General features: G+C 40.9%; 2 protein-coding genes across 9 annotated transcripts; one reads left to right on the forward strand and one right to left on the reverse strand.

Annotated features, from left to right (window-relative positions):
* The first annotated feature begins 1643 nt into the window (after positions 1-1643).
* On the forward strand, positions 1644-37280 carry ZNF711 (zinc finger protein 711). 8 transcript variants are annotated; one of them, XR_011049176.1, is made up of 16 exons: positions 1644-1721; positions 5863-6456; positions 8986-9090; positions 9916-10446; positions 16916-17074; positions 19567-19713; positions 20315-20452; positions 21649-21696; positions 22277-22420; positions 22882-23639; positions 26450-26536; positions 28107-28153; positions 29804-29883; positions 31096-31223; positions 32336-32495; positions 37155-37280. XR_011049176.1 is itself a non-coding variant. In XM_068412117.1 (10 exons), the coding sequence occupies exons 3-10, from the start codon at positions 9012-9014 to the stop codon at positions 24057-24059; spliced, it is 2424 nt and encodes an 807-aa protein (XP_068268218.1). In that variant the 5' UTR covers positions 1644-1721; positions 5863-6456; positions 8986-9011; the 3' UTR covers positions 24060-25731. The 8 variants fall into 8 exon arrangements, 3 of the variants coding, with proteins under 3 accessions (XP_068268218.1, XP_068268221.1, XP_068268219.1); XR_011049175.1 differs by having other exon boundaries at positions 28107-28204; positions 32336-37280; XR_011049174.1 differs by having other exon boundaries at positions 32336-37280.
* POF1B (POF1B actin binding protein) lies at positions 32334-50877 on the reverse strand. The gene is made up of 15 exons (XM_068412121.1): positions 50407-50877; positions 44566-44604; positions 43992-44093; positions 42124-42339; positions 40530-40660; positions 39687-39714; positions 38627-38701; positions 37653-37745; positions 36590-36703; positions 36295-36447; positions 36063-36173; positions 35304-35432; positions 34971-35044; positions 34503-34617; positions 32334-32691 (listed from the first exon to the last, which is right to left on the reverse strand). The coding sequence occupies exons 1-15, from the start codon at positions 50875-50877 to the stop codon at positions 32686-32688; spliced, it is 1857 nt and encodes a 618-aa protein (XP_068268222.1). The 3' UTR covers positions 32334-32685.
* Between the last annotated feature and the right edge of the window lie 20919 nt (positions 50878-71796).

The following is a 71796-nucleotide window of genomic DNA, read 5'->3' on the forward strand; positions in this document are numbered from 1 at the left end:
GTTTAAATTGATACACAGAGTGGTGTTTGGGCTTTTGTGCATACTTTGTGATTCGCTGCTGGGCTTTTTGATACTTGGATTCCTGTGATCTTGGGTTTTTTTGGTTCTGTGCTTCTAACCTATGCTTTGGATTGATTGTCCTTGTAATTGCAGCCTTGCTCTGCAAATTTGCATGTTGGGTCTGATGTTGAATGTTGTCTCACACTGTTGGCAATAGCCTTGTTGTTGCTTGTTGCTATTTTATACTCATTTTGCTTTTGAGATTTCCCTTGATATTACTCGAGAGGAATCCAGGACAGATGGATTTTTGTTGAAGAAAGGAATAATTAATCTCTCTGTAGTTCTGCTTTTCTTATTGTATCACCTTGTGAGATTCTCTCTCACCCGTTTCCCCAGGTATTCAGTTTTGTGATTACCTTTTTCAGGTATTTTCCCCCTCATTCCTTAATTGTACTGATCCATTTGAAATTATTTTCTCATTAGAATGTCTGTCTTTTGCTAGAGCTGGAAGAACCGACTAGAATGTTCTTAATACTGTGTTTACTTCAGTGCGTGTCATGTTATGGACAGCTTTACCCCACTATTCTGTTGCTTACCCCCTTAAAAGGAAAAAAAAAGGGGAGGGAGGTCAAATGTAGGAGAGGTCTCAAGTTCTGCGCTAGGCAGGTGAAAGTCCAGGACTAAGAATCTTTTAAGAATAGAGATGCTGGTATTCAGAGACATACCCAAAACGATGAAAAAAAAAAGTGATGAAAATACTGTGATTTATGCCAGCAGTTTCGGGGGTTTCTTTTAATTGTGTCCTTGAAACTAGTAATACTGGCAAGAACGTATTTTAAATACCAAAGCCCATGTCTGTAATGTCATAGTACTGTAGGATACTGAAGTGAGGACAGTGACAGCTGCCTCGACCAGGCGCCTTCATCTTTCTGATGGAGCGAAGGGCGGGTGGGAGGATGCTGACGCTGTGACCAGTTCGTTTGCGATTTCCAATACCCTCTTAGTGTCACACGTGCTTTTGCATTCTCTCTGAAACCGGTGTGTATGTGCAGAAATCAGTGAGATTTGAGTCAGAAAGAGGGCAAAGAACTCCCAAAACGTGCCACCTTACACCGGGGCAGACCGTGTGTACGTGAACACAGGGTTTGCCCGTTTGTCCCTTTCCGTTGCCTTCCAGCGCTTGCGGAAAGGCCCCGTGAGCCAGAGGGCAATCACCGCGGCGGTGTGCCGGAGCCCCCCGGCAGTACCTCCCGCAGGCACGGCGGGTCCCCGCCGTGGTGCCGTGAGCGGGCAGAGCGGCGCGGCCCGCTCCGTGTTCGGTCGGTAACGCTCACGGCTGACGCAGCCCGCGCCTTTCCGCCCTGGGGCCGACGGCCGCCCTGACCGTTACACCGGGTGTCGCCCCTGACGGAGGAGCGGCTGTTCCCGGCGGCGCGGGCAGCGCGCGGGCAGCGGGCGCGGCGCGGCGGGTGCGCCTGCTCGGCGCGCGCTGACGTGCGGCGGCCGCCGCGAGGCCGGCGGCGAGCGGGCGGCGGGGGGAGGGGAGCAGGCCGCGCGCGCTCGCGCCCCGCCGCCCGGCCCAGCCTGTGATTGGTGCAGGCCCGGGCCCGGCGGACCCGAATGCCAGGCCGCGGCGGCGGCGGCGGAGTCCTGCGGCCCGAGCCCCCCCCGCCCCGGGCCCCAGCCCGCGGCGCGGCCGCCCGGCGCGGGGACCCGCACAGGTGAGCGGAGGCGTCGGAGCCGGGCCGGCGGGGATGGGGACAATGGAGGCGGCTAGGCCTCAACGCAGGCCGCGCCCGAGGCCTGCCGGCGCCGCCGCGGCCCTCGGCGGGCCCCGGCCGCGGCCGCCCCTCGGCGGGTGGGCGAGCCTCGGCCCTCGCCGGCTGCTGCCGCGCCTGGTGGGTGCGGGCGGGAGTCAGCGGCGGGCCCTGCGGCTGAGGGGCCTTTTCGGGCGGCCAGAAAATGGCGGAAAACAAGATGTCGGCCGGCGGGGCGGGGAAGGCTGCGGCTCCGCGGGCCGTCGTGCCGCTGGGACAGGGGTTATCCCCGCCTCCCCGTCCCGCGGCCGCCGCGGGACACCCGGCTCCGGTGCCGCGGGGCCGGAGTCAGGCGGCGGCCCGGGCCGTACAGACGGGGCCGCTGCGCCGAGGGGAGGCCGCGGGGTGCGGCGGCCCCTTCCCCGCGCCCCGGCTGCGGGCGGCGGCCCCCGGCTGCGCCGCCGCCCTGCGCCGTCCGCGGGCTCCTTTGTCTCAGCGCTTCCACTCCTCCCTCTGCCGCCTCCTCCCCCGGCGCGGAGGCACCGCTGTCCGCGGCGCGCCTCGGCCCAGCACCGGGGATGGCGCGTCCGGCGCCGCCGCCGGCCGCTCCACGGCTGAGTCAGGCGGGCGGGGGAGGCTCGGCGCCGGGCTGCCCGGCCGGCGCTGCGGGCCCGCCCGCCCCGCCACCGCCGCGCTCCCGCCGCCCGGCGGCGCGCCCGCTCCGCGAGCACGCGCGGGAGAGCCGCGCTGCGCTGCCGCGACCCGCCGCGCTGCTCCGCAGCCGCGCAGCCCCGCCGCGGTGCCCCTGCCGCGGGTCCCGTGCCGAGTGCGGCAGCCGGAGCCGCGGGCAGCCCGGCTCTGCGGTGCGGGTCGCCATTCTCCGCCTGCGATTTCTGTTACGGGAGGTTCTGTTACTGCTGCGGATGTAACCGTGGATGTAAATTCATCCGTTTTATTAATTTATTTAAGAGCCTTAAGCGCGTTTCAGGCAGTAAGACAAACTGTCATTCACTGGTTTTGACTTTGTCATTTTAAATGGGTTTGGAGCGTGGATGCTTTGTAGGTGACCGCAATAAAGGACTTTAAAATGGATGCGTTAGTTTTTAATGCCCAATCTTAGTCTGCAAAGGGCTTGTGTTGTTCTGCACGTTATTTTATGAATTGGGTTCTTCTGCTTAAGATTTCTGCGCAAGCAGGATGTCTCTCATTGCATTTCTATTGGTTGCTGCATTAAAAATCAGGGAAAAAAACACAAAACCCTGAAGTGTATTCAGGGGAAGATAATTCTCTTGTATTCTTATTGAACTTGAATGTTGAGAGATAAGATAATTAGAAAACATCTGGTTTGGATTTTTCAACTACATATGGGTTTGTTATTGTGTTACATTGCTGCATATCGGAGCTTGGTCCTTTTGGGTTAATCAAAATGTCAGTTGCAGCTTAGAAATATCTGCAAGCCCTGACAAAGTATGATGTTGTGTTTTACTTTATTACGTGTAAATAAGACTTAAATGTTATTTAGAAGAAATTCACTATTTTAAATGAGCGCTTAAAGGCTGATGGCGCAAATATGCTTTGTGTGAAAACGTATCACCCGAACATCTTGGGAATAATTGTTTGTGTAAACTGGGGAGATGCTTAGCATTTGCAGGACCACGCTATTTAGGATATAACAAAATGTATTAAATACGGGCTCTTTATGTATGTAGATTTATTAAGTTGTGATTGGCATTTTGTGGAAACATTTTTTACATTATAAAAATTTTAAATATGGCAACAGTGCCTGGAAGCCAACATATTGATTGGGAGCTTCATTGTACCTCTGGGTGCAAGAACGACACCCTTTTTTTTCCTGGGAAGGATAGAAGTGCTGAGGCATTTATTTTTTTCCCTCCTCCTTAAAATACTTTGCTGAAGATCTCTCAATTTAGGGTGCTTTCTGAGAGCTTTCTCAAAGAAAATTAAAATCTTAATGGTTATATTATGAAGAGTAAGCTAAGAATAAATCAATGTGTTTACTAAGAGCAATGTTTATAAGGGCCTCGGCCTTTACCAGTTTTTCAATTGAGTGTTGCTATTTTAAGTGTGTGTTCTTAGGTAGTCCCAAACTGCCAACCATTATCTTTGATTTTAAAAAATACAGTTTACAGTAGTAGTTTATAGTAGTGCTCCTGCCCATAGACAGAGAGGTCATATGTCCCTTTTTTCACTCTACAATTCATTGCCTGGTCTCAGCTGAGCCCTGTCTAAGGAAGAGCTTTGGCATAAAGAACTGAAATAGGTTAAAATCAACCTTCTCCTGAAGCTAGTTAGAAAGAGAACTATATTTTTCAAAAAAGCAAAACAATATCAGATACATACATATTTTTAAAATTTAGCGCTGAGACACTGCTCTGGGAGTCTCCGTTTAGGTTTCATGAAATTCTTCATTTTGGGATCTGATGGTAATTTACTCCTTCCTGGTGCAAGATAGCACGCTATAATTTAAAAAAAAATCAATTAAAATATTAATGGAATGTTGTAAAGTGATACTATTTTATTGGCTGATGCTAATAAAGCGTTTTCACAGTATTTTCTTCTCAATACACAGAGGAGGGGAACTGAGAGGAAAAACTTGAGATTTAATAGTTAGAGGCAAGAGAGGTATGGATGAGTTTAGGATTATAACTATACAGAATTGTGACTTTCTGCTTTACTTCTCTGTCCTTTTTTAAAACATATGATTGGACCAGTTCTTCTCTGATTGTATGGGCATATAACGTGGTGTACTACAGAAAGAAGCTGTGAAGAACCACAGTTAATCCCTGCACTACATTTTTTTGCTATTTCCAACAATAAGATTTACATGCATTTGTAGTGTGTGAAATAAAATGATCTGCACTGCTGAAATCTATGAGCCAATGAGTTGTAGCAGAATCGTGGGCCTTGGCTGTTGTTAGTTGTTCCAGCGTTAGCAGTAAGGGGTTTTCCTGCTGTCACGGCATTTCTTTAAGACACAAAAGTAGATATAAAGAAAACCTCAAAACTCTGACTGCATAGTTGATGCAACTCTGTCCTTCACCCGCATTGAGGATGTAGAAGAGTACACTTAAGTAATGGTGAGGTACCGGCTGCATCAACCGAGGTACAGCTTCAGCATGTTTATTGCTAGTGTGTCATCATCTGCCTCTGTTTTTAGTGGAAGTTAAAGGTACTCATAGTACTGCGTGCACAGAAGGCGCCATCCCATAACTTTGGTAATTTTTATAGTCCTGTGAGCTGCTGGGAAAATACTCCTTTTAGTGATAATTTGCTTTCTTTGCAGAAATTTTAATTTAAATTAAAATTGTAGTCTTACTTTGTATTGAATTTTCTATGTAGCACAGTATGTAATATATTTAGGCATCTAATTATATAACTTGAAAATAAATTAAATTGCTTATTAAGAAGGAAGAAAAGCCTTAGCATATTCTTCCTGTAATCTCAGATTTATATAATTTAAGATAATTTTTTTATCCATTTACATTAAAAAAGAAGGATTATCTGAGTGTAAAGGCTGTGGTCAGGAAATGGTAGAGTATTGCATTAATTCTGAAATTGCTATATTAAATTAGCCATTTATGGTCTACAGGCTGTGTCTTATTCTGTAATAGCCAGTATTCATTAGCTACCTTAAGAGTTTCAGATGGCTGTGACAACAATTTCGGAGTGATAGAACATTGCATGAAGGTTCTGAAGCTGCTTTATAATTCATACAATGGTGAAAGAATTTTGTTTTGGAGCTAAAACTTAAAACTACATTGAAATTTGATTATATGGGTAGAATTGGCTTCGTTAAATCCTTGACTACTTTCCTCATTGATAATGTTTGACTTGTGTTTTTATAATAGCTGCTGGTCTGTGGAACTAACTAACTCTGTTATGGCACCATCAAGGAATTACATTCGAGAATCCTTGTAGCTCTGCAAGGAGAATGTTACGTCGTTGTCGTCCCCAAGAATTAGTATTGTAGATTTAAAGACAATTTGAGAGAAGTAGATTTGGGCAAATAACATGGGGAGAGAGTGTTGAAAGGCTGATAGTGACACTAGGTGATACAAGTTCTTTGGTTCTTTTGTGTTCTCAGTTAAGTTGAGACCTCCTTGGGGTGGATCGATGACTTTTTCTTGAAATTGCCATCGTGGTGGACTGCTTGCTGCTTCCTTCGCTTGAGGATTTCAAGAGTATAAAAGCAGGAATAATCTCTGCTCAGTTCCTTCCTCGACAATGAAGATGCAGTAAGCCTGGATTGTGTTTTCCACATGCTACTTCTTTCTCTTTAAGATTATTTGTTACCGTTTTGTATTTTTTCATATGAAAAAATCCCAAAGACAGAATCGTACCCACCTGGCATGTGTGCCTTGGCCTGCACAGAGTAGGAATTCTGCGTCGCCTGCTGAAGTGAAGGCGTTTAACACAGTCATAAAAAAGGACCCAAGGCAACGTAGCACCAGAATTGACTTTTCCCATCATCTCACCTTGGTGGCTCTCTGCCTGGCGCGAATGACGTCTGGAGCATCAGTTTCCATGTGCAGACCGAGCCTGGTGCCTGACAGGTAGAGCCCGCCTGAGCCTGCGGGTCAGCCCAGCGCGGCGCGGCCCTTGCGCTGACAGAGTGCCAGCATCTCCCTCCTCCATGGCGGCTTGGTTTGGTACCAAGGATCCGGTGCTGTCAGTTCTGGTGAGCCACGAGTGTTGCAGTAGACGTAGTAACTGGCGTTAAGATGCTTTGATCTGTTCAGTTTTTAGGTTCTTTTACCATGGACTCTGGTGCCTGTTATCGATAGAGCTTCATGTTTTAAGAGAAGTTAATGTCACGGCTAGTGCAAAGTTTAGTTTACTTCTGGATTAGTGCGATAGTGTGAGTTGTGTTAGGTGCTCACTCCTTCTGGGTCCCTTGATTCTGGCTTAGAGGTATCTCAGAGGTTTCAGGCACTTCAGCCGTTTATTCTTATGGCTTGGCTTATTTTATTATTCTCCTTGCTTGACTATGTTAGCTCTTAACTATTGTGGTGTATTTCATTGCAGTAGGGTTGTCAAATGTGCCATACCACAAAGTACTTCAAGTTTCTGTCATGTTTCAGATTTAGGTGAGCAGATTTAAACAAATTCTTGCAGTAGGATAGAGGTTAACTTTTTATGAGAAGAGCAAAATCAAGGTTAGTAGTACAACAGTACAAGTACCATATTTTTGAGACTTGCTCTTAAAAGCATTTGTACTTCCCTATTCATCTCTGCATCACCCAGCCCCAGGTGGTTCTGACTTGAGCTCTTATTCTGCATTCACTTCCCACAGCTCCTGAAACTGCGTTTTCTGTGTGATACTGTCACTTATTTCCAATTCTTGGATATGAGAGGGCAGCAAAGTACAAGATTTTAGTCTTGTGTAACGGAGATTTTTTTTAAGCTAGAGATTGTTCACCTATGAAAGCCTTGCTGTCTGCATATTCCTGTAGCTGCTTGTATGGAGTCACTTCATCTGCACTCAGAACTTGTGTAAAAATCTTTTGGGTTGCAGCAAATTGCAAAATAATTCAGAATCCCCACACTTTAATGCATAGTAGCAATGCATGTAACATGGAGGAATGCTAATTTATCCGTCTCCCTTGTGTTTTATGGAAACACTCTGTCAAATGTTACATGCTTTCTCTTTCTCTGGAAGCAAGTTTGTGTAGCTGTACCTTAGGAAAGAGATTGAGCATCCTCCTGACAGGTATGATGCCAGAAAGGGAGATCTTGGTAAAAATGAGTTCAGTGAGAAGCTCAACACTTACTCTCCATGTGTGAAAATCCTTGGATGTAATTGGAATTGCATTTTAATGAATGCGAGAATCTCAGTGGTAAAACTGAGAGTAAAGCTGGCATGGCTGTGTGGCACGGCGTGAGGAACTGGTGCAATTTCAAGAGACTGAGGAAAATAGGCAAGTCTGACAAAAGAGAAATAGGGAAACAGAAGCCCCTAAGCATTAAGGGGAATTAGAAGAGTCAAAGGAACAAAGCAATTGTCAGAAACAAAAGAAAAGGAAGAAAATGAAGCTAAAGATGTAACAGTGAAGGAGAACAGCGGGAAGATACAGAGAGTTGGCGGGTTGGTTTGGTCAGAAGCTTTAAAGGATCAGTTTTCTATTAGAGGGATATTGCACATAGCTGCATAGGAGCGGCTTTTTCCTGGCAGCAGAAATGAGGCAGCACAGAAGGGACGGTGTGGGAAGTTAAGATTTGTAGAATAACCTGATGGTTTTGAAATAAAATGTCAACCAACGTGAAAAACTCTGAAAGAATCTGAAAAATCGATACTCCCAATACAATTCTCAACTTTCTTCGGTGCTCCACACATCCGTGATCACCAGTCTGGGTAATTAGTTAAAGGGTATATACAGACAGGGGTAGAGCAAAGGTGACTTCTTCAAGCATAGTTGCTGATATATGTTATTATGGTAAGGCAAGTAGTTAGTAATGGCATGTGTGCGCTGTTGATGTCCAACTTGCATTTCTTGCTTTACAGACAGCTACAGTTTGTTTAAGACAACGTTAATTTGCTTCTTGACAAAGTTTCTGCTTCTAGATAGTAAGTGACCTGTAACTAGGTTCATTGTTTACTAACATGTCATATTGTTTTGTTACTGTGGCCTGATGCTACTGCTGGTATTGCAGGTGAGATCTTTGCAGTCAGTCAGTGAGCTGTTACCCTATGGAGGTAGTCTGATAAAACTGCAAAAATATTTTAATGTTCAGTTTTCAGTGGGGAAATTGAAGATTTAGGCATTTCTTGTGCTTACTGCTCCTAGAAATAAAGTAATGTTGAGGTCTCTACCTTTGCGTGGTGAAGGTAAGTAGAGAACACTTTCCAGTTGAGTTCTACAGAATATAAATGGAACTGTTCTAGGCCAGGCAGTAAGCAACGACTTCAGTAAAAAACACTTTTAAGTCCTGAGCAAGAATACTGACTTGTTTGGTTTCACTTGCATGTGGGATTTGTTTGATTATTGTAGAACTACTTATGGATGGAAACATTTTCAGGATTTTATGTCCAAAAAGTATAAACCCAAAAGAATAAAGCGAAGTGAATGGTGTGAAATACTGCTTGCTTTTTTCTTGAAGTTTTGAATAAATACTTCTCTGTGTTTGTCAGTGTGACACGTTAATCCAGTGAAGTGAATCAGCACAATAACACTGTTGAACATAAATTCTGGTTTTGCTTTTCTTGCAGTTATTTGTGAATACACTTAGCTGAATATGGATCCAGGTGGTGGAAGCCTTGGGCTGCAAACACAAGAATCCAAAATGCCTCACACTATGATTATGCAGGATTTTGGTAAACATTTTAACTATTAAAAATAATGAATAAAATCAAGACTGTTTTTCAGATTTTTGCTGTACGTTTAGAAATGATATAAAGATGTGGAGTTGACTAATATAAATGCTGTTTGCATGAGTTTTTTGAGAAAATTCAAAATGTAAGGTGGTGTATAATATGTCTTTGTATACTTTGGTTACTGATCTTGAAATAGTCACTTATTCCAAAATATTGAAGTAATTCTGGAAAAAAAAAAAGAAGTAGTTAAGTCTGTGGCCCAAAGTGCTCTAGATGAGACAGAAAATGTTATCTGGAGTTCAGTGGTTTTGTGGTGCGTGTGCTTCTGCTTGAAATCCCATTGACTGGTTGTTACACCTCCAACATACAGGAGATGTAACTAACATCCAGTACAGATGTAAACAACATCTGAGCTTTTGTGTGCTTGCCTTGATTGCTGTCTCCAGTTCTCCTTTAGGGTATTTCAGTAAAGGTGAAGGTTCAAATTGCTGCTGTAATCAAACCTTTTCTAACTGGAATTTAGAAAAAGGTGAAATTGCAAACTGGCCTGTAGTTTTTAGCATATCAGCATTGTAAAATCTAACTCTGGGGCAAACTCCACATTATGTTTTAAAGAAGTGGCATGTTTTGTTTTTCTTATTTTAAAGAATACAGGCTGCTTTGGATAGTCTTTATTGCGTGAAATGCAAAATGTAGGTTCTTGAAATGTAACAGATTAGTACATCTGTGTTTAACTTATCTATGCAATTATTCCATTCCTCAGATAAAGTAATTGCTAATGTGCTAATTTTAACACTTTTCTCCTCACTCGTAATTGTTTCATAGTGGCTGGAATGGCTGGCACTGCTCACATTGATGGAGACCATATTGTTGTATCAGTCCCCGAAGCTGTCCTAGTTTCTGATGTTGTTACCGATGATGGAATAACTCTTGATCATGGCTTAGCAGCTGAAGTTGTCCAAGGACCTGACATCATCACTGAAACTGATGTTGTAACAGAAGGTGTAATTGTTCCCGATTCCGTTTTGGAAGCTGATGTTGCTATTGAAGAAGCTTTAGATACCAGTGATCATGTTTTGACTTCTGATCTAATAACAGAAACCGTTAGAGTTCCTGATCAGGTTTTTGTGGCTGACCTTGTTACGGGTCCTGATGGACATCTGGAGCATGTGGTGCAAGACTCTGTGTCAGGAGCCAACTCGCCTACAATGGTTTCAGAAGAAGTTCTCGTAACGAACTCAGATTCTGAAGCAGTCATTCAAGGGGCTGGTACTGTTCCTGGCTCCACAGTGACTATAAAAACAGAAGACGATGACGATGGCAAGAGTACATCTGAAGACTACTTAATGATATCTTGTAAGTTAAACAAAGGTAGATATAAACAGGAGATTATCTGAAGTAGAAGTGGTCTGGTGGGGAGAAGTTACGATAGCTGGACTCTTGCTGCATTCTGTGCTGGAACTCTCAAATACTAGTCTGTTGCCCAGTTAATTCTCGGTGCCTGGGTTTGGGTTTTCTTGATGAAAAATCCATTATCACTGATACAGCAAAAAAGAGAATGACGTTCATGCCGTTGAGTGAATGAGTCTGTATGTTTGTGTTTCTGAAAGAGATATTCCTGAAAATTAAGAAAAACACATTGGAAAGTTAAACATTCCACATGTTTTGAGTCTTAGTACTTTTTTAAAAAATACATAGGTATATTACCATGTTATGTAGATTCGTGTAAAAATAACTTGTGTTTAATCAGTAGCATCCAACAAAGAAATAGGTTTTTTAAGATATCTGACTCACAAAAGTTTTCTCTTGTGTGTCCACAAAATACTGTTTGTTTAGCTGTATTAAAAATGATGATAGGCATTTTATTGTATGTTGTGCTCTTCTGAACTGAACTTGGCATTAAGGGATTGTGCACGTTACTGGGTTGGCTCCCTGACACTGGACAGTGGCTGCCCGTTTCAGTTCCCACACAGCATTCAGCTCTTTGAGGAAGCTGTATGGTCCTGTACTACTTGTTGAGTGAGAGCTACTGAAAGGACCTTGGGTATATTATGTTTCTTCAGTGGTTAAATTATACTTAAGATACCTGTTCTTATTATTACACAAATTTGATAAAATGTAGATTTTTGACTTCTTCAAATTAGTTATTGAAATGTGAGTAGGTCAAAACAGATTTTATTTAGTCAGAAGCAATATCTTAAAAAAAAAAAAGGACAATGCCAAGTGTGTCAAAGTGTCAGTCTGTTCACAGCAAGCTGCATTTATTAAAAATTTCAAGGCGGAGGACATGATTATAACGATTTCCATATTTCATAGCATTTATGCCCCTGATGCAAAATATATTTTTGGTATTTATTTTTTTTTCAGTATAGGATGGACAGCAATGTTTTTTTTGTCATTCTATCATTAGTGTAATGCCATATGTCAATAATAGAAGTCAAAAAGGGTTTTTTGGAAAAAGAACCAAAAAAACCTCAGTCTAAAAGCGAATTAGACCTAGAACAGAAAAATTGCTGTGTGTTTGTGAATAAAGGAACACCATTTTTGCAGTCAGTTGTTTCATTGAAAAAATTCCTCCTTTCTGACAGAGTACTTATGATGAGTTGTATTCTGTAACCGCGATATTTCCAACTGCACCTTTGTAATTGTAAGTAAAGTCATCTTTGGAATTCCTCGTAAGATAGAGAAGTGTGATTGATAGTGATGATCACTGCACTTAGACCAGAGCAGCTTCAGCTTTCAGTGACATTACCTGATGACCCCAGCTGTGTCTGATACATTCCTAGTTTTATCAGCTGTTCTCAAGCCTACCGATGGCTTTTGCAGTGTTTTTGAAGCCAGTTTGAGACCAAGTTTTCAGCAAATTACATTTATATATATATGTATAATCATGATATGCCTGAATAATCACAGTTGGAAGCTACATTATTAATCTAGAATTTTGGTTTAAGTAATCTTTTTAGGTAAACTAAGGCAGTTTTTTGCCTCGCTAAGTTTTGAGGCTGTATTATGCCGGCTGTGCCACCTTGACCCAACAAAGTATCTGCTATTGATTTTTTTCTCAGCGAAAATGAATCAATCTTACTCAGTTGTTCATTTTTGGAGTTTTCTTTTAAATGGTTTTACATTAGCCTTGGATTTGTTGTGTTTATGAAGATATCTGTTGTGTAGAATAGATAAATGCCTCAGTTTATCAAGCAGTCAAAAACCCTTATTATTTTAAGTTATCTTACTGTTTTGTTGGGAGTTACAGTTTAAATACACTGAAAGGTGATTTTTCACCATTTTAAGATGACATTCCCGTGTAGATACTTTATACACTATTGGTAATTATATTTTTGTGTAAATACTTTTTGGAAAATAGTAAGTTTGTCTTGATAGTTCTGTAAACTAGCTGTATGTGATTTTGTAACCAGAAATTTTCACTAGAAGATTGTCCCCACTGTGCTATCTCGGTGCAGATGAATTCAGCTTTTTAAAATCAGCCTTATAAGACTTAAAAACCTTTTTTTGATTCGTTCACAACGTATGCCATGGGATATGCGTGATCCCTTGTTCTAAACCTCCAGAATACCTGTTTAAAAGGGACTTGTTAAAAAGGAAATTAATACAGAGTGAGTGCCTACGGTGTGATCATGAGCCCAGCCCGTCTCATACCGAGATGGGAAAATTGTGAACAGCACATCCCGTTTTGCCAGGAAGGAGCTAGCACGTGCGTCGCTTAAAGCGTACCCTCTTTTGTTTTTCAGGTTTGCGATATTCAGACCCACAGCGGATTGCCAGCTCCTGATCCGTGTGTTGGCCCTGCATGCACTATGTTGGTGACCTCATACCCACCACAGAACAACACTGGAGCTGGCCTTTAGGGGTAAGGTACTGTTCCACCACCACCTCCTTTTTAGTATGTGTTACGTAGTTTGCTAAACATTTTAGTATTAGTACTCCTATATTGTAACCTATGGCATATAAAGTAAGTACCTCAGACATCAGAAGAATATGAAAAGTTGTAAAACCACAGGACTTATCTTGCCCTCATGTTATCCCTGTGGGCTCCTATGGTGGGTGTGATATCACCAGCATAGTGCATGCTGAGGCATCACATGAATTGGGAGCTGGCAATCCACGGTGAATCTGGACATCACACACCTGAAAACAGCAAAGTAAGGTAAGTTTAAAATTGGAAGTGTGCTGGGTTTTCCTTTAAACCTTGTTTATTCAGGAGGATTCAGCCTATATTTATAAAGGTTCTCTGTTGTGTTTTTTCAGTTAATTTTAAGTGATGAGATAATAATATGTAGTGCTTCTGGTGGATGAGTCAGATCTGGAAGACACTTTCATATTCCACTGACATAAAGTAAGCATTCCTGTTCCTGAGAACTATCACTGGGAAAAGTCATCAGATAATTTGGCACTGATGGGTTAGCAGTCTGTGACTGAAATCATATTACTTGGACAACAGAATATTTTCATGATCTGTTTTTAAAAAAAGTCCTAATAATTTGGACCTTGACAAAGATTACATGTCCTGCTGTGTTGATTGTTTTCCCTTATCTAAATGTGTTTGAAAATAGATTGAAACCATGAAATTTATGTCATGTATGACAGCAGTTTAAGCAGTAGCAGTTGCCAGTGCAGTGTCTTTTGCTGTGGTGGTGTTTGAAACAAAAGGCAACATCTTAACAAATGCATTCTGTATCAGTATCATTTTCTCAGTCCAGTTTATATTTTTCAAATTTTGTTGTGTTACACTTTGGCTTTTTTAGAAAAGTGATTCCAGAGGCCCTGGATACACAGGCTTCCTGATGTGTTTCCATTACTCTAGCTTAAATTGTAGAGGCTAAAGATCTTTGAAAAAACACAGAATGGATGATGGTGTGGGAATAACCACTAATTTTAACAATAATGTTGTAAGTTTTCCCCTCTAAGACAGGGCTCCCTGTTTTTTAAAGGATATTAAAGATTTGTGGGCTTTACTTGAAATGGTAAAATACAGCATGTGAGCATACGTGCTATATTCATGTATTTTATTTTATATTTTTGGCTGAAAATATTTAATCTTATAAAAAATGTGAAATCGAAAAATTCCTCATTCTTTTTCTTTACGTAATCTTTGTTGCATTGCAATTGATGACCTGGTAAGGCAACTAATCTAAAATTGTGTGTTTATTCTTATTTCACCAGGTACACAGTGGTGTACAGTCACTATCACCCAGTATTTTAGTTAAATAGTTGGAAATTTTTGCTATAAAGAAAACTTCTTATCAAATATATGTGATTACTCCCCTGTTCAGTAGGAAGTTGCTGTTGTTAAATAACCTTCCAGTACTGAAATACTTATTTTCTATGTTAAGCTGATAATGTGTTATGTTTATAAAATTTGTGAGTTTAGAAAAACTTGATGTTGCTTGAGTTGCAGGTTTGAAAATAACTTTACTACCACCTACCAATTCTAAAATAACAGTAACAGCTTGCAATTAGTGATGTCTTCCACCTAGCCTTTAAATATTATTTCTGCATTTTGGCAGCAGGTCTAGTCATATAGCTATAGATATAGTCACTCGTGCCTTGTGCCGTTAGTCACCTCCAGTCCTTCAAAGACTCATACATACAGTAGAAATGTTCATTCTACTAAAATCAAACGTACGTGTATCATTTTGAAGAATTTGGATAAGAAACTTTTATACGTGTTAAAAGCCATGCAGAAAAGAAAATGGTCTTTAATAAATTCAGACATAGTGGATGTATGGAAATACTTTTTCCAAGATAAGTATCTTGTTGCATCTTCCCTTTTCCTGTTAGTAGAGGATGCGTAATCCTCTCTTCTTACAACTCCATTGTGGCAGCATAAGACCTTTCAGTTAGCAGATGGGGTAACACTCCCGTACTGGATATAAAGATGTGGTAATAACCTGATGCTGGTATGCTTAAGTGTCAGAGGAATACGCCATGCTCTCCACTGTGGCCATCTCATCTGTGGTGGTCATGCTCTTACTGTTCTCGTGTCCTGCAAGGTACCGTGGACGCCATGCAGTACGTGCCAGATTCTAACAGATTAAGCTGTTGATGTTGCTGGCATTGATTTTAATAGAGATTTAGAATGTTTTCAGTTAAAAGCAGAAACACTTTTCCTGAGGAAACTTTTATTTATTTCTACTGATCCAAGCGTGTTATTTTTTTGGCAATGCAATTAATCTCATTTACAAAAAGAAACAGGTAGAACATAGCATTTTTCTAATGTTTTCCATTTAATTTTCATCAAAATATATAATTTTCAGAGCTTCTAAAATTAAATACTTACTTGTACTTACCTACATTATATCTAGTTCTGTCCTCAATAACTTCTATACTCTTCTAATGCAGTCCAAGATTTGTGAAATAGAAATAAGGTTCCTCAGCGTGGGGATGAAAAGCAGTGTTAGTTCAGTTTACTCCTGCCCGTGGGTGGGAAGAGCTTGGTTTGGCATTGCTGTGGTGGGTCCCCGCCCGGCTGCAGGAGAGGCGTCTGCTCCTTGGTGAGCAGGTTCTGAGTATTAGAAAAGCTTAAAGGAACTCCTGTTCACCTCGTACACCAGGCTGTAGCCTGAAGTAGTCAGAAGCAGCTCTTCAAGGGCAGTCATCACTGCACTGAGGGCAGGGAACTTAAGAGGGGCACTGGGAGCCACTGCAGCCATCCCAGGGTAAGCTGTCCTCTCCTCAGGGCCCTCAGTGTCCGCACTGAGTAACTCTTAGTCATGAAACACTGCTGTCGCTGCGATATTAATTTTAATGATTTTTTTATATCTAGTATGTATATATTTTAATATAATGTATGCAGTAAATCACAGCTTCCCTGGAGTGTGTTAACTCCAGATTTTGTTTACGTGTTGTGGCATTGCTCTCTGTTTAGAGGACATCAGTGGGTGTTAAGCTTTGCACGGTGTTGTGTTGGCCATCTGCACGGGAACGAGTTTTATCCCCTGAGAGAAGAGTGTTGGCAATACGTATGTCAGAAAGATGCTTAGTTCAGTGGCCTCCATACTGGCAGTTTGGGTATATGTATGGATATCTGTGTGAATATCCTTTTTACCAAAATAGTGTTACTTCTACACTTTTAATAGTTTGAATGTGATTTTTGTTGTATAAATAAAATGAGCATTTTGTATACGTAGACCAAATAATCAGAGTGACTAAGTTGCATACATAAGGAATGAGAAGTCAGTTTCACGTAGTAGTATTTGTATTTATATTCACTGCATCTTTTAATCAGGTGTATATTATACAGTAATCTTTGTTAATTTGTATGTTTTCAAGTGATAAAGTGGTTAAAATCGTGATTTCTTCTAGGGTGAAGATGTAGTCAAATTTTTGATGCTCACTTCTTTCACTGGGAATATACTCAGTCATCACTCTTAATAAGAGGATCAGCTACTAAATTTTAGTCACCAGTATCATAGAGCAATGAAACTTTTTGGGACTCTTAGACTGTAACAGGCAATTCTGGGTTGATTTTTAACATTTTTTGATAGATGTTTAATTTTACTTATTGATACATTTTTGCTTTCCAAGTGTAGTAGTTCCAGACATAACCAATTAACACACTTTTTGATGACAAGCTCCCTGTTGCGTTCTTCATTCTGTAATTCTTGCTGTGTTTCTGGGGTTACAATAAAATGAGTGCTGAACGTCTGGGATCTCTTTTAAGTATCTTAAGATGACCTGTTTTATAAAGGCTATTTATGATTACAAACTATGCATGGGAATAATAGTGGAGAAAATCATGCTACTGATTACTTTGACTTTTAAAAAATGTGTTTGAACCTCATTATTATTGTCTTTATCTTTACAGTGGATGATGTTGGAGAAAAGTTGGACCACATAGGAAGCACTCCCTTGAAAATCAGTACCGAGGTGACAAATGATGACGTTGCTAAAGACGACGGGTTTGGTTCAGAAGTTATCAAAGTGTACATATTTAAAGCTGAAGCCGAAGATGATGTCGAAATAGGTACCTTTTAAATACTGTGTCTTCTTCCAGTAGTTTGAAGTATTTCAGGGTCTTTTTGTTTGTTGTTCTTAATTTCATGTAGTCCACTGACTGGAACGATGTGTAGAATGTGACATTTGTGGAGGCTGCCCGTATGCGGTAAATGCTGGGTATGTATTAGTCTCAAGTTCTGTTTTGATGAGCAGGATTTGTTTTCAGGCAGCCAAAGCCCACAAGTAGAAGTGGTTGGGGGTCTGCAGCTGTTTTTCAGATGCTGCTTTTCTGTGTGTCGGCACGGAAAAGTCTCTAGAGTGGATTCCTGTCATTGAACGGTGTTCGGTGGCCTTAATGCAGAGAGAGGGGAAGATTGCTGGGGCTTTAGGGACACAGTCATTTCCAAACCTAACCAAGACACTCAGAATTGCCTTGCAGTTCTCTTTTGCAAAGGATAGATCCAGCACTCCCAGGTGCTTTGCAAGTGGAGGTACAGCTAACCCATGTTCTGTTCTTCATAATTTGTAAAAGTGGAGTCCCCCTTACAGTTGTTTTCAGAGCTGAAACCTCTAGCACATTCCACTTCACCTTTGCGTTTAGGTACTGAAACTCTGCCTCACTGGAATGTATCTGGCCTGGAGCCCCAGAGCCATTCACAGGGCAAATCGGCCTGTCTTAGGAGATGCTCAGTAGCTTTTGCAGCATGATAAAGTGTAGATTTTGGAGACAGTTAATCAAGTTCTTCACAATGCTGCCAAAGTAGCTTAGCATATTTTACTATCCTGTTTGGAACAGAGAGTATCTGATTCAGCTGAAGGTTAGTATTTTTGTAAGGCCCTGGGATTTTCAGTATGAAAATTCAGTATTTTCCTTTCAAGAATGAGAAGGAGGTTGTGAAGATCATGTGCTTTCTGAGACCACAGGGAAAGGATCTAGAGAAGCAGCATCTTAACATCCCTTATGTATTGTGACATCTGTTTCATCTGCCAGTTCCTACATGAATTGCCAGGCCGAGTTCTTGAAATATGGTTTCTCCCTCTGGGGATAGATTGTCAGTCTTGAGGGACAGACTCCTAATGCAGCAGCAGGAAGAATCAAAATCTCGTATGGCTGAAAACTAATTTACAGCAGGGATGTTCTCATGAGCTACTCTCAGTGCCTCTGATGTAGCCAGGAGGTAGTCCTGGCAAATTACCCCATTCATTACTGGTGAGTACTTCCCCTTGGAAAGAGCTGGTTGTGTTGATAACGTGCATTTGCTGCTCAGCATTAAGGAATGTGGAAACTGAGGTGACAGTCTTCACAAAGAATATCCAAGATGCAGGTTTATCCATTAACAGTATTTTCTTGATCTTTTTGTACGTAGGGGTGGGGTGGAGGGCTGTTATTAAGTGTCATCCCTTTGCATTGCAGTCTAGGTGCTTTGATAAATGTCCTGGCAAAGCCACTTTTGACAAAAAAGATAAAAATGGGCTTGGGTGGCGCAGATGTTTGGTGAAGTCTCCCATTTACAAAGCACAGGGAGTGATGGATCAATGTACTTGATTTGGACTCAGCCACCTAGCTAAGCATTTTTCATCAGGACCTTTCATAGCAGCGAACAAGGACTCTTGGTATACCAGGTGTTAGCTTGTTCTGCCATAGTCTGCAGCTTCTGTGCTCACTGTTCAGTCCCTGAGATGCATGGAAGACTAAGCATCAATATTTACCTGCCAGCGCTCTCTGACTCAAGCAGCAGTATAAAGTTCCAGGCTGGAACTTGTTCTTTTGCCTCTTGTTCAAGTAAGTCAGTGGGCCAGAGCTTGTTAGTCACTCGGAGCGGGACCGTGTGGGCAGGTGTTCCTCTTCTTTCCAACTGATACTCTTCAGATTGTGTTGTCTCCAGGGATTCGGTGCAGCACCTTACATCTCTGCTAGTCTGTCTCTGTAGGTAATGTTCTTGTTGAAATAATTGGCAGTAACAGTTGCTCTCTCATGGCTTGAGAAGCGTGACCCCAGTATAAGTTACTACTCCATCCGGTGTAATGAGTCTGGGACATACGCGTTAGGATCTTTGTAGGAAAAATTGCCTAAGAATCTGTTTTTGCAAAGTGATTAAATAGGATTTTGGGAGAGGAAGGGCGGAAAGAATTAGCTGTTTACATCTCAAAAGAGAATTTAAAGGCTGTGTTCTTGGCAAGATCAGATTTACAGTCATTTTTGTGGTGGGCATGGGCAGATGTATGTTTCCAGTCGCACCTGAGTTCACTGCTAGTGTGCATAAAAGGCTCTTGGTCCTCCTTGGGTAGTGGTGGTCCAGTCCTGAATTTATCAGGAGACACTGAGAGAACTTTTTCCTTATGTGCCCCAAAGTACCAAACTTGCATGATTTTATGACAGACGTGAATGTCAACACATTTAATTGGAGTTTTATGGAATAGCTTTGTTGTAAATAAGAAAAAATACTTAAATCTGAAATTAATCTTAACAGTGGCATTTTTTTACATTTGCTTAATGTGTTTAACTTCTCTTTGTTAAAGGTGGGACAGAAATTGTCACAGAGAGTGACTTTCACAATGGACATTCTGTAGCTGGAGTAATTGAACAAGGAGGTGTTGGTAGAATGCAGCGAGAAAAAATGGTTTACATGGCTGTTAAGGACTCTTCTCAGGAAGATGAAGACATTAGTAAGCATAATAAGAAACATTTTTGTTTCTCATGCTGTTTTGTACAACAATATAAACATCATTCTCGAGGACTTTTTTAATTTTTCTGAAGGATTCTTCAGCCTGAAGTAGTAGAAACTAAGCTCATCTTCCCTAAAAATAAAGAGCAGGCTGTAATTATTTTAAAGTGATGTGGATAAATGCACTTTGTGCATACTGTATGCAATCATTTCATTATTTATATTAAATTTAACATGTCCGTGGATGAAGTTAATGAGGTTAGTCAAATTTGTCATTGTTCTGTTTTCCTACTGTGAATTGCCTTGTTTAGTCAGCTTTCTGGCAAAGTGGCAAAGAAATGTCATCAGTTACAAGTTTATAAGTTTGTATATTTGAATTTATGTTGGTATTTATTCTGGTTTTATATTTATTGATACGTATTTTCTCTCTTTAAGGAATGTCTGAATAAACTATGATCCCCTAAGGGAAGGGGTGGTTCTAAATGCCAAAAGAAGAAAAGTAATTTGTAATGGATATCAATCAGAGTGAGAGCAAATTAAATGAAGGAAAATCTAGGATGAGCAGAATAAAATTAAAGATTTATTCTCCTCCTTTAATCCAGGCTGTGCTGAAATAGCAGATGAAGTTTATATGGAAGTTATTGTAGGTGAAGAAGAAGCTACATCGCTTCCAGACACACAGCTTGAAGACTCTGGCGTGAATAAAACTTTTGTCCCTGTTGCTTGGGCTGCTGCTTACGGTAGGAATCTGTGTGCTCATTCTCTGAAAATCCCTTCCGTTATTTTCTCCCTAATCTAGCTTCCAGAATCTCTGTGCAGATGTGATAATCTCTCACCTTGTCCTAGGGGTTTGGAAACAACTCCTTGTGATCTTTCAGCAGTGTCAGTTAGTGGAGTTGATGAAATGATGTGAAAAATTATTTTGACATCATTCATGACCTTTTACACATAAGGTCCCTAGCTTTTTGTTCAGTTCAGTATGAAGAAAACAATTCCATTTTTACATTGGTGGGTTTTTTTCAAGTGCTGGCCTGTCAGACAGTTACGATTACTTTAGTAGTTGATTGTCTTGCATATAATAGTAGGAATAAATGTGTAAATATGTTGCTAATAATTTCAGTTTATATACCTGTTTTAAGCCTGTTAGTCCTTCAGGTTAGAAACAAAAAGAAAAAAGTAGTTTGTTCTCTGCAGCCGTGCTTCAAATAGAAGTGTCTTACCAGGATACATTGCGAATTCTGAATATTCTTTTATTTCATGTTCTTTTCTCAGATTTTGGCATGTTAAATGTATATTAGGAGGGTATCAGGTCATCCATGGTTTATGTTGTAATTAAGTAAGCAAGTCAGTTGTTAAAATTCATTGGTATGATACTTCTGAGCACAGTAGCTGGGCTGATAAAGTGGTTTAGAACCACAGAGCCTTGGCACACAGCAGTAACCACTTTCAATCCAAGATGAGGAGTATACTCCTGAGGTGTTACTTCTCCATCTCCCAGAACTTTGTAGTGCCTCACATAGATGCTGAGCGGCTTATCTGCCCAGTTCTGCTCCAGAAGGATAAAAGTACTTTGATCTCAAGAACAAATTGTGGATTTCAGATAACCTTGTTTCTGGATTGGTGTCTGAGGTTATAGATGAGGTTAAAAGTTTGCCGAAACAAGCATATTAATTATGAAAAGCAGGAAAGACAGGCAGCATGGTAAGCATGCAAACACAGCTTTAGTGGCTATTAACTGTTGACGAAGGTGTGATTTTATTTCCTGGGGCTCATAATGACAAAACAGTGAACTGGCTGTGAACTGCACATCTCCATTTGGACAGAGTTAAGCTGTTACTTATTAGCTGAGTTGGTTTTCTCTCATTATCAGACTTTCAAAGCCATCGTCTTTAAAAAGAGTTTTAATTTATAATGACTACAATACCATTTTCTGCAGGAGATGAAAGAAGGCTACCCAGAAGATACGAAGATGGTCAAGCGGCAGGTAAGAACATGTAACTGTGCTTGGTACAGCATTAAAACGAACTTGCTGTCTTTGAAAATATATACATTTAGTGTCAGTTCTCAGCAGCGAATGCAAAAAATCATCCATAAAGTCTATACTGAAGGGCTCCACAGTCTTTCTCTAATATTTTGAAACGAAAACAGTTCTAGCTGTGGTGTTGGCCTTCAGAGGCGGTGGGGAAGCTGGGAGGATCTGCCGGGTTTTTTAATACAGCTTTATAGACAGAAAAGAGATAATGCAGCTGTTAAGAGGTAAAACCAAGTTAAATAAAAGGAAACAACCAGCATAACTCATAAGAAATTAATGTCTTGAAAAGTATGAGAAATCAAGGAATATGTTTGAAAATTAATCAATGTTTAAACAATTATACTCGTGACTTTTGCCAGCAAAGATAGGTAGTGCTTGATATTGGCCCTCTTCTTTTTTTATATATGGTCATTGTAGAGGAATGGGCAATATTTTTTAAAGAAAGTAGATGTGCTGCTGTGCAATTCCAGTCATCAGTCCCAAGGAAAAAAGTTGTTTAAGGTTTTTTATGGTGTCTAATTTTTGTTTCTAGGAAATAACTTGGATACACGATTAGAAAACAAAAACGGTAATGCAACACAATACCTGCAGATTTGTGATAGCCTTAGCACTAATAGAGTGCTAAAACAAAAAACCAGGAAAAGGAGGAGAGGAGAGGCCAGGCAATGGCAAACAGGTAAACACTGTACGGTTATGCGTATTGGCATGGAGTGGCACTTACTCCTGTACTATTCCTTTTTTCCTTTTAAGCTGATGCAGAATTAAAAAATCTGAATGATGATTTGCGTATTTCCTGTGTCCTTCCCCCCTCCAGTTCTGTGTGTAGAAAATGTAATAATTTTTGCTATTCAAAGTCAGTACATCAGGGCTGATTCAATTCATTTGAGTTTTGCAAGCTATTAAAAAGCAATCATGGATGTATTCATTGCATATACAATACTACTGATCTGTTTGAGCAGTTTCTAAAACAAAACTATATAAACTATAGGTCTGTGGATTGATTGTTTTTAAACTACTGAACCATTATGTCTGCTGCAAGTGTAAGTGCATGAATCTGAACAGCAGTTGGCTGATTTAAAACTTCTTCATCAGCAGATTTGTTTCCTTCATAACTTGTTTTTGTTTGTTTAAAAACAGCTGTTATAATAGGTCCTGATGGACAGCCCTTAACAGTTTACCCTTGTCATATTTGTGGGAAAAAATTTAAATCCAGAGGATTCTTGAAAAGGCACATGAAGAATCATCCAGATCATATGATCAAGAAGAAATACCAGTGTACAGACTGTGACTTTACAACTAACAAAAAAGTAAGTTTCCACAATCATCTGGAAAGCCATAAACTTATAAATAAAGTTGATAAAACCCATGAGTTCACAGAATATACAAGAAGATACAGAGAAGCAAGCCCACTGAGTTCTAATAAGCTAATACTGAGGGACAAGGAGCCTAAGCTACACAAGTGCAAATATTGTGACTATGAAACTGCAGAGCAGGGACTACTCAATAGACATCTCCTTGCAGTTCACAGTAAGAACTTCCCTCACGTATGTGTGGAGTGTGGGAAAGGATTCCGTCATCCATCAGAGCTGAAAAAGCATATGAGGACCCACACTGGGGAAAAGCCATACCAGTGTCAGCACTGTGTCTTCAGGTGTGCTGATCAGTCCAACCTGAAAACTCACATCAAAACCAAACACGGGACTGATTTGCCATTTAAATGTGAGCACTGTCCCCAGGCGTTCGCAGACGAAAAAGAACTGCAGCAGCACACAGAATTATTTCAAGGGCATAAGACTCATCAGTGTCCACATTGTGACCATAAGAGCACCAATTCAAGTGACCTGAAGCGACACATTATTTCAGTTCACACAAAGGATTTTCCCCACAAGTGCGAGGTATGTGAAAAAGGCTTCCATCGTCCATCCGAGCTCAAAAAGCATAGTGAAACCCATAAAGGTAAAAAGATCCATCAGTGTAGACACTGTGACTTTAAAACATCAGATCCTTTTGTACTTAGCGGGCATATCCTCTCAGTTCACACCAAGGACCTGCCTTTTAAATGCAAAAGATGTAAAAGAGGATTTAGGCAGCAAAATGACCTTAAGAAGCACATGAAGACCCACAGTGGAAGAAAAGTTTATCAATGCCAGTATTGTGAATATAGCACTACGGATGCGTCGGGATTTAAACGACATGTAATATCAATACACACAAAAGACTATCCACATAGGTGTGAGTATTGCAAAAAGGGATTCCGTAGACCCTCTGAAAAAAATCAGCATATAATGAGGCACCACAAAGAGGCCATAATGTAATATATGATCTCAAGAAGGAAGCAATTTAGAAACTGTGATATGCTAATTGGGGAAAAAAAAAAATCTCATGAACTGTTTCTCCTGGTTTCAAAGCTTGATATTAAATCATAACTTTACATTCTTTGTATTAAAAGTCTTAAAAGTATTAGGGTTGACAGGGGATCTCATAGCCCTATGATTGTTGCTTATCAGAACCTAAAGAGCACTATAGAATGCAGAAGGATGGATGAATGTCTTAAATTTGCAGAAAGATGGATGAATGTCTTCAGATTACTAGTATTACACATTGTTAAGCTATAGAAGGCAAAACAAAGTGACTGTGTTATCCATTTTGTCAGTGACAGCGTTTGTCTCCAATATGAAAACAGTTCAGATCCATGGTGGGGTTATTTACAAATTGTTTGCAGAGGTAACAGAGTCTGACTTCTTGTGCGGTTTGGAAAGGAGAGTGTTAGTCACTTGATCATAACGTTTTTAAATTGTGCCTGGAAATTAAATTCCAGAATGTAATTGGTCAAATTTGGGGGGGTTGTCCCTTTTTATTTTTTTTTTTTAAGCATTTCATTGGGAAACTTTTTCGTTTCCTTTATTATTTTAGGTCCAATGGGTAATTTTTTCATGGTTTTCAAAGCTGCTAACCTATTTTATTGCAGGATATGATGTTTAAAATATAGCATTATGTTATGATCTCAAAGGTGGTGTTCTGGTGCTAGGGTTAAAGATGTGTATGTATATAATTTCCCTTTTTTATCTGAAACTGCAGTTGAATGTTGTTCAGTATGGCACATACAACAAAATTAACTTTGAATTTGACTTTTTTTTTTTTAAGGATGAAATGGATGCAGCTCGTAGTGTTGTGACTCAACACTAATTCTTTTTCTCGCAACTTTAATATCTTCTCTAAAAGAGAATATTAAAAAACAAAGTTGAAAAATGTAGGGTTTTTTCCATTAAAATTCAGAGTACTTAGAAGTTCTTTAGGGCGCTGCTCTTAACAGGTATGACTATTATTGTCCTACCTCCTGAGATGAAATTTTCCATATAGACATAAAATTGCACCTTTTAATCAATCCTTTAAAAAAATCTATACCATACTATAAACATGCATTTTCAGTCTGTAAGGAAGTATATATGCAGTATTTAACCAGAAAAATCTGCTGCCACTAGAGTTTGGAGGTGGATCTTCAGTTTACAGTGTATACATTTAAAATATGCATCCCTTTAAACGACGCTTTGTGTTAGCATGCTGCAAATCAAATGGCGCTTAATATAACAAGCTGGTCTAGGGCTATTTAATGAAAAACCTGTTCATAAATGTTATGCATATAATGTGTATTTTTTACTTTTTTAGTTGCTTCATGTTTGCACACAGCTGTTCACATGATAAATTGTAACTCCATGCTATATTGTGGCTTTGTGTTTCAGATAATGTTCATATTTTGTTTTTGCACCAGATGAGAATCAGTTCCTTGAGAAAAAATTTTTTTTATATTTCTAAACTTCAGAAAGTTAAATTTGGGAATTCTCTTAGAAAAATACGTGTTTTATGTGGCTGTAAAAAATGATGTACACGCTGTAAAATAAGATTGTCACTGTTATGTGGGATTATTATTTCTAAATGTGTTACTCATCGTAACGGGCATACAATAAAACGCATCTCTTGCACTCCAAATTTTTTGGAGTTTGCTTTTCATTTATGGTGTTTAGGAAAGTCTCGTTCTGTGTAAATTTGCCTAATACTTTTAATGACATTACTCACTAATTAATATGTAATAACATTGCAAGCAAACAGGTTACTTGAGCTATATTTATCAGACTATTGAGGGGAGAGTATTGGGGTTTTATTTGACTAACCCTTTAAAGTTACAGGTAATGTGCTTATTTCTAAACTAATTATCAAATGTGATACTGACATTCCTTTGAAATTTTTTCCTTTAAGTAAAGAGAACATAAAACTTCTCATGTATTTTGGGAAAAGCCAGGTAGGTTTTTTTCTTTTTATCTGTATAATAAGAACAGCTTGCAAAATGAAATCCTAAAAATACTGCTTGCGTAATTTCCCTCTCTTTTAGAATACTTGAATTCTGACATCGGTAATAGATTAAAAACTTTAAGGGTGTGTGATGTTAAATGAACTCTTCATCAAGGATTTCCAACGGGTTTTTAGCCAGTGAACTCATAGGTTTTGGACTAAAAACCAGAAACGATGCAGACATGAACCTATTCACCTGTGCTTTGTTTATGCTACTTTTTTTGTACGCCCAGCAATCAAAGGAGGAGGCTGTAACATTCAAAAGATCTTAGAGATTAAAGTTGTGTTTGTTGACAATTTTAATGCTTTATTCCTGAGCGATGTCTTGAGTACATAGACTGAAGGAGTCTCTTCATAGCAGACTGAAGATGATCATTCTGGCTGTGACCAAGCACACATCCGTGCTGGCTCGTTTTTCCACCTTGCAGATGGACGGAATAATCAGGTACTTGCGTATTTTAAACATTTTCTATATCCCGCTTTGTAGAAAGACTTAATCCCACATTGCCTAAGAGTCCATCCCAGCTCGTGGGGTACAGAACACAGGACGTGGGGGCTAGAGATGACAGAAATTAAACTTCTGCAGAGAGCCAGCATTGTAGACAGCAGTATGAAATCTGGACATAATGCTTTTCCGCATTGCATTCAGATCATGTTGTGATACCTTTTATTATTCATTCTTGGTGTTTACTGGTGAACCATGTGAACGTTTACATTTTACAGTGTATGTTTGAGGGTAATGGTTGTGTTTCTTCCAAGGAGGGCAGTGAACGGCTTTGACCTTGTCCTGGTTTTGTGGGGATAAAATTTCTAGAAACAATTTTCTGTTACATCTTGTTTCAGTTTGTGGCCAGCTGTGGGATGATCAAGGCCATGAGCAGTTAAACCCAGGGCAGCTGCCCCAGGCTGGCCCACAGGTGTATTCTGTAACATCAATGTCAGGTTTGGGGATGGGGGCTCTTTGCTCTCCTCTCCCTCTTTCTCCTCCTCCTCTCTTCCCAACAGTTACTATCCCTGGAGTGACTTGCCACCACTCTGTGGCTGAGTATAGTTTTGTGTCTTTTGTATTAGTATTGATATTGGTTTCCTTATTTTATTAAATGTTTAAATTGTAACCCACGAGTCTCCCTACTTTTCCCGATTCCCTTTCTCGGTCAGGGAAGGGACATTGGCTGGCAGAACAACTGGTTATTGTTTAGCCCTGGGTGTGGGCTGAACGGAGACAGACCTTTACATATCTGATAGTTTAAGATTACATATGTGGGTTAATTCTTCCTGTGATGAACAGTTGTTTAGTGCGAGATTCTTGTTTAGTTCAGTTGTTCAGTGCAGAGTCGGTGAGTGGTATCTACTGCTCTGAAGAGCGTGGCACACTGAGGTGTCAGTCCTGTTATCTAGATTTTCCATTGCATCTCGTTTTTTCTTGCCCTAGAACTACATACAGCAAAGGGCACAAAAGTTTTTCTGAGCGTATTTAATGATAGCAGAAGGTATATGGTGGATGCTGGGTAAAAGCTTAATTCGTTTACAGCTTCATCAGTATATTATAGAATTATGAAGTTCTGTAACTTCGTATTACAGAAGTTGAAATTGGTGTTGAGGTTTAACAGTCTTGTAAGTCCACCTAATGAGATTTCTTTTTAATTAGGCAAAAAAATGCCATACCTTTTGGAACATTAAAATCTGTGAGGAACATGGTTGTCGAGATGTGACGGAGGGAATAGTGGTTGGCAAAACCGCATCTGTAGTTGGTTGTTACCAGCTGAGGTACAAATACGGGCAAGTATGTAGGACCTGAGGCAGGAGCAGACTGGTAGAGTGTTCTGTGTGTGAGCCCTGTTTTTTGGGACGCTCGGGGGAGAAACTGCGTTGTTCAACTTAGCAGGATGGTTCCAGGCAGACTTGTCCAATGTGGGGTCTCAAGCTGAGTTACCGCTTTTCTTTGGGTGGCTCATTGCATTAGCATTTGGAAGGTTTCTTTCTTTATATTAATTGTTTGTCTCTTCTCTTGGCAGTGTATGGACAATGAAGCCTAGCTAAGAAGAAAGACTGTGGGAACAAGGTCTGTCAAAGAGAGGAAAAGCTTTTAGACTTCACCCATGCAGGGTTAAGGGTAATGGATTACAACCCATATGTTGTTAAATTTCAAACGGATTAAAAAACCAAATTTGTCAGACTTTTACTTGAGCGGTGGTTTTAGAGTTCAGTAGCTTATGATACCACTGGGAGAGTGTGTGCTTCTGCTTGGCCCTTTGCTGGTTCTGGCCAGCAATGTTATGGTGGATGGAAGGAGGAAGGAATCAAGAAGCAAAGGCCTGTGCAGTGTGTTGCGGGTGTGACATCGGGGCTGTGGAGGAAAGGACGTAGAGTTGGGTTAGGGAAGGGAAAATAAAGGAATGCGCTTGCTCGACAAAGAGAAACCTGAGGTATATGCACTGCTCTTGCTTTGTGTGTGTTGTTTGGGTCATTTAGGATCTTTTTATATATATCTTGTGTATGTATTCATCCAACAGAAGATAAGACTCAGGTAGAACCTTTTTTTTTCCTCTATCTTCCTACAACTGTGTTTCCCTGGTAGCAGGCGGTTGGTTGGTATTGACATAAGACTTTACTAGGAAGTGGCATTTTAAATCTTCTGAAATGTAAGAATAAATTTTCAGTGGAATCCTCAGCAGTTTGAGGCACAGTTCCTAGACGCTTTGCAGTGCACTTTCCCAGTAAATATCGATGAGAAGTTGTGATGGCTGTTGTATTGTTACCATGGAGGTGTCATGATTTTAAAAACACACCGTGTCAAATTGCAGTAAAATTCTTGTATGTCAGTACTTCCACAGATCCCTGCTCTGTATAGTCTGTACTTCTGCCTGGCTCCCTCCCCTGAGCTGGCAGCAAACCGCCTTCTGGTACCCAGACTGGTGAAGCCTTTGGGATGGGATGAAGTGCTCTACAGGCAGGTCCTGCTTATTCATTTTCAAAGCTGATGAGCTCCTAAGTGGTTGTAGGAAGCAAGTGAAGGAGAGACACTACCACCACATGTAAGCTTGGCAACTCTTTTGACTTAAATGTTGAATAGAATGATAAAAGTTGGCAGTGTCATATTTTATTACTTGTCCTGAAGACTCTGAATGATGTCTCCCATCACTGTTGTGAAGTTGCATGATCTCTGGTCTTCCAAAGGTGCTCTTCAGTAGACACAATCATTTTTCATGCATACGTGCTTTCCTCAGTGAAGTTTGTGCCTGTCTTGCCTTTTGCCACATTTTCAGTAAGGGCTTTGAAGCCATTTTGTTGCAAACAGTCTTTGCTTGTCACATTGTTCCAAATCTGTCCCTGCAGCAACACTAAGGGGGTGAGTTACCTTTCCCAGCCTTTGTGGTAGGATGCCACTCTGCAGTACCAGGAGTACGAACAGTGACGCATGCTGTAAAGCTGTTCACTACCTGGGAGCACAGCACTGAGGAGATTCAGCTGTTCTTGACCGTGTTGGGATTTCTCCTCTGCCTGCTTCTGTGTGCTCAGGGGGATGTACAAACACATCTTGGTTGCTTGGGCAAGCAGCGAGTTTCACAAACGTGTGGAAAGGTGGCTCTAAAATGGCAGATTTGTTTACTGCGGGTTTTTATTTGAATGACAGACTAAAAACTCCCTAAAAGCCAGGAGCAGTTAAGAATGATGCACGTCTTGATCATCATCTGTTCTGTTTTTTCTTCAGGTTGCAAGTGCCCACAATTAAAAGCAATGAAATTGAGAGAGAATAGAGACCACCACCAGCGGAGCACGCTCAAGGTAAAGGTAAGTTACCTGGATGTAGAATTCAAAGTCTGTGTTGACCCTTCAGACAGCATACCAGAGGTGTCATAACTTTGAACCAGGGCTGTATTTGGCTTTCAGTTTACCACCGAGGCAGATAAAAGTGCTCCATACTGCGCACTGAGCTGCATGGAAAAGTCAGTAATAGAAAGCAGAAGACAATTTTCTCCTACCTCTACAGTGTAAGAACAAGAAACTCTGCATGCTGTCAAATCTGTTCAGGCAGTGAGGGTTTATTTAATAAAACTATTGATAAAGACAGTCTAATAGGGCAGTAAGTATATTGTTGTACATACAGGAAGTAAATGCAGTCTTTGATTTTTCTCATTTGTTCCTGCAGAAATGTACAAGTCTCAGGGACCTACCTGAAATTGAGGTGAAAAATTCTCTAAAGTCTACTGTTTGTGATTAGGGGGATAACTAGGATTTACAGAGATGAGTAAATGAGAAGAACATGTTTCTGTAAACTCCAGCAGAAATAATGTTAAGTAAATCAGTTTCAGTTTGACAGACGAGAGGCAATAGATGAGACTACAGCAAATAAAATGCACTTTTATAATAAAAAATACTGAATTTGCTTTTTAAATAAATCTGGTATGAAACCAAAACCAGCCCCAAATGACCATTATGCTTCACCTCCTAGTCTTAATTCAGCTTTTTGATAAGTAGCCATTAGTTCATGTTATCTGTGAGTAAAATGTGTTGGTATGAGGATGAGCTCTGTAGCGGTTACAGTGCACACAAGTGTGATACAAATACTCTAACAAGCCTTAGGGAAGCTCATCTGTGCGACACGATGTAGCATTGACATCTGTCTTTCCTAATGGGTAAACTGGGCTTTTTGTCAGTAGTATGATGTATGTTACCTGTCTCTTCAGGTATGGGGAACAATCATGGTGTTTGTAAATGTATCATAGTGCCAGCTGTATATGCAAAACAGGTCATTTGCCTAATCATGGCCTTTGTGATGAAACGGTAACACCTGCAGTCAGAGCCTGCATGTTTCTGTCCTTTAAGGGTGTTTATGGCTTGCGTGACGCTGTGATGTGGTCTTAAGTCATACAGAGTTAAAGAGCCCTTGGTCAGTGTTGCAGGGTGGAAGGGTTAGTACAGACACGGTACGAGCTGTGCGGGGGCTGGACTGAGCACACAGCACGTACGTCCATCAGTAACTCATGGTTCTGCTGTTGGCAGCTTCTCCCGAGCTGTTTGGGGAACACGTCCAGCCAGGCAAGCCCAGCTGAGCTCACCGCAGAGACCACGGACATCAGCAGATTATTTTGTGTCTCCTTCAGTCGGGATGACAGCACGGTTATACACAGGTAACAACAGGATGGCGTTAAACAAGTGCAGTGTTCTTCTGCCTTTTTATTGTTTAGGTCACCAAAGGTGAAAAGCCATGTAGGCAGTGTAACTAAAATTATTTATTGGGATAGAATACACTGACACTGCTCTGTGTCATTAGTATGTTAACTGTATGTGTACCCTCTGACTGCTAGAGAGAAATGAGGGCATTATTGTAGAACCTAGTAATTATTAATTGAATGGCACTCCTCATTCAAAGGAGGATATTTAATTTTTAACTAATTAAAACCTGTTTCTATAGAGCTAGGCTAAAGTGATGGTTGTCTGATGGTGCAGGATCTTACTTGGTTTCCAAAAGTGCAGACCCATCTTAGGCTGGACACTCAAAGAGCAGTGCCAGGAGCAGGTTTTACCCCAGGCTCCTCCCCACCGTGACAAAGAGCATGAGGTCGGCGTTGACATCCCAGCATTAACTGAGCAGAGGACGGGCATCAGGAGCGAGAAGAGGGACCTAACACTATTCCTGCACTTGTCAAGGTTCAGTTAGAGGAACAAGTTGTCTAAAAAAGGCAGTATCACCCCGCCTAAACCCGCCCTCTCCAGCCTGGCGTGTAGACGTGGTTCCAGTACATACAGACAAGATTCAGAAAGTTACACTTTGGTTTATTTCAGAGTTACAAATAGCCTACAGCGTTCTTTCACCATTAAACATTGGCTAGGATATGTATTACTTGTGAATAGAAATATATGTCTGCAGAAATAAAGCAAAGCAAGAACCCCGTGATAAAGAGCCAGCACCTCTTGACTGCATAGTTTAAAATTTCCCCTGGGATTCTCTGCACTGTGTTGCTCAGACAACTACTGAAGTTGTTAATACCAAATCATTTTGAGAGAATTTCTGTGGTCCTGCGGGGAGCAAAAATTGTAAATGGAAGGTTGGTCTGATAATGAAATTTAGTCTATGAGCTATTTTTTAAGGTTTTTTGATATAAAAATGTACCAAGTTCTTGAAATTTTCAAGCACAGCAAATAAATACTTATGGCTGGTGTGGGGGGTCATAAAGGTTCAGCTGAAAAACACATCAACCCTGAGGTCAAAGAAGGTTTCAGGCTTCCTTTTGTCTCTTAGATTGCTTCAGGACTGGCTGGAGAACAGAAGTTAGTCATGTCAAGACAAAGGGCCGTCCACAAGAGCGTGGCACGCTGCTCTCCTCTGAGCAAAAAGCAAGGGCACGGAAAAGTACCAGTACGGGCTGGACACAGCTGTTGGTGGCAGAGCACAGACACAGGTAACCACGTTCTTGATGGTGAGGCTGAGAGAGTGTTTTCCATCGTCTTCATGCTTCCATGTCCTTACTGTGTTCCCCAGCCTTTCCCACTGTCAGACTGAACCTTTTTCAGATGCAAAATAGCAGAAAGTAAAGCAATTCTAGTCGCACTGAACTCCTTTGAGCAGCTCCGATGGCTGAGGGATTTCTTTCATTCCTGAAAGAAACAAGCAGCTTGTTAGAAGAAAATACGCAAACTTATTTCTGTGTATAAAACAAAACTGCCTGGTACAGAAAGTGTGTCTCATTTAATTATGTAGTTATTTTCTCTACCAGCCTGACTGCTGGAGTGTCTCAGGCAGCTAGGGAGCCTGTCCTCCCCAAGCGCTCAGCGTGGCAGTGCTCACAGCGGCCAGCTCTGGCAAGGTCAAAGCCCTGTCGGTAAGCTGTAAATGGTTTTGTTCAGCAAGGGGCAGATGTTGGAGCTGGCACGGCTCGCTGGCTCCAGTAAACACAGAAACAAGGACAGGAGCTTTTTTTTTGTACTTAGGAAGGCATCCAAGAGCAGGAAGTTACCAGATGATACCTACATAGTAGGTAGTGCAAAATTTCTACCCCGAAAGCTTTCTCTAATATAAGTAGAATCAAGGTTACAAAGATCAGTGAAGTGCTTTCAGGTGACTGTCCTAAAGGACTGAGCACAGTAACTGACCACTGCTTGAAAGACACCATGTCCAGGCTGTGTACTTCAGTATAAAGCCCACACTACTCCCATCCCATCAGCATTACAGTTCAGTCATGAATGCAGGTATAAAGATGTGGCTGCCAGTACATAAACACAGGAGTAAATACTTGTGGAGCCTGGAGTAAAGGTGGAATTGGCACTTCTCAAACTTATCCAGTTTATCTTGCAGCAAAGTAATTTTGTTTCAGCTGAAACCTGCACTAGTGGTTGATAGAGACCTTGGGAAACTTAAAATACAAACAGTTCTCATCTGTTTAATGATACTGACCTTGTCAAATGCAGAGTACACTCATCTTTTCCATTTTTTTATAATGAAAAGTCTGACTAACTTTGCAAGTAAGCTGGGAGTGGGGGTTTTTTTGGCTTCAGTTCTGTAATTTCTTTATTAATGCTTGATTCCCTGACATTTCACTAGGTTGCAATGCAACTGTGTGAGTTTGATTGATCAGTAATAAAAAAACTGCTGTTTTTACTGATCTACCTTGTTTTCTTAGTCCTACTCCAGGTAACATGTCCTTTTAGAACATGCCAGATGTTTCAGCCTTTGTCTACTCAGGCTGCTCATGTAATTGTCTTTTGTTTGTGCTACTCTGCCCTGCTCTGCCTGCAGACAGCGTCACCAGAATCCCTTGTTCACAACACGGGGGTGTGAACTGGCTGGGTTGCTCTTTCTCAAGCCTTTAAACTGTATCCAGACTTGGCGATGTTGTTACCTTGTGCCCTGTAACATGAATCCCTTCTGCAGTCCTGTTCCTGTTTTTACTTTGAATCACTCCTTAAGAAGTCACCACTCGTCCGCAGTTCCTGGGTCAGTCACTGCCCTGCCTCAGTGTAAACCCCAGGGAGGTGGTGCTCAGTGTTTTAGTACTAGTTTGGAGTCATTAATAGTGGTGACTCAGAGGAATACTGCCCACCTAGAACACTCCTTCGCCCGAGAGCACAGCAAGGATAAAGCTCCTGCTCCTGCCTCCCTCCCTCCCCAGTACAGACAGCGCTGCCCAGCAGACTGCCTTGTGCCTGAGGGCAGAGGCTGCTATTCGAGCAACGCCACTTGGTTTGGTAAAGGTAATTATGTGTCAGAGAAACAAGGAAAGGTTATTTGTACTCCACCCAACAATTACTGCCTTCGTGCAATAGACAGTACAGTTCCTTGACTTTAATCAGGCACTTTGCTTTTTGCAGCCAAGTTAAATGAACACTGTGGCTTTCTCTCAGATGTCAGTTTTGGCTAATACTTTCTTTGAAGTTCAGTGGAATGCTTAGGAATCTCTAGGTACACTTACGTGTTTCCAGATCTCTCCAGTCCTCTCGATTACAATAGTTTGTGACTTATTGACAGGTGATGTGACCTTGTAGTCATCAGACAAGAGACCCAGGATGGGATACTGATTCCTGTACCTGTGTTAAAGAGATGCACACCTGTGAGCTGCAATCTGCATACCCGTAGCCAGATCACTAGCTCGGGTCGTGCCACACCATCCTCCCAGTCGTTAATCCCCCAAGATTTTCCCTAGTAACTAAAAAGCTGATACCCCATTTAAACGTCCCTTTACCACGCTGGCCACCCCTCCCATTGCCACCACAGTGCTTAGTGTTGAATCCTCCCCGGATAGGAGAACCCATCTCAGCTGCTTCCCCTGTAAGCTGCACAGGCAGTGTTAAGCCATTTGCAGGAATAACATGGCTAACAGAGGCTGTGCAATGGAAAATCAAAAGGCTGTCTTTTTAAGAAAGGTGAATAACTACATTACTTCTTAGTGATGACAGCTGTTACACCAGGGGACTGACTGCCTGGTAGCTTCTCATGCTTCAGTCTGAAGAGGTCCTGAGAAAATCAAAAGCGGTCAAATGAAATAACGTTTTCTGAAGTATTAGTGCACTAAAGTCACAGCAAAATATCTGCAGGAATTCCTCTCAAAGAGCAGTCTGCAAAGGTCTGTCCTTCCACAGGGCTGGCAGTGGAACAGCATTCCGTTAAAAAAACAGAAGAGCACAAGTGACTTCCTAGCAAGCTTCCACCTACACAGTAAGGGGAAGCTTAAATATAAAAATTCTTGGAAGAGAAATCAGTTGTATTGTTTTACCTCTTGCTGTTGTTTAATAAAAGCCTCTTTCTCCTCCAACATGGATGTCAGTTCATGCAACCTTATTTGCAAGTCACTGTTACTTCCTTCTCTCCTTGATATATCTTGCTGGAATTGGCATAACTGAGACTGTAAAACATACATGAAGGAACAGTGAGGCGTTTGGTGCTCCTTGCAGTGACCTCTCAGTATGTCTCTAGGACTCTGGATGTATTTTTTTCATTAAAATCATGAACAGTGGGTTTCAAATGAGAATGCTGGGCTGAACAGTAAATTCAAAGAGTGCTAATTAGATTGAACTCTACCAGTTTAATAGTTTTATAACTCTAATGAAGCTAATACAACACTGAATGAGTTGAATTGGCTTCCAGGGTGGTAAAATATTGCTGCAGTGATTTAAATGAGACGTTTCCTACATACAATTTTGACTGGGATTTATTTTTGTTTTCTATGGGGTGTCTTTTGGCTGGTTTCTTACTTTATCAAGACACACAAAATACCCCTTTAGGTAAGACTGCTATCTATTAATCCCTAATTTCTACATCTAAGGAGTTGTACCATTTTTAAAATCACAGTTTTATGTTCTACCATAAAGGGTTTCTGAGCCATCATCAGTGTCTATGTATAAAGTAATTGCAGAACCAAAAGATAGCTAAAAAGTACAAACAGGCGAGCTTTTCTGGTCCTCAATTAAAAAAGAGCTGTTACCTGCAGTCATACAAGGGGAGGAACACACACGTGCCAGGTTAAACAACTTACCCTCAGATTGCGGATCTCTCGATCTTTCTCGTCTCTTAAGTTATTGATCATCTCTACGTAACGGCTGGAGAGCTCATCTGTGGTGGTCTGTAGTGTTGGGTTAGAGCAGGTCTACAGGAAATGAAATAATTTTTTATTTTAAAAAGAGAGTTTTCATCATTAATTTTCATGCTTTAATGCATCTGTATCTGTGAATAACAGCAACTGAACACAGACCAAGTGAGCCTGTTACCTGCAGCCTAAGGCTCTGGATCTCTTGCTCCAAGGCACGCTTGCAGTACTCCAGTTCCTTCAGCTGACAGTCCTTTTCTCCCTCACCGAGCCGAAGAGAGAGGAGCTGCTCTTCCAGGGAGCGACATTTTGCAGTGCTCTCTCGGAGCCCTTGCTGGAAAGCACAGCAGTGGCATGAATGTACGGGGTTCCAGATCACACACGTACCCAAACATACACCAGGCAGCAGTTCTTCAGTGTCCTGGCTACTTTCTGGCTGACTGTAATTACACTGAAAATACATTTTTTAGATTTACCTGCTGCTGACGATTATTCTCTCTCAGAGAAGTCAACATAGTTTCATATTCTTTTACTTGAGAATCTTTAAAAGCCAAATCCTTCTTAAGACAGACGTTGTCAGTTTCTAACTTCTGTAAGACAAAAGGGTTTATGGTCAGTAGCTGCAATGCTTCAGTAAACTCAAAGTGCAACATACTGAGTGATTAGGAAGTGATGTTTTTACAAGTGAGAAAATACTCAATTTTCGTGAAACTATGTTGTTTTTTTTAACAACATAGCACACAGTTGCCCATCACTGTAGTGCCTGTGGCTTTGTGTTGTGTGGTAAGCACTGGGACCCTGCACACTGCTCTTTCAGTCTGTCCCAGAAGGAATTATCTGTAGTTATTAAACAGAAACCAACAAAAAACCCCGAACATGCCACTTCACTGCACAGACTCCTTGTTCTGTGTTAAAGCTGACAGTTAAAACTCCCTCTTCCCTCCCTACACTGCGTTTTACAAGAGCATGCTGTGAAGCTCCCAGTGGTGCCGGTGTGGGAAATGTTTCTCCTTTCCTAACAGCAATTATCTCCTGTCTCAGTAGCTGGAGAGCTCCAGCGTCCAAACTGGGCTGCCCCTACCCTGGAGAACTGCTGGAGTTGTTAAGAGCCACCGCTGACCACAGCTCTCCCGTGAAGCTGGAAATGAAACTCTGAGCTCTCCTGATCCCTGGAACAGCGCTGGGAAACAGGCACTTGGTGTATGCTCCTTCCCTGTGTTAGAAGTAAATCCCCAGTTCCATACCTTTACACCACTGTAGATATATCTGCATTGTATGTAGCAGTTCAGAGCTTTAAATCTAACTGCACTCAGCAGGGTCTTTTCTTCCTTTGGAAGTACTTGGGTTTTTAGGCTTCAACAAATGGAACACTTGAAAACCACCGCTAGAAAGAAACCTGACCTCATCCACTGGACGGGTCGTGCAAGTCCATTAATAAACCAGCCACGTCCATTAAAGCACCCGGACTGCACAATTGTATTTCCATCCTAACAGCCTTCCTGCTGGAGGAGGCCAAGGGCACTGCCCGAGAGGGCTTACCCCCAAGTCATCCTGCAGGTGGCAAAGCTCTTCACGTAAATTCTTGAAAGTGGAAAGCACGAGTCTCAGAGATTTGTCTGATGTCACTCTCATCTAGGAGGGGGAAAAAAGACAATGTTTACTTCTGATTAATTAGCCTGCTTTGTTTCCAATGGCTAGAACAGAAAACTGCTGTACCGCTGAAAATAACTTCTACTGTTGGAGCTACTGCTCGTCAGCCTTTGAATTGCCCACGGGTCCTACAAAGAAACACACTTTCATGCGCTTCATTCTGCAAACGGCATCGTTTTTCGTTATTGCCTTGTAACACAGGGTAACATTTTTAAAATGAAAGGAATAAGAGAGCAAAGAACCGTTCCAGGACCTTGCATTCATGTCTGACTGCCGTACAGCCAGACCCGGGCGGCTGGTGGCTGCGAAGGCAGGCTGAGGTGGCTAAAGAAACACCAAAGCCTTTATAAATGGAACCAACCCAGAAAGGGTTATGTTTTGTTGCCGAGTGTCGTAAGTGTGCCTCAGAAGTTAGTGCTACCTTAGAGGTTTTTACCCAGAACATTTGTAAAACATGAGCCCTAAGTTACAAATATTACATGCAGTTGGTCATTGATGTCCAATCCAACATTCAGTAAAGCACCAACTATTTGCCTTTCAGCTTTTAAAGTAAAGCGTTAATACAGAACACAAACAAATAAAAAGATGAAAGATCTGTGTTCTCCTATCACTGGTCAAAAGCCAAGGTGGTTTCCACTGCGACTGCAAGAAAGTGCCAGTAAAGCTCAGTTTAAAATACACAAATAATCTGTGGAACCAACTGCCACAACATGTCACTTGGAGCCACCTGTATGATTCCACACCCTTTACACTAGAACAAATGGAATAAGCAGAACATAGAGTGAAGTATGTTATGTACAAAGCCAACTTCTACTGTTTGTTACTCCAGGCTTCCACACACCCCCTCCACCCCACTCGCATACCTGGAGGAGGTAACGAATCTGCTGCTTTGTTGCCTCAGACAGTCCTTTAGGAATTAAATCTTCAATATCTTCAGTCTAAGCAAAGAAGGGAGGAAAGGGGAGACATCCTGATTAAGAATTTCACCTGATCATAATGTGGTTTCTTCATTAGTTACACAGCTCTACTGTGAAAAACACGTTTAGTACAAGGCAAATAAGAATGAAAATAGATCAAAGTGTTTCCAGAAAATTTCCAAAGTCTTACATGTGTGTGCGGCATATAAAAACCAAGATGAATTGATACATGAAGCATATATTCAAATCACTGAGTTTAACATTTGTTTTAAAAGCAGTATTCAAAACAATCCTCTCTCAAGAAAGTAACAGCTCACACTAAAACAGTTCCTCGCAGTTAATGATGAGCAAATCTCGTGTTTCTAAACAAAGAACAGACTGTTAATAAGCAAAAGATGACCAGCCTGTCCCAGGAGATACTGCCAGGGATGACAGGCATTGCTTCATGTAATTTAATCCTAGACAAATATTTCTGCCACATACACATTGCCTTTAAAAATCACAGAGGTGCTGATGACTCTGTCATGGCCTGATCCCCAAGAGCGAGCCTTCTGCAGCAGCAGGACGGCTGTGCTGTCCCTTCTGCTCCTCTCAGCCCAGGAGAGGCAGCACTCCTCCCTTGCAGCGCATGGACGCACGTGGTGCTGAACGGCAGCTTTACTGGCAAGAGGGCAAGAGCCTTTGCAAAAGCGTAGTGAGAGTACGTGTAGCTCTGTAAGGTTGTTTTACAATGAAACCATTATTGGCACAACAGGAAAGACTTCCAAAATTTGACTCTCATACTGGAATAATGCAAATTATTAACGTTTCCTTTCAATATTATATTTGCAAACACATGCCTAGCAGCAGTTTTCAGGCTCTGAATGTGATTAACAAGCAGGAATCATTAACTAAGACCAGCATCCTTCATTTAAACTGGCTTGGCTTAATTTGCCTGGAGATCCACACCATTGTTATCAGCACTGCGTGTCACGGACAGCTTGCTAAGGCCATGCCTGATGCTTACCTGGCACGTAAATTCGATGTCGTGGCTCCTGTAAAACAGACAAAATCCAAGGGACCAATTAACAGAAAGCTCGTTGAGAACTTTAAGAATTCATGCCCACATCCACAACTAGAAAAAGATTTTCTATAAAACATGGAGCAAGGAGGGTTCTTTATCAGATTAAGAGCTGTTACCTTCCTTTTCAGGTGCTAGGCAACACGGGTTGTTACAAATGACTCCATGTAGAAATACCTGAGGAGACTGGAACACCAATAGCAGTCCAGTTAACACAGACTAACTATCTCCACTTCTTTGGGCAGTTATCCCAGTTGTGTTCTGTTAACCCAGTTACATTCTTAATTGCCTGGGTAATGGTTTACCCAGAACTATGCTGCAATACATTGACATGCCTGAAGTGTTTACTTAGCAGTGACAGGTTTTTTGTGATGCTTAAATTCCACTTTTCCCCTGCTATGGGACTTCTCTTACTTCAGTGAACTTGGAAAGCACAAAACGAGCCTGGGAGTGAGGAGGGAAGAATGAAGTAAGGGTGATTGTGAGGGAAGGGTAAGAACACTGAAGACTCCAATTACTGGCTGCTGTGATTCTGCATTTCCTTTCAAAGGCAATATGTAGGGCTCTGCAGAATACATGCTTGACGTTAATTCAATAAATTTACTTGGCTTACAGCATTTTTGTGTCCTCAGTTACTCAGCAAATTAGATTAATGTGTAAAATACAGTCAATTCTAGTTGTCGGGGGCGGGGGGAAACCAAACAACCTGCAAACACTACTGTCCCCTGAACTGTGCAATGCCAGGATTGCTGGAACACCAAAATGACAGAACAGATACAGTGCCAATACCTTCCTCCTATCTTTTCCACGTGCTGTAGTAAACAGCTGTACAAGTCGTTGGTCTTGCGGTTCAGCTCAGCAAGGAGCTCACCAAAGTAGCGGCAGTCCAGCTGGTCGTTATTTTCCTGAGAGCAGCTCACCTAGCAGAAGATAGGCAAGAAGATCATAACTGAGTTCCCTTCTTTGGGATGAAAGCTGAATGTGAAAATGCTACAAGTATGATGGATTGGGTTTTGTTTGCTCTTACTAATTTGCAATTTGTTTACACTGTTCCTTGGTATGGAGTCAGCCGTGTATTCTGGTTTTCAGAAATAAATGACTTCCTTTACAACAACAAGAAACATGCAAAGTATTATCTTCTACAGCAATGTCATCCTCATTATTCTAATATGGAAACTGTTCAGAATCAGGAAATCTTTCATTAATATTCATGTTTCCATAGCTGTAGTGGGTAAGACGCCTGTGGGCAGCAGCCAGATAAGAACAGCTGGGTGCCAGACTCCCCGCTGCAGACACGGTATTTGTATTGGCACATCCTCAGTGCTTTTGCATACGTCCGTGCGTTGGAGCGTATCCAGGCTGAGCTGAGAAGTTCTGAGATTCCCTCCCAGGGTCCATTTCATAAGTGTTTACAGAAGGGCATTGACAGAAGCCACCTCCTTTTTTTAAGCCCAACAAGACCATAAAACACCTCGACTAAAGTTCACATGTTTCTGTATGTGAACAATAACAATTTAAACAGCAGCCCAAACTGAGTCTGCCTAAGCTGCTTTATGGGAGTATCCAACTACAGAAGATTCCACGTAGCTCTAACACTATGGTCACCAAGGATGTTTGTCTTGCCACGTCTGTACTGAAGAGATGTATGGGAAGGACTGCTACCCTCCCTCCCACAACTGAAACACTACTACATGTGTACAGCACGCCTCCTGCAGCGCTTCGAGAGTCCAGAACTTGCAACCTGCTGTAAAATGAAGGGCGAAGGAAGGGAGGTTTGTGTTTCCAGTGGACCTGTGTCAAATACTTCTACATCAAACTGAAATATATTTGAAATCCTCATTGATCAGTGTATATAGAAAGCAATCCTACATTGATGTATGTCCAGTTTATAACGTACTGTCTCTTCTCTCCAAAACTAGAGGCACAAGCCTTACATTACTCCATTTTGTACAAAGACTGACAGATGAAACCTCACTCACGCAATGGGTAACGCTCCCAGATAAATTAAAAAAAAGCCAAAATAGCAAGAGTTAACACATTCAAAGGACAACAGAAAGATGATCAGTCAGTACAATCCCTACAAAGTGCAGGTCTACGCCAACAAGAAACAGGATACAATGCCTAACACACCTTTTTTTTCCCCTCCCAGCATGTGACAGCCTTGGACAGTTCTAGACAATGTCTGCAATCACAGCATACGAAGAAGTTACCCTCGACAGACACACAAACTCTGCTGTTCACTTACAACGGGGGCATGGTGCTTTATTACCCTTCTGTGAGTCTGAGCAAAAACTTCTGAGATGAGGGATTAGCAATTTTATGTATCTGTAGTTCTGTACTGCGCATACTGTGAATAGTAAAACATGCAGCAAATGGTTCTTACCGGTTCACAGGTCTGAACTGTTACCCTCCTCACTGTATTTCCCCTGCAGTCATCGCTCACAGAGACTGGAATTATTTCACAGGGGCTACTGGTCTGTGTCTGCTGGCACTGGTGAGTGACGTGGGGCGGCTCAGGCTGCTGGCAGGGCTGGGCAACGTGGCACTGATCGACTTGCTGGGGAACCTGACACTGGTGGGAGAACTGATACTGCTTCTCCTGGAAACAAGAATGAACTTTTTTAAGCTGCTGAACAGATCTTAATGAGCTGGAAGCTTAATATGAATATATAAAGGAATGAAATGTGGTTTTGCATGGAAAGATGATGCCAGTTTCAGATATTTAATAATCTTAATAAAACTGCTTTTTTTCCTAATAGAACAAGAGTTTGCCTCACACTTTCACACTTCAAGGCTGTAATTCCCAAATTTTAGTAGCTGCAAATGCACAGAAGATACACCTTTCCTACCTGGGTTGTATGTTTCATTCTGCTGTTACTCTTAACATACTCAGCCAACAGGGACCTCCATTATTTAATTTTAAACACATGCATATCCTGTTTCATTAAGTATTTTAGAGATAAAGAAGAGCTCCAGTTGAGCTGCATTTTTGTTATTTCAGTTAGAAAAAAAATAGTACAGGAAATGGCTGGAGACATTCTCCACTATAAATGCTTTCAGCAATTCCAGATACAAAAGGGACACGTGTCTTGTTTTTATAATTAAAAAAGTGCTATTTACAAAACAACCCACCAAAAGAACAAACTAGAAACTAGCTTATTTTCCAGTCAAAACACTGAAAGTAACCCATTTCAGCAAACTTAATTGTTTCTCTAGATCATGGCTTTTCCAAGTTTACTGCAAAAAATAGGTATTTTGTATTCTACGTGGAAGCACATAAATGCACATCCAGGCTTCAGGTAATTTTGACTCAAAATTCACAATGCGGTTACGTTTAAAAGGTTGAACCAACATCCAATTCTGCACAGATCTTAATTTCACCTGAAAGAAATCTAGTTTGCATGGCCCAAGACCACGGCGTAGTGTCAACCAAGAGCAAAATTTTCTTCAAAACTACACTCCTGAGTTGATGTAAATCTAGATATGCCCTGGGTAACACAAAACAGAAGTAGAAATATGGTTTCCAGGACTAGACTCCACACTTTATTATTCTATGGGACAAAAGAAGCTATTATTTATCATTAGCTCAATTTTTTTTGCCTCCCACTTTAGGGTATGAATATCACACCTAATTTATCTATCTAAAATCCAGAATGGAATGAAAACTTCAGTTAAAAACCAAAGAAATAGAAAACCCAAACAGATACGATTAATCACTCTGAAATAGCTTTAACTTCAAAATTTTACCTGTTGAAAATAACAGTAGTTCACAGCAATAAAAAAGGAAGTAATATGTTTGCTATTGACAAAACACCAATTCTAAGATGAAATTTTAGACAGCTTTACCAAATATATTTTTTCAAGAATGAATTAAAAAAAAAAAGAAAAATTAAAGCTAAAATCTGTCTTTTCATTTTGTGTAAAAATTTGTATTGGTTATTCTGTTGCAGAGCTACCGCAAGGAACTAATTCTCAGTCAGTATTCAAAGACTGACAGAGCTAGAGATACAACAGTAGTTTTCTTTATGAGTCTGAAAGAATAAATTCTTAGTAAGAATAGAGCGAACATCCAACTCCTCACATACAGAAATTGTTCCGTTTACTTGGCGAATGTCCCCTGTACCTCCACAAGGCAATTCTCAGGTTGGCACTAGTTCCCAACAAAAAAAAAAAGAAACAACCCAGGAACATAACATTTCTGCTACCATCTCAGTTTTCTCTTGCAATAGATAATATAAAGAACCAACTTACTTGGTGGGGATTTAATAGCTCATATTTTCGTATTGTCTTTTCATAGATGACATTATTTCCAGGGCAGAAACTCCCCCCTCTAAGAAATGGGGATAACGGTTCCTGTAAAACATTTTAATAAAAACATTCATAAATGTTGTCAAAAAGCAAATTCAGAATTAGTGTATTTTTCACTAAAAAATGTAATTTGCAGACACATATACTTCCAGATAGTTCTTTAAGAGAGATGTACATTTGAGCGTACGTCCCTTTGGAAACCAAGTGACTGCTCTTCCACCTAGACAGCATTTGAAATAAGCACAGTAGGAACAGAAATTCATTTCTGCCAGCGATCCTATTGAAGCACATTAACAGAGACTGAGCTGCCGAGAGGAGGGAAACCCAACCAGTGATTCTGTAGTATTTTCAATCCCTGCTAATTTCATCTCTCACAATCAGAGGTTTGGGCCATGTGATTATGAAATATTCAGCACCCCCTGATGCAGGGAGCTGAGCCAAATCAGGTACCAAGTCAGGGTAATCAAGGGAGGAAGAGTTACACAAGCAGAACTCCAGCACTGAACAGTTCTCCTACCTGATCAGGATTCTCGATAATAATCCTTCGAATAGTGCCCTGCAAGGAAGAAAATAAGTAACATTTCAGTGGTTACTGCACTTTAATCTCTAAAACCTTTTATGCTTAGAGCTCAGGCTTACACAGATTCCCAAATTCATCTGAGTATGGTCATCAGCTGTAAACATATTGAGATCCACTGGCCAAAATCACCTCGGAGTGTTCTAAAGCCAGGGCCTTTCCCCTCCGGAGGAAACACCCCACACACGGCACGGCAGTACGCAACCCGGACTCTCAGTTTTCAGAGTTTGGTTTTTCTCAATCGCCTCTTTGCAGGTCTGAGGGAGTTAGTCCCCATTTTCTGGAAGTGCCAACAGAACAGGACACAGATCAAAGCTGACATACTGGACTAGGGCTTCAAGGATCGCATGTCCCTGTTCCACAGCCACTGACTTTTACCTACAGTCTTTCATGCTACGTATTAAGGTCGGCTGGTGCAAATGGATGTACATCTAAACCGCTTTTTGTTTCACCAAGGGAAGAAAATCTGTATTTTGCTTGAACACCAAAACGAAAGGGGCAGAGGAACTGCCAGCACACCCAACCAGGTCACTGCCCAATGCACCACGCAGTGGCCATTGTTTCAAAACCTGGTCACTAAACTCCATAATTGACAGCTATGACAAAAGACGCCCACGTGGAACATTTGCACATTCTTGAATGAAAAATGAAATATGCCTTTTTAAATTACAGAAGGCCATAAATGGCAGCAGTTTTGTTCATTTTCAGATAGATTCTTTCACTTTTTTTTCCCAGCACTGTTTACAAGCGATCACGGACACTGTCTTCCGTTTTGTGGACCACCACCAGTTATAGCAAATCGTACCCATCGCTTGCAGTCTCCACATCCAGTTCTTCATCCAAGTAAGCAAAATTCCCACTGAATCTCATCTAAGAATCGAGCAATTTGTTAGTTTACAGCCTACTATTTATTCTTTCTCACAGTACAAACTTCCAATTTTCATAACAAATCATTTCTTCCCTTAACCCGTGGGCAGTGCTTGGGAAGTTTATGTTGCTGCAGTTCAGTCTCGGAGACATTCTTAACAGGGTAGCAGCAGCTCTGAAGTAGGTCACATTTCCAGCTGTGAACTGTTGCATAAGTTTAGGAAGCCTGAAGCGGTTTTCCAAATCTCCCAAGAGTGAATCATAGCAGCACCAGGAAAGAGAAATCAAAGGAGAAAACAAACTGTTTTAGCAGCAATCATGGCAATTAAGAAATCTCAAAATTATAAGTGCTGCAGAAAACTTAGAAAGCTGATTGTTCTTCCTCCTACACACCATGTACCTGAGGTAGGTCCATCAAGGAAGGGAACCCACCGACACCAACACGACTGTACCGGGACGTAACACAGAAGAGACAATACGGAGGTCTAGAACATACAATTCCTACATCACTCTGACACCTACAGCATTTGAACTGAAAAGTAAAATACTTAAAAAATGAATGCCCACTGGTACTCCCCTCGCACCAGTTGCACCGCAGGCATGCCCTGACTCCCAGTACCTCCCCGACCCAGGCGAGGCAGCTCCGAGCTTCGTGCTGAGCCTCGCACGCCAGCTCTGTCCTGGAGCATTCCGGTGCTACGACAGCAGGAGTGCCATGGGAGAGCAGTAATTGTTGTTATTCAGAGCTGCCTACCACTGTACGGCACATGAGAACAAGAACAGCATTGTGTATGAAATGAAAAGACATGTTTTCAATTTACTGAAAAGCTGGACAAACCTGCCTGAACCAAATCCCGCTGCCACAGGGCTGTGGAATACGTAACTCACGCTGCCTGGTCTGGAGAGGATAACGTGTAAAATTATTTATCTAGTTACCGATGTGTTCTCAGAGGAACAGATTCAGAACTGAGAAGACCAGAGCATTTTAAGTTGAAATATACTTTTATAATGTTCAAAAGGATGGTCTAATCATATGCAGAATAATATACAGAACCTAAGAATGCTTTGTTTGGATAAAATTATGCCTATTTTTAAGATACTCGAATTCTTTCATTTCCAAAGAACTTTGATGCAGATACATTTCCCTCGCTCCTTTACAAACAGGGATTTGCCTGCCCTTCCTCGCATACCAGCCAAGCAGGCTGGACTTGCCCAGGCTGAGGGGGAACCGAGCAGCCAGAAACCCTGTGACTATGCCAGCCCAAGCCATGCACATGCAGTTCCATGCCGTCCCCAGGGCCACTGGAGCCCTGGATTTTAACAGGGAGGGTGGGATTTTAACAGGGAGAGCCCAGTGCTGTTGTGGATTGCAGTGGCACGACTGGGTTGGGGATTTAGAACGACCTGACTGGTCGTTCTGAGTCTATGTTGATAAGGACAATTGCAAAAGGTATATGCTAACACTTTCATAATGATTTTTGCTAGTCTTTAAGATTTTTAAATAAGGTTTTTAAATTCTAAAATAAGCATTTGATAGATTTATCCAGTTACCATGTGCAAATTTTTTGCAAAAACAATCAGTACACTAAGTTTTATTTCAACAAGTTTCCCTTAGCTTCAGACAAACCAGCGATTAAGGTGAGAATTTCATCTATGTCACAACCTTTTATCCATAACATATTGTCTTGTTAATTACAAGCAATCCAGTCATCTAATAAGAATTTATGAGTTACATTTGGCTGCTGAAATACGGAAATGGCAGGCTGTGTTTGAAGGCTGTTTCAAACAATACCGACAAACCTTACGAGCTGGTTAATATTACACCATTTTCACAGCCCTTAGCGCTTCACGGAACCCAGCCCAGCCACAAGAAGATCTTACTCACAAAATTTCTCACATGGACAGACAACACCTACAAAGGCTTTCAGGATTTTGCCCTCTGCACTGACAGCAGACATCTTGTATGTGCCATTCCACATATTATTTTTCATGACCATGGTGAAAGGGTTCATATGTGTAAGCCATATTGAAGAGAATTTATTCTAAACAACATTCTGCATTTAAATCAAGCAGATGAGAGCAAAATTTGCCGTGAATTACTCCAGATGAAGCTTGCCATGGATAGAAGTAGCTTTTAGCGTCTATATCAAGGATAAACCAAAAGTTAGATCACAAAAGAAAACTGAATCCTGATCCACAAAAAATACAATCATGTGTACTATAAGCACACACCAGTTTCAAATTTTCCCTCCCTCTAGCTTATTAAAAACGTACATAAACACAACAGAACACACCAACCATGTGACAATAATAAGACCGTGTATCAACAGTGATGTAGACGTTTGTTATCACTAATCTACAAAAGCTCTGCAGAAGTAAATTAAACATTGCTCAAAGATATCCCTTTGCCTTATCAACAGTAAGAAGCTTAAACTACAGCTCTAGGCTGCCATTAACTGAAAACTCCAGTGTTCAGGTAGAACATGGACAGAGTTAGGTATCCTTACATTATTCAGTTTATGCAGCTACATGTGATCTGCTCAAAGGGCAACTGAACCAAAATAAGAATTGTACTGCTTCATGTTGCAACTCTCTGGAAACTTCCTACACTCTTCCCAGCACTTCTTTCTCACAACTCCCATTCAGCACCAAGTATGCAACTTCTGTCTACACCCAGCTGACTTCCCTCTTTGTTACTGTTTTCTTCTTTAATAACTTCCTAATAACCCTTATTAGGCACCTTCCCTCTCCACCATTAAACCTGCAACCCACACAAAGCCTGACTTGAACTACACCCTCTTTTGTCTTTCAAGTCTAATCCAGCAAAACACTTCACCGAGAAATTATTTTTCATCAGCACAATTTAATGGATTCAGTGACTAAACCAGATGTTGAAAATGGAACATACTTCGTCGAGCAGAGACAGCATTGGAGTTTACAATCAAATTGTTCGTGTACTTATCTGAGTAGAGGAAGCCTGGGACTGCAGCATTTATTCTAATGAATATTTAATTAATTGAAAGCAATTCAGACTATCATCTAGCCTAGTTGAGCAGATCACTTATCTGGGAGGTGAGAGGCCAGTGTTTACACTCCTGTCCCACATCTTGCAAAAGAGGGATTAACAGCCCTGACTTAGCGGGACTGTGTCTGCCCCAGCCAAGCCCCACAGAGCTACCAGCCAAGGGGCTCAGTGCCCACAACCTACAGAAGCCATCCTGCAAAGGAAGGCAGCCCTGAAACTATGCAAATGTGGGTTTAAAAGGAGATCAGCTTTCATATTGCTCTTAATCCCTACTCTTTTTCATAGTTAAATATTTTTATACCACAGGAAAGAAAATGGAAAGTTCAGCTTAACAGGCACGTGTTGCCATCTTGAGTATAACACACCACTTCTATTCCCACTTCTATTGATATTGACAGTCTGATGTATGACAGAAAAATGGTTTAAGAATAAATTCTGATCTCCTTTTCTGTTTTTATAGTTAAAGCTGTTCCAATAGTCATTGGTTCCTAGTTTTGTCTTTAAGATTTAGCTAAGATATCAATCGCATATGTTAAAATTATATTAAATTCCAACAATACCTTCAAGCCATTCCCTGGATATCCACACAGCAGCAAACCTGCTGAACTACACTGTGAAGACTTTTAAAGCAAAGCTAAATAAACTCTATTACTTCCCTTCCTGCTCAGTCGCATACGATATTAGCATCATCGACTCAAACAGAACTACTGAGCACACACAGCTTTACATTGTATTTACATGAGCAGCACCGAGTAAGCAGAACAGTGGGTTTGTGTCCATCCCATCAGTGGGAAGGGGAGCACCCAGCCTGCAGAACCAGCAGCACGGGGCTCCCGCTGGATTTCTACTGTTCCATTGACAAAATGGGTGAAAATACTTCAACAGAAGAAGGTATTTAGAAGTTCAAGTTTAAAAAAAAAAATGCAAACTGGAGTTGCTAAACAGGAAACAAATCCGGGATTGACCGATCCCTTCAAAATCAAATGAAAAGGAGAAATTTAAAGGGAAATTCATTTTAAGAGCTCTAGATTGAAATGGGTTACTGAGGTACCGAGCTTCCCTCACTCCACTGAGGCAGGAGTTACTTTGTCAGCTGCCTCTTTCAGAGATGAGATCGTTCCTGCTGTACCTGCGCCGCGGCGGGCAGGCGCCGCCGGGACCGGCGGGTCGGGGCTGCGGAGGGCCGCGGGCTACAACCCACCCCCGCTGAACGACGGAATAAATGACGGGTTTGGAGCGTTCACGCCGCCAAAGTCAAAGCGCCAGCGTGCTCTGAGGACGGCCTGTTAGCGGTGTCCCGGGGGGTCGCGGGGCCCGCAGGGAGCGGCCGGGCCGGGCCCCTCGGGGCAGTGCGCGGCCCAGGCCGGCCCTTCCCGCCACAGCCCCCCGCTCCGAGGGCCCGTGTTTGTTCCAAGGGGGGTGACTGGCCGAGCGTTTTGAAGCCCGTCGGGCGCACGGACGGGTCCCTCCGCTTAATCTGAGGTAAAACGACTTTTTGGAAGGAAAACCCCGGGGCAGAGGCGGGGCGGATGGTGAAGGGCTCGGCCGGGCCCCCCCCCCGGCGGCAGGCTGCGGCCCGGGGCTCCGCGCACCGCCCGGCCTCCTCCCCGCGGAGGGAACCCCGTCCGCACCCTCCCTCCCCGCCGGGCAGGACCTACAGGAGCCCCGCGGCCTCCCCGCCGTGCCCGGCGGCACACGGGTCTGGCGCGCGGCCCGGCGCCGCCTCAGCCCGGGCGGGATCGGGGCACGGCGGCGGGCAGAGCCGCGGGGCTGCCGGGCGGGCAGGTGCGCCAGCGGCGGCCAGCCCGGGCCGGGAGGAGGGGAGCAGCGGCGCCCGAGGGAGGGCGGGCGAGGGGGCAGGAGACCCGGCGGCGGTGCCCCGCCGTTACCTGTGGCAGCGGGTCGCAGCCGGCGATGACTTGCTGGAAGCCGTGCGAGCACTCCAGCGGCGAGGCCGCCCGGGAGGAGCAGGACGTGCTCACCCGCCGGCAGCCCGGCCCGTAGGTCCGCACCCGGTCGTACGCCACGCTGCTTTCCTGCTGCTGCTGGGGCGCGGGCTCGAAGCACGGCAGGGGCCGCGGCGGCGGCTCGGGGCAGGGCGGCGGCTCCCGGCACGGCGGGGGCCGCGGCGGCGGCGGGGGCTCTGGACACGGCGGCGGCTCCCGGCAGGGCTGGGGCCGGGGCAGCGGCTCCGGGCAGGGCAGGGGCCGGGGCAGCGGCTCCGGGCAGGGCAGGGGCCGCCGGCTGGCGGGGAGCGTGCTGTAGTGCTGCTGGCGGCGGTAGTAGTGGTGCTGCTGGTGCTGCGGCTGGAGGTGCGGGGGCAGCGTGAGGGGCTGCAGCTGCTGCTGCCCCCCGTACATCCCGGCCGCGCTCGGGGACCGCTGGCTCCCGGGGGAGCGCGGCGGCAAATGCAAAGGGAGTCGGGGCAGGGCGGCGATTAGTACCTGCGAGAGAGCCGCGCCTAGGGCAGGGCACACCTTGGGGCGGCAGGGCCCCGCGGCCGCCTCCCCTCTGCGGGCGGGCGGCCAGCCGGCACCGGGCGGCCCGGCACCGGGGGCGGCCGGGGCCGCCTCCCCCCTCTCGGCGGCGGGAGGGCGCAGCAGGGGCGGCCCGGCCCGCGGGGTCGTGGCAGACGTCCCGGGGCTGCTTTGCAGCACACTCACCTTCCTCTCTCGCCTTCGGGTCCTGCCGCGGCGAAGGACTTCGAGTAGCTGATGCCGCCCTCGGTTCCAGGCTTCTGGTACAGCACCGGAATGAAACCTCGCTAATGGAAAACGTAGAGAAAAATAAAACACAATGCTATTTAATAAACCTCCTTGTTATTAATCTATTTACAACATGAGTAAGGGGAGCATACATACATAGTTATCTGCTAGTCAGTTAAATGACTCAAATACTTTTCACAGGAGGCTATGAACTCTGCTGCAGAGCACTTCGCATCTGCAGGAGCCATCGCCTTCTCCCCCATGCAGCCGACTCTGCCTGTAGCAGCAGCTGTCTGGGAAAATTAGTATGTTTTCTAAATGCATGCATTGCTGCATCTGCATCACAGAGGACAGGCAGCCGTAGGTAACCAGATCGAGGATTGATGGTTACATATGGACTATGACACGGCGCTTATCTGTAACGGATGGAGTTACTTCTCCAAAATCTCACTCCCTAGAGAAGAATGGAAACTCCAGTTAGTTTCTCAATCCAGCATATTTTGGTTTGGGTTCCTTTGCCTGTGTCAGGCAAGCCCTAACTGAGGACTTAACTTTGTTCTGCAAGGTAATGTAGCAATAACATAATTATAGAATCTTGGGAAACAAATACCCTTAATAATAAACTTTAGATTCTTAATTTTGTCAATTTGTTTCCCCTACGTGCTTACTATCAGTCACACAAAACAAAAAATAGTTTCTATAGTACCATGTTATGGCAAAACACCTTTGATGTAATGGAGCAATAGCGGCTGCATTATTCTACATGGCGTAACATTGGCCATTCACTCAAAGCTCTGCTCAACACGCGGTCAGAAGCTATGAATTTTAGGATGAGATCCTACAACAATTCAGTATTTTAAGGTACTGTGACATCTGGAGACACATTCATCAAATAGAAAAAGTTTCACTTTTCCTTCAGGCATTAAACCCAAACAGACATCTACTTTACATAGACTGTATATAAAAAGCATTTGAAGTCATTTCTATCCCACTGGTTTCAAAGGAACTATATGCAAAGAAAACCTATGTTCTCTTAAAACCTCGTTCTTAGTTCACCAGCTTGGAAAAGCTATTGTGAAGGCTTCTCACAAAACAATTAAAAAAAGACCATCTCTTGGAAAGCAACAAAATGTGGTTACAACAGCCCAGTCTCTATTTTACACAAACCATAAGAAATTGTTTTATGCTTCAGTAGGAAACTCAGAAACTACAGTAATACTCCTCAGGGGAAAAAAAGTGCTGTAATTGAAAATGTGGAAAACACTGTTGGTTAGGCAGCTCAAGAATCTTACCAGCGTGCAGTATACTGCCCTGTTTAATAAAGAGTGTCTTGGAAACTTCTTACAAGGGTCAGCAGAAAGCAAGCCCTAAGTCATCCTATTGTAATGGAAATACAAAATAACTTCCGGAAAACTTTCTAGATGTGGCAAGGATTATTGGAGTCATAAATAATAACAGTAAGCAATATATGCACGGTGATCTGTACCAGTTAATGAAAAGAGCCTCAAACAAAGCACTTGAATTTTAATGTGACCAAAGTTTTATATACATCTAAACCCAAGAATGATACTGCATTCTATATCTTACAGGGTGTTACCTGCTCAGTGTGAGTTCTTGCTGTGACAACTGTGGCAAAGAGGAATAAAACTGCATTTTGATATAAAAGAGGAGAGAAAAATTCTCACTTCGGGAACCACTACAAAAAGTTGTATTCTGGTGTCTACACTTAAATTCTTGAAATTCTTTGTCATATGGGGTTGGGAAACTGAAAGGGTTGAGGAAGAGAGGGTTAAGAAGCCAGCAAACTGGCAGGCAGCTGCACCCCATAAGCAACTTGATGAGGCAGAGATAAAAATCTGCTTTCAGCTGAAAGGAAGGCTTTAGAGATTGAAGGGGAAGTCAGAAGGAGCTGGTAAGTAGAGGCTTTGGTTTTCTGATCCTCCCTTTGAAGGAAGAGCCCTAATGCACTTGAGGTTTGGTGGAAGGTGCCTGTCTGCAGACATTGGGCCAGATAGCTCAATGCAGCCACTTTGTTCCTATTAACCTCTTAACCCTGGGCTACCTGGATCAGACCGTGCTCATAGTGGGATGACACCTGGCAGAGAAAGGAATCTAAGCAGGACACCGCCTCTCTCCTCATTCCAAACAGCTGGGACAGCCTGGCTGCAGAGCTCTGCTCCTGTTTAACCAACAAAGCTTAACACCATTGATTGCCTATAAAGATGAAGCAAGGTATTTTCCAACAAGATGGCAAGTGTCTAGAACTTGCTGTTTAAATCACAAGTAGATCACTGTATTTTAAAAAGACCAGCTCTGTTAAATCAGAAGTTGTGTGTTTACAGCAAAACTCACTCGGTGATAGTCATTGCCTGTTTTATGGAGGTCAGGCTTCATGCTCTTGCCCTCTGTGAAACTGCTTGTATGAGCAAACTGCACTTTCTCATTTGAGTGTCTTTTTAATTTTTTCCCAAGCTTTTGCTTCTCAACTGCCTTTTTGCCCTTAATTCTGTATGGATAGGTATGAAATATTTGTCATCAGGCAGAATACAGAGTAATACTTTACTGGAAGTACAGAGGCAGAATGAATTGGACAGAAGATGAAACCAGACTTTGCTTATAATATGAATATATAAGGATGAAGAAGTGATGGTTCAGGGAGAGGGGGAAGAATGTAAATGCTTCTCAGCCATAAAGTTAAATCTACTCTTTTGCAAACACAGTGGCAGCCTGACACCTGGGAAAACAGAAAATCTGCTCTTTGACTGCAAAGCTGGTACACTGCATAATAAAACAGCGCTTACCTGGTTTAGAATCTCTTTTGTCCTCTAATTCCTCTTTCTTTCATTAAACAACTACAGATGCTCTGCATACAGAAACCTCCGGAACATCAGGATCTCAGATCTCCTGCTTGAACCTCCTGATACGTAGATTTATGTGTGTGTATCCTGCAAATGCACACTGGGGTAGAGGGGATTACAGAGGAGCCATTAGGAGTGGGGAAGGGGAAACAACAGATGAGCATTGAGCGAAGGTCTGACTGGGGAAACTGGTTAGTGTAGAGGGAGCACTGGCTCTGTGCTGGAGCCCCATCTGCCACATTTCCACAGCAATGTCAGGACAGAGAATACTGAGAGAAAGGATTACAGGTTGCTCTTTGTGCTGCCTGATCCTTTGCCCTTCTAGTTCCTGCCTCTGCAATTACAACATACTCTTATTTCCCACGAGTAAAAAAAAAAAGCACCTCTTAGGAAATACCTTGATATTGTTTTAGGAGAACACTAGTTGGCTATTTATATTTTAATCTAGACTCAAAAATTGCATCTAATGATTAATAACTAGGATGATTTATAATCTAAAATGGTGAAGGAACGTGCAAATACACTCCTACTTTTGCTATACCAGCAGAGGGGAAAAATAATCTTTGTATTACTGTATAATGACAGTACACGGAGTGACAAAACAGAATAAAATGACTTTGTTCTGTAGCGACACTGTTTTTGCGATGGCTATCAGTATCTTTAACAACTCAAAAGCTCCAAAGATTATATTTCATTCTGTGAAGTGAAATAATACAGTACCATACTTACCCTTAAGCAGAAGTCACTCTTTTGTTCTAACCATTTTCCTGTTTGAATTGTTGAGGTTATTTAACAGTCAATTTACTTTGTTTCAGATAATTAATACTATGCATGAGATTAGTGATCAAACAAAAAACCACAACAGGTTGAGCAACTTTTCTCCTGTCCATTAAAGACGTCATTCAGCGTGCTAAAGAGTGAATGCCTCATTTTAATGAAACACTACCAGTCAAGTCATCATTTACCAAATATTGACTGCAAAAAATAACCTAAGAATATAACATTGTATGCTAAATACAGAATTTTATCCAATGACGCGGCTTAGTACAAAATAAATAGCAAAAGATGATGCTAAACTTTCCTCTCTCCATGATACCGCAGAAGCCCTCTGAGCACCTATCAGTGATATCTATATTATGCTGCCAGTTCTAATTTATTATTTTATTAATTTATTAATTATTTTATTAATTTATTATCACTATTTCAGTGATGCTCTAAGAAAACTGATAAAGGAGAAGGGCCTGCAGTCAGGTGGAACATAGCAAGGAACAGCTGATCTGTGGAGCCAGATACTTTTAAGTTTCACGCCAAGGAAAGATACTACATTCATTTTGACCAACGAGCAGGAACTGAGTTCAATTCCACAGCAACAATCTGCATTTCCCTCTCCTGGCCAGACTGCCTAAGGAACAATCCTCTTTATTAAAGGAGATAAAGGAGCTGCTATTGTGACATACGTTAAAGTAAATGTTGGTACCTTGGATTTTTAGGGAGAACAAGACAGGTATTCGGGTGTTTATTTACCTTTGCTTTTACTTGTACATGACTAAAAATGTGTCGTAGAAATAGCTGGTCTGTCTTTAAAGAAAATCTGAAATCATTAAGCAAGTAACACAGAAAAGTGTTTAGAATTTGTCTAAAAAACTTAAAAATTGTGTAAAACTACTAAAAGCAAGGGAATAAGTTCTTAACATCTGTAAATAAAATCTACTATAGAATTTATAGACTATTTTTCCACCCAATAACCTATCAAGAAGAAAGAATGGTTTAAGATACACTTAATTTCAGATGCATTATCATCTCCACATTATTCAACTGCTATAAAATGTCTATGGCCAAGTATGAAGGATAATAGGAATTTAAAATAACAAGTGTAATTAATGAAGAGTTCTTTGGTCAATGTATGCCATAGCTATCCATAGATTAGAACATAATGTCTAAACAGCTCAGGCAATCTGGTCACAGAAACTGGAACAGGGGCAATTTAACCTGCTTCATGCTAGTGTGGCCACACTGCTCTCGTATCCAGAGAGGCTAACTGAAATATGTTGTCTCCACATTGTGACCTACATATCCTCTCTTTTATACCATATTATTTGGCCAAATATATTTAAACAGTTAGAGGTTATAAGCATATGTCTTTCTGCCATGAAATTTAGGGGTTTTTTCCATAGTTGCTCTCCCTCGGAGTGACCTAAAATTTGCTATATTCCTATAATTTATACCTGAAATTTCAACTGTTTCTGTGAGTACAGACTTTATGCTATTTTGTCTTTATGTAACCTGGAAAAGTTTCCAGGTTATGGATGCATTTAGCAAGCTTTTGTTTTTGCTTAAGTAAAACATTGTGCAGAATTTAATTTTAAAAAATTATTCAATTTGAGTCCTTAAGTTAGGACTTTCTCTTTTGAGAAGGCTTACATTTCTCATTTGTCCCTTACTGGTCAGGTAGAAGGCAAGAAACCAACTTTATAGCTTTTTTTTCCCCCCATAGATCTGTAGTTGCTTCTCTTTGATTTCAGAAACCGAGCTCATGACAACCCTCCCACATCTGTTTCATCAGCTGATTAAAATGTAGATCTCCTACAAGGTAACACATTTTTGGATGATGGGCGTTACTCTATCCAACTCATTATTAAGAGAACAACTTTATGCATGATCAGCAACTTGGCAGCGTAAACAACATGAAACAGTTCTTTTAAATAGGCCTTGATATTTCGTTTATGAGAGCTTTCAGTTACTGGCAGGCTTTAAGGCTTTTATAACCCATTTAAGCATAAAAGTTTTTGTTATCTTTTAAAACCTTTTTGCAGTAGAGACTGTTTATCTAGCACAAGGAGGATTCAGATAGGAGCCTTATGTAAAGCAATGAATATTTGGTTTTCTCATTGTGTTGTATGATTTGTGGTGTGTATCAGAATACACTGAAGGGCAACATTTCTTTATTTCTTTTTTTAAGCCCACAAGACACCTGACAAGTTTTAACTTATCCTTATTCTTCAAAAAGTGAGATTCTTCTGCTGATAGGGACTGAGTGTGCTGTTATGCTTAGTTTTATAATGACTTTTTACTTACATTTAAAGTTGGAAAAAAGTCAAAATCAAAACATTTCAGTTAAATGTATATTTTAATTTTAATTTAATGATTAGAAAGATTGCATTTCAAACCCACAACTGCTGGGCTTTCTTGAGGAAGGCGTTTTTATTTTGACCCAGTTCCACTACCTGTCTGTTCTCAGACTTGCTTTACTTGTGCCAATTGGAAACACAGCAGCTGGCCAATCTGTTTTGCCCCTCTACCCAAACTAGAATACAAGAAGTAATTGTGCCAAGGTGGAGCTGACCCTGTGCCATGCTGCTGGTAAAACCACTCACTGCCCCGAGCCAGTAAAACGTACCCAGTGTTAGAAACGGGCTTTAGGAAGCACAAATGTTAATCCTGTAAATCTTCCTTACTTCAGTATCTCTCCCTTATTTCAGTGTGAGTCTGTGAAAACGACAGTTGAAAGAGGAATGATGAATGATTGGTGCATGAGAACTGCGCATCAGAGAAGCGAACACAGCGTTCCTGACAGGAGCAGCAGGGCCTCTGCCCTCCTGTGCTGGCAGCTACCAGAGTTGGTTTTACTTCTGATTCTCGGAGAGGGGCACTAGCTTCAGAACCTGGAACATCATATTGGACTGTCAAACTTTGATTTTAACATTTCAGGAACCGTGTAGGTACAGAGTAGGGTAACATACAACTCACCATTTTGGTAAGTAGTGTAACTGACTCAGAAAGCATTTCCTAGTTTTAACCTCTCGATATGATTACTCTCTTCTCAACTTCTCTAAGTTTCCTTCTAGATCAGAGACTCAAAGAGGTCATACAAAATAATGGAAATTTTAATTCTGTGAGTGCATCCTCCCCCATATACCTTCTCCTAGACAACCACATTCAGTTGGGTTGTAAATGATCTTTTAAAACAACCTATCACGATATGGAGGATTACTCTTTTTATTATGAATAATGTTACACTTTGCACCTTCCTCCAAGGTAGATCTTTATACACACGTAGTCCATATAAGGCTACAGAGTAAGAACAAAGTCCATTGAGCAGTGAGAGATTAGAAGAGTCTTGGCTTTCACTAACTGCCTTCTGTTTCCTCATTTAAAGCAGCTTAACAAATTAGTTAGTAGTTTCCTATCATCTCTGGATATTGGTTATTCAAAGCAAGTAGCACCCTGAAGAGGTTCCCTGGTGTGGGAATACTGATGATTTACATAGGTATGAGTTTACATGTGCACAATACCAAAAATTCATGCTGTTATTTCAGTCTACATTAGCTGGTGCTTTTATGCTTATATCAGATTATTTACTTTTTCTTCAAACATTTTTCCATTTTACAGAGATGCATTTAAATATTACCAGATTCTGTTTCCTACATTAACTTATTCACACATAGGTAACACTTCAGCTTTCCTGCTCTGCTATCTGATTCACACATAATTGTTCTTTTACAACTATTTTTATTTGTGCATTACTATATTTGTCAAGAAAAGTCTTTACTCGCATAACTTGTCAGGAATAGACACACGAAAAAGCAAGCATACCTACACACACGCATTAAAACAAGCCTATGTGTGACATGTAGTATTGCTGCATTAGTTAAGTTCAGCTGAAAACCAAGATTTATTATTTTAAGATAAGAATATTGGAATTTTTTTTTCCTAAAGTAAAAACAGAAGGATAAATAAGAGGTGGCGAGTTTCAGACAGCAGGTCTTTGTGTGCATGGCCTATGCCATACCTGCCTTTGTTCATTTATCAGCTATTCTTATCAGCCATTAAAGCTACTGGTAAAATTCTCGCCTCATAACCATAACAATAATAATGATGATAATAATAATAACAACCACCACCACCATCTTAGCTGTATCAGGAAAGATGTTCCCCCATTCCTAGCAGCCCAACTTCTCTGTCTCTAAGGAAGATTATCCACAAAGTAGAAAGAAAACATTTTACACCAAAGAGCACGTGGCTAAAATAAACGCAGTGTAGTAGAAAGAGGCATGTGCTTTGCAGCCAGTGAGAGTGAAGAGAGAGAATAACTGTGTTCTCCCCCACAAGCTACTAATTCACAAACTACTCATTCTGCGGTCAGTGCAATTTAGACTATCACTTCCAGAACTCTTGACTTAATAATTGCCTTATTATTTTAATTGCAAGTCAGCTGATAAGCCAACTGATCAGTCAGAAAGACACAGAAGAACCTTCTACCTGTGGCCAAAGTAGGATGTAATCATCAGGAGCCTTTCGCAAATGATCCATCACTCCCCTATCTATCCAACTATCAACGCAGTTTCAGAGACATGGCTGGTCTGTGAGCATCCAGCTTGTAATTTTATGAACTGGGAAGAGTACTGGAAAATCATCAACTATCAATAATAAGTCTTTCTATCGACAGGAACAGAAGCAAGAATATTCTTTAAGCAGGAGTGACTAGTTCAAACCAGTTCGGCAGGAAGCTTCACGGACCAAAGATCAAGAAGAATGCTAATGTGCAATCATTGAACAGAATAGGAGCCAAAACTTGATATAAGGCATGTAATGAATAATGCTGTACTATCAGCTTCTATACACCCACAATGTACCTAAATTTACAAACTGTACATGCCATTGGATAAAATTTAAATGCATTTCCCATCATAGAAGTGTACTATCCAATCTGCTCTAACACAGGACCATATTGGGACTGAGTAGGCCATTCTGTTTGTTAGAAACATACCAGAATGTGCTGGTATTTATATCTCATAAAAGCTGTTCAGTAAACCCAGTACAAAGACCTCTGATTTCACCGAATGCATAAACACGTGTGAAGAATTTCATTCTAGGATTTCGGACGTGAGAGAGCTTGCTCTGTCAAATGAGCTTAACTACCATTCCCCCATCCCAGTGATTTATACATCTTTCCACCTGGAAAAACTGTCCTGGCTTCACAGATAAGAATTTTAGAGTTCTAATGACAAACTCCGAATTTGCCTATGACATATACTTTAAGGGAAAAATGCAATATAGCTTCCTAGAGTCAGCAGTTTGGGGTTTTTTCCCAACTAATCAGGGTTTTGAGGGACAGGATTTTGAGGACGCAAAACTCATCTCTGTTCCTGTTACATTTCTGTGTCGACTTGCATATGTTGGTGTATTTTTTTATGGGTATGACAGTTCAAGCCTGTAAGAATGACTGGTATAATTTCATTCATATTGTAAAGATCCTTTGTCAGTCTTAGAAGAAAAGTGAAAGGCAACTACAAAGCACCACGATTATCTTTGTTGCATACAATTGCAAAACCTGCTTCTCCAAGCCAGACAAACCGAATAGGTAATAAACCAATAAACCAACAGAATAAAAGCATAGCAGGGTCATAACCTCTGCCTTGACAAGGGAAGGAAAGAAATCTAAGTGAGCCTCTGCTCAGGCTGAAGGGGAACGAGGCACACTTACTTTCTTCTCTTGATTCATTGACAAGGGAAGGTGGAAGGGACCTTGAGAGGTCATTTCATACATTCACTTGTGCCAAGGCAGGATCAGCTATACCTAAATGCTTCTTAAAGTTTGTTGGTCCCTTTCTAGCAGCAGCATAACCTCTGTAGACAATCTCTTCCAGTGCTGAACTGTTGTCATCAGAGTATTTTTTCTCAAATTTAGCTTAAATTTCCCTTGCTGCCACTTAAGACCATTATTTCTAGAACTGTTTGTGGTGAACAGAGAGAAAAATGCTATTTCCTTTCCCTTTCACAGGTTAAAGAATGTCAGACAACAAAGTTAATCTCAAAGAAATATCCACTTTAAAAACAAAACAAAGCAGAGACTCTCTCTAGAAATACCTGAAAGAGTACCAAAAGGAGAAATCAACTATCTTGATAGGCTATCGCTCTTTGGGCAAACCAAACACAATCATTTAGAATTAGTCAGAGGTTGCAAAACTACTCAGAAGAATCCCAAAATCTCTACACTTAGCCTGGGAGCTGTTTGGGTTTGCTCAAGAAGTTACAAACCATCCTTCGGCCAGACAGGGTGCTTGAGAGGTTATCTGGTTCCATGTGACGTTACCTTCCTGCTGGGAGCGACCCTTCCCTTCCCTGGGAGCGACCTACACACGACCGCTGAACCAGGAGCTATAAGCTTTTGTAGTAAAAAACCGGCAAGAGCCCCATCGCAGTATTAGAGTGCTTTATTCCAACTTGCTTCTTCAAAATGGGAAAGAGGAGGATGTTCCATTTCAGATTTAAGATTCAAAACCTTTCTATGCAAAATAAAGGTCATCTTGGTGCTGTAATTCGTTTTCCAAATTCTTTCAGAAGAATTTAGAATTTGCCGACTGCTGAGTTCATTACCTCTAAAAGTTGTGAGCACTAATAGTAGCGCTCAACAGTAACTCAAACTTCCATCATCATTGTAATTATGATCATTTTTACTGTCTGTGTAGTATTTGAAGACAAACAATAAAATACAATGTTGAGAATCTTCAACATTTTTCCTAAACTTCACAAATTATGGGCTATGTTTTATGTCCCGCACCTGACTTCTCTCACCGAGATCAATTTTGTGTTATAATTTATGGAAGTTACCTGGTTCTAGGATTCTTAAAATATGAAAACAAAATTTGAAAACAAATCTTGAATTTGAAGTGGCTTTATCACTACCGACTGGGCTAACGACTGAGCAAAATACAGCGCAGAGGGAAAGTGAGCTGACAGAAATGACGTCAAAGGTATTTATATAGAAAATATAGAAAATTTATAAAATAAAATAATATAGCAAATAAGTGACCTGGCTAATTTTAATAAAATATTTGTATGCAATTTAGTTTCATAATTCAAATGTTTATAGTCTGTTAACACTAGAACTATAGAATGGACCATGCTATGTAACTTCCATTGTAGACTACAGCAGAAATGTAAGTACTTCAGAATTCTCTTAGCCCAACACACTGAGACAGACAAGTGACTAGGCAGTCTTACTGTGACTCAGATTCAAACAGTTCTGATTTGTAACCTGGTGTTGTTTTGAATGGATGGCAATACACATCAGTCTTGTGCAAGCATTTTACAGAGAGAATTATGGTATAAATCAGGAAGAAGGTGCTTTGTAGGGTGGAGTTAAACTTCAAAGACGGTGAAAGAAAGAACAGTCATCGCTACACCTAACAGCTGTCCTTCTATTGTAATTAAATAGAACATTAATTTCCAAGTGTTATGACATTTAATCGGCTATACAAAAATAATAATAGTAATAAGAATGATAAGCATCATCATCAAAGTCATTATGAGAGCAAGCCAAGATCACATGCCCAGTGATTCTAGAAGTTGTTATAGACAAGGTGTTCTAGACCATAAGTACTGTCCAAAATATTTTCTTGGAACATATCCTGATACATTTCTTTCTTTAAAGAGAAACTTTGCAAAGAATCCTCCAGTTCCTACTCATTAAACGAAACAACAACTATACTCTGCCATTGTATTGCATCTATGTATCCTTACAAAGATGTGACATAATTTTTTTCTTTTTAGTCAGTACACATTCGTGAAGAATTGTCATTTTGTACCATATTACTGGAGGCAGACTAAGTAAAGGGATGGTAAATGATCCATCACAAAGCATAATATTGTAGCTGCAGACCCAGAATAAGAATCTTGACTTTTATTCTCTGATTTTTACACCATTTTCCTTTCCTGCATAAGAAACTGGATTAGATATATACATTCCTTTCTTCTGTAAGTACTGTCATTATAAAATAAACTGTCCTTCAATAAATGAGTATTCTAAACCCTGTCCCCCAGACCTTTTGAGTAAAACACTAAAACTATATCCACAAGCGACAAGCGCTGCTCCTGTTATGACGAAGCTGACAGCATAATACGTTCTTTTCCTCACGCATTTTCAACTCCTTACAGCACAGGCCATAGCTAGTTACCTGAAGTGTATTTCTTTTGTTGTGAGGTTTTGTATGTTTGTTTTTCAGTGAGCCGCTTTCAACAAGCGCAAAAACCACTAGTGATATCCTTACTGCTGGTTAGGAAATCCTTCTTAGACTATTATGAAGAGTTCTTGGAAAAGAAAGGTATCTGTTATGTTCCAACCAGATTCCATAAGGATAAAAACAGTAATAGAGAAGAATCATTAGAAGAAACCATCATATTTTTTTTATTTTTGAATGCAGAGATAGAACATAAGCTAATGTCTGAATTCCAAGAGCCACCTTGCTGTAAAGAAAATTCCCTCTCAGAATAAAAAAGGAACACAGTCACAAAGAACTGCAGGTATCTCCCAGCTTGCTCCACGTAACCAACCAAAATGCTTTTGCATATTCTACATACGTGTCCATCACTCCCTTTGATATACTTGAAACATCAACTAGTTCAGCAGCTGGCAATGAGGCAAGGAACAGTGAGTGGCAGGAAGGAGGTGCTTTCTCCAAAAGAGGCTTTTTTCAATTATTTTAAAGAACAGCTGATTAACCTCCCTTTCTTATATTCTTGCCAAATAATGTCAGTAAGGTATTTTCTAGTGAACTTGGTTTTATCTTCAAGACTACTAATTTGGCAAAACAATTACCTCCAACCCCTTCCTAACAATCTCCAATTAATTAATTTTTTCTTGTAGTATTATGTGCGTAACAGCCAAATGACAGTCCTACCAGCATCAGCGTTTTTACTGGATGCTGTGCACTGTTTCCCACACTTTGCAATGGTGTTATATTTGTTATTTAGAACAAACCCAGATTGTTCCTGGAACTGTGCCTATAGAAACTACTGCTGTAATGTGTTTATATGATCTATAATTATAGGCATGCTGTAACCTGTCCATAGCCACTGCAGAACAAGTTGCATTATCAAAAACATAAACCAGTCCCTGGATTAACTATTCCATCTGATATATTCCCTTTCTTCAGTAACTGAACACAGGTTACATTTTTGAGCTTCAACAGAAAAGATGGTAACTATATAATATTCTAGGCCAGTAATATGACATTCAAAACTACTGAATACTGCCTAATGCAATATGGATTTCAAGCCACCATGTCTGAAGATTAGGCCATGTAGTCACTGTCAGGTATTTGCATTTGAAAATACTTGCCAAAAAACACAAACAAGATGTAGGAAGAAGGACGGTACTCACCTACCGATGGAGTGAGTCACAGTGTTCAAGCAGTTGAGCCTATGTACGCAAATATAAATTGTAAAATTTGGTTATAATCCTAGCAAACAACAGATTATTATAGGTTTTAATCTAAGTACCGTGTCAAGATAAATAATTACGACTGTCTTTAGTATATATTACCTGTAGGGAGAAAACACTTTATAGAAATAACATTTTAGTTGAACAGAATAGTGGAGTATATGAAAGTTTAATTATTAGAAGAATTACTTTGATGTACTTCACACATAAGACTTTAATACAATTTCATACCTGGTATCTTATATTTTTCCAACATCAAACATCTAAACAGCTATTTTCTTGATAAAAATTGTAAATACATGCCAGTAATTTTCAAATGTTCATGCATTCTTTTTACCTCATGCTTTTATTCAAGCCAACAAGTTATCAAGAATTTTTAAATGAGGTACAGCTGGCAGAAATCTTGCAATAGCAGTCTTACAAAATTTGGTACAAAAATTGTATGATCTGCCTTATCAACTCACCAGGGGCAGATGTGGGCACACAACTTCTGCTCTTTCATGTCTGACAAATTCTAATCTGTTATTCCAGTAATATTTTTTATGTGTGAATTAAATATGATTTTTTGATTTAGACTTGCTCCACACTTATAATCAAGTGTAAGAAATAATTATACAGTATTTTCATATGGAGTTCCCATAGTGTTTTCTGGGACATATAATATTATTACATCATGATATTATTAAAGATTATACAATAAATTAATGCAAGCTGGTATCTTACAGTGACTGATGAAGTGAAAGAAGGAGGAAGGAAAGAAATACACTGAAAAAGTACCTTACTGAGGTAACTGCCATTAAAAGGGCATTACAAGACATGTTTAAAATTTATTCTTCCACGGAGAAATTCCAGAAGAATTGCACAGTAGTACCTCAATTCTGTGCTTATAGCTCCAGCTCTTCCTTCCAAATTCTATGCAGGTTGTTATAATACACAAAGCTACATGATGTTTTAGTCAGGAAAATAACTCCATCTTATAACTCATTTTTAAACATAAAAGTTTTGTACAACTACATGGTGTTCTTTTGAAGGATGTTTGTCTTGCATTTTATATTAATGACATTTGAACCAATATAGGAAGTATAATGCATGTAGTTTCACTAGAGAATGTTACTTAATTACAAATATATCCAATTACCTCTTAATGACATTAATTTCTGTTTATGAACATGGATAATACTGTATAATAAATCTAGGTTTATTCTAGACATTAATAACACCTCAATATATACATTATTATAAGCCATTTCTACCAAAAAATCCCTACTATTTGACTATGCCAGCTGGTAAGCACGATAGAGCCATCATTAAAATGGTAAGACAGTGAAGATTCTTAGCTGATAGGAAAATGTTTGTACATGGGATCATCCTTTTTTCTCTCAAGTTCTGTTATGAATTTCAGGTTATTCGAGGTATAACATTTGTATCTACTGCCTGTGTTTTATTACAAAGTGCAGAATTCTGTTTCAGGAAGTCCTAATAGTAAACTATCGTTTCTCACATAACATGCTGTGGGCAAAGCTGATCCCAGCTCATCACAGTGGCTTGAATTCTATGACTTTTGATGTCCCTTTTTCTATGATGTATAAATATGAATTTATAAAATAGATTAGGCAAATTATTTTCTGAAATATTCCTTTCTCCCCATTACAATCTTTTGCAGCATGATCTTCTCACAATTGTTTCCCGAGTGTTTTCAGATCTTGAGGGGGCACATTCTGAACTCAGTTATGTGGCAGTAAATACTAAGTAACTGCCCTGAAGTTTATGGAATTACTCCCTCAGAACAACGTAAGTGAAAAATCTGTCCCTTCTCCATTACAGAGGCAACTGAATTTTACCAATCAAGTGAAGAAAGGGAACTCTTTCTAATTACTTTTTATACCATGAATACAAATGTCGTGTTCTCCTGGTATATCCAGAGTATTTAACACTAAAGTACATTTGTTATATGTACTACAGGAACAAAGAAAGAAACAAAAAAGCCCACCTCCCACGTTCTCACATGCAAGTAGCTCAGCAGCGCTGAAGCTATCCTGTGTAAGCCGGCCCTTTGAATAATTCTGCTGACGTGCTTGGAGAGTTCACATGAACAGGGACAGCAAGTGTTGGCCCTTTGCGTAAAGGCGTATGTAGATAGAAGGTCATTCAAGATAATTCTGCTTATGAAGACTGTTCATTTGAGTCAACCCATTTTATAATTACGTGTTACCCTTAAAGTGGAATTTTGGATGTTATTTTCTTTGATATCTTTATGACTCATGCTCCAGTTGAGCAAAGCAAGCTACAATTTGCTAATGCAAGTGTGTACAAATTTGAAACTGGTTAGGTCGGGTGTGTCTGCCGATGGAAACATGCATTTTCTTATAGTTTTCAATAAATGTTACTGGTGCAAAATTATCTGGCTGCATCTTAGTTGAATTTAAATATTTCATCGTTTGAATACCATTCTTTAAAAGTTAATTCAACTGGGTAATTGCTGAGGTTCAGACCAGAAAACTGCATTAATTATGAAAAAAACAGTAACTGAGTAAGAAGTCGTCTGTCTCGATCAGGTCACAGAGGTTATATAACCAGTTGGCATCATTTCACATCTTTTGTACATGCAGGCCCGCTTCCCTCACGGATCCTATGGAAAGCAGGGGGCGACTGGTTTTCATTTGAGAGAATGAAGAAATTATTCTTTTTGTTTCCCTCCAGGCTGCAGCTGGTAGTTTGGAAAGCGTGGAGCAAATCTGCTCTGTACCATTTCGCAAGGACGAAGGGGAGCACAGCCCACAGCTCATTTCTGTTGCTATGTGGAACGTTGCCAACATCATTTGCAGCAATTCATAGTCCATTTTATGTAGATATTATAGTACAAGTTAGACAAACTCACCAGATACAGCAAAGAGTAGTAGCATGGAGGCACTTACAGATCTGCTCTCCCATCCTGTGCTTGTGGGGTTTAGCTGAGGCGCTGGAAGAATAGACAGGGCACTCCTAATCTGTGCATGGGCATCTCTGGAGCATAGGTAGCCTATGTAATGCAAGAGAGTCTGTAAACTGCTTGGTTATGCTAACAGCCAAACGAGTCATCAGCAATCCCCAGAAGAAGGGAAACAAAAAGGTAGTTTGATCCAAATCTAAGAGACCCAAGTAGTTGTCTTCTAGCTGAAAGCCAAGTCTTTAAAATCTTTCTCTCCCACCCTCTAAGCTAGTACAGCTGTGGGCTATTACCAATACAGAGCTGGAATGCAACTGTAGTCATCACAGTATGAAAAACAAATTCAATACTTTTTGAGGAATCTAATGAACAGACTGGGACTTTTGGGAAAAAATATAAAAATACAGTTTGTATTTAAATGTAGGTAACTACCCCAGTGCATTTACTGGTACTATTCGAAGTCCTGGTTTATCAGTCACACACTTGCAATATATTGTATAAGAAAAATAAGGTTTACAAAAAATATTTCAGCTTACTAATTCACTGCTTTGCAAGATAGTTTATTATTTGTAAATTTATAAACATGTGGAAAACAACTGTATCATTTGCTTTCTCAAAATAAATATGTTTTTTCATCTACCAATCCAAATGTTTCTAAAGAACTGAGTGATTAATATCATATCAAAAACTGTGATTATTTTCATAAACACAAAGCAAGATATTGGACTAAGTATGACTCCAACTGTGAGTGATTTATAGTGATAAAAATACACAGATGCCATCTGTACCAACAGAAGAACACTCATCACAGATTTGTCTTATGGTAACACTTCCCTTTCATTTATACTGAAATGAGCGCTATTTCTTTTAAAATGATACTGACAGTAAAATATGGCCACTTTTAAAATGAGTAACCTCACAGTAGGAGAAACACACTGAAAACTATGAATTAAAGTATTCATTTGACTTGCTCAAGGCCTCCATGAAGTATCACTGAGTGCTCACCAAATGTCAAGGTAAGTTGGCCAGACTAGCTATGCTAGCTTAGTAGCTGCTTCCATACTCAGAGTTTTTGTTGGGTGTAACACCCCTTACCCCTCCCAAAGAAAATCAAAACAAAAAAATACCTCAACCAAAACGGCACAAGCTTTAAGTTCAGAACCCAGCCTAAGTCATTAGTCTGACTTCATCAGCTTGTCTATGATACGTTTGCCAGCATCTTTGCCAGTTCAGCATTAAGCAAGAGGGCCATGGGGTATGCACCAGGGAAACTAGGGCAGGTAGTGAAAACACAGTGATAAATATCAGGCAACTTCAAATACTAACAGCAAGATCAAAAGAAAAGTAGAATTTAAATAAAATCTGCACACAGAGAACTTCATTAGCAGCAGTTGCAGAAACAAAGATATGATACCCAAAGCATTATTAATTTATAACCATGCACCAGATAGTGAGAGTTTTGAGAACGGTGAGGATTACCATCGCCCATATGAGCGTAATAAACCGACGACAAGTGCAGTACGCAGGATAGGTTCTAGCTTGGTTCTCCTGTTGAGGATGCACAGCCACAGCTCTGCTACCTTTGCCTGGCATTCTCAGCTCTGCATTGCCTCTGACCTTCACTGGATGCAGTGAGGAAGGTAGATTACATACTCCCACAGCCTTTTAGAAATATTTTTTACTAGCAGTGGCCTTAAAGTACCCCTATTCTGCTCTGCGTTCTAAAATACAGCAAGAATGTAAATTAAAGCGAAAAGTAAATCCATATTTATTTCTGATTTTTGTTCTACAACTGTGCTTCCACCCCCACTTCTGTCAGTGCTCTGGCCCTTCAAAATTTCCTTTGTATCAAAAAGCTGACAGATTTAGCTCCTGAAAACTTCAAGCTAGTTTTCTTGTTGAAATTTAGGAAAACAGAACAGCTGTCATTCAAACATACTTCAGCAAGTGGCAAGCCTGTTCACTTTCAAATGTTTATTCCCCAAAAATCAACACTTAAATGACATGTCCTACTGACATGTCATAAAAACACATTCAGATCTGACAGACATGTGGAACAAACATGTGCCAGAGCCTGAGGTTCCAGAGTTCCTACACATCTGATGTTTGGGATATTTCTAATATCTCTTTCTTTACTGTTTCTTTACTGTGCAGAGTTTTTTGGCCCAGTGGTCATTGTTAGTCAGGTTATGAATTTACCTTCTGGGAGTGAGACCTGACAATAATTCCACCTGAAGCAATTCACCACGGGCAGGCACAGCCAACAGTAATGGATAAGCAGCAACTGTTGCCACAAGCTGAATCACTAAAGCTTCTCCTTTTGTGCAGATTTTATGATCCTGGTGTCCAAACAGGACCACACCAGTATGCTACACTCAAATCCAAGATCTTTTTCCTCCTTAACCAAATTGTGAGATTAAGAAGCCTTCACTTACCAGCTGGCCAGTAAGCATCTGTTCATGAGCCCACTTGTTCATAATTTGACATTACTGTGAAGGTCCTCATTAAATCTTCTAAAATGAAGTGCACTGAAGGCAACACAAAATCCAATTTATCAAGGACTAGGGAAAGGCATAGTTAAAACTCAGTTCTTGATAGCTTTTCCTGTAAGAAACCAAACAACTTTTAGATTCCATAGAAGTATCACAGAAATGAAAAATAAGTTTACTGGACTACATACAAGACAAACCCAAGCAGTTTAGTTTCCACCATTTAAGCCTTGCTACTCATTCTAGGGGGTGGATTTTTAATTCCAACTTTGATGCTGCTATGTTCATTATCAGATTTTCCACACTAGTCAAATGCCACTTACGTGCCAGGAAGACATGCAAAAGTAGCTGATCTGAAATTATTTTCCCTAATGGCATTTTCTTTCTGGATGCAAATAAAAACTGTATATAAAAGTGTATCTGTATAATGCAATTACATGACTTGTATCAAGTAGACATGATAAGTACAATCCTAAATTAAATAACTGCACATGAAAACTCTATGAAAGTATAATCCTGGTGTTTAATAATCCTCGCTCACCTGTCAGCAACGAAGCATTATGGACATTTCTCTGCTGGTTTTTAAAAGTCAAAATAATGCAATGTTCTTTCTAAAGTAGTAAGCATTCACTCAGCGTGGTTGATAACTGATTTTTTACTAATGTTAATGGAAAAAAACAAGCCATTTTTTCCATTAACTGCTTAATGGAAAGTTAATGGAAAAACTGTAACTTTTTTCCATTAGTTAGCAAGCAGTAGACACTCTTATAGAAAAGGTGCCTACATATACTTTCTACTGATTAAGTAAAAGTTGCATAAATCTTTATGCTGTCCATGCTGCAAAATGCTTTAATCTAAACTTTTTTCTCTTGTGAAAAGTGATGGAAGATTGCTTCAGGTATCTGTACTCATCAGTACCCCCATACTGAGAACAATACAGCAGGAATAATTTAAAAATGTGACCAAAGACTGGAAAAAAATGCTAATTTTACATTCTTTGCTATAAATTTACAGAGATGAATGGCATCCATGTTACAACAGTTTTCACACTTGCATACCCCAAAAAATTAATATGAGAACGTGTCCTAAACATCTTTGTGTAAAAACATCCATCGAGGAACAGACACTTGAAAATAAATGTCGTGCCATAATTTGCATATAAAACAACTCATAGCTTGAAGAATAAACAAGGTTAACAAATAGTTTGTACTTTCTGCCTTTTACAAAAGCAAAACAAAGGTAGTAATTGCTAATCTATAAAATTCCATTATAGTACTCATTATGGGTATGTAATTTCATGCTACAATCAAAAGTTATACTTCTCAGAAATACTGCTGGGTCTCAAATTTTGTACCCATTTTATGTAAACTTGTACCGCTTGCTTACTTCACAGCTCCTACAGACTTCCCCTTTTATCTAGAAATGGACACTTAATACTTCTGTTTAAAATCTGACAATTTTCATTTAATTGAAAGAAAAATGCCTAATCAAAGCCACCGAACATAAGCAATTGCGACATATGGCTCTCCAGCTGGGAAAGTGTCTGACCAACGTATCGGCAGCTTGAGAGACAAACAGCCCCATCAAATACCCTTTCACCAAGGGACGGGGGCACTGGGATGGAAGCCAAACCACCATGCTTCAAAGACCCAATTATTGAGCAAAACCATACGAAGGCAGCAGGTATTGTTCCCCCATTTTACAAATGAGGTTACTGAGAGGCTGCACAAGAACCCTTTTGGAAATCGCTGGGAAGGAATCCATATGTCTTTGCTGACAAAACCTATTTTCACCCACTTAACTGACACTCAGGAAAAAAAACTCATCCAAACGGATGTTTCTGGTTATGCAAGGCGTGCAGACACTGACACTTATCACCAGCCTCAGTGTAAATATTCAGCTTATCACAAACTATTACAGTTTTTCTGTGAACATTTCGCTCAGGACAGCTGGACTCTGTCCTATTTTTATTGCGATTGAGACCACACACCTCTCAACAATGTGATCCTCTTTCCCTCAAGGTTCAATGAAAGCAAACCTGTTGTTAGGAAATACAGCAAGGGGATGGCAGAGAGGGGA

This window comes from Nyctibius grandis, chromosome 13 (assembly GCF_013368605.1).
Source record: "Nyctibius grandis isolate bNycGra1 chromosome 13, bNycGra1.pri, whole genome shotgun sequence".
NCBI lineage: Eukaryota > Metazoa > Chordata > Aves > Nyctibiiformes > Nyctibiidae > Nyctibius > Nyctibius grandis.

Excerpts from the sequence above, each read along its gene's own strand:
- ZNF711 (XM_068412117.1), top strand. The coding sequence starts at position 9,012 with ATGGATCCAGGTGGTGGAAGCCTTGGGCTGCAAACACAAGAATCCAAA. Across the intron at positions 19,714-20,314 it reads TCAGGAAGATGAAGACATTA|GCTGTGCTGAAATAGCAGAT; the intron begins GTAAGCATAATA and ends CCTTTAATCCAG. Across the intron at positions 21,697-22,276 it reads CGAAGATGGTCAAGCGGCAG|GAAATAACTTGGATACACGA; the intron begins GTAAGAACATGT and ends TTTTGTTTCTAG.
- POF1B (XM_068412121.1), bottom strand. The coding sequence starts at position 50,877 with ATGTACGGGGGGCAGCAGCAGCTGCAGCCCCTCACGCTGCCCCCGCAC. Across the intron at positions 44,094-44,565 it reads TTATCGAGAATCCTGATCAG|GAACCGTTATCCCCATTTCT; the intron begins GTAGGAGAACTG and ends AATGTTTTACAG. Across the intron at positions 36,448-36,589 it reads AGAATAATCGTCAGCAGCAG|CAAGGGCTCCGAGAGAGCAC; the intron begins GTAAATCTAAAA and ends TGTGCTTTCCAG.